Source organism: Lacerta agilis, chromosome 10 (assembly GCF_009819535.1).
Source record: "Lacerta agilis isolate rLacAgi1 chromosome 10, rLacAgi1.pri, whole genome shotgun sequence".
NCBI lineage: Eukaryota > Metazoa > Chordata > Lepidosauria > Squamata > Lacertidae > Lacerta > Lacerta agilis.
In genome coordinates this window covers 27,975,259-28,046,205 of record NC_046321.1, presented here as the reverse complement: position 1 = coordinate 28,046,205, position 70,947 = coordinate 27,975,259, and the positions used below count along the sequence as shown (strand labels likewise).

Genomic DNA, 70,947 nt, shown 5'->3' with positions numbered 1-70,947 from the left:
AAAGTATTTATGGACACATTTGATTGATTAGCTGTTAACTAGGCAGGATGTAAAGGGCATTGTTCCTTTAGTGACAGATATGAATATACAAGCAAGAAGATTTGCTGCTCTGTAAGCTTTTGCTTGCAAAATAGAGTTGGCATTTTAAAATGGCAGTAGCAAAGTCAAGCAGGCTGGAATTTGCACAGTATTTTAATATTGTTACCATTTCAGTTTTACATCTTACGTTAATAACAACAGAGAGTTGCAAAACAGACTATCATCTAAAACTATAGCATCACAATGCATGCATATTATCTAGCCATGTATAACCATGACTAGATAAATGGCTCATTCTTTATTTTGACTCTTTTAAAGATCTCAAATGTGTGATATCCTCATGCTGAGGATACGTCAACTGAACTATTTTCTCCCTCTCTTTTTCTCTTAAGCATCGGAATACCCTGCTTCTGCAAAACTGTTCAGACTGAATTCTAAAAGGTCCTAGCCTTTTCTCAGTCTGCCCTTGATTGGTTCCCTCCAGGCTGTTCTGCCCCTTCCCAGGGTCACAGTGGACAGACAATGGCAGACACTGGGGAGGGGAAAAAAGAGGAGGCGGACTATAAGAGACTTCACAGCTTTCCACTGATCAGGGTAAGAATGGGAATAATGAAGTATAATATGTTCTTGGATCAAGAAAATGTGGGGGCTTGGTGCCATTAGCTTCCATTTTACTTTGCTACTTAATTTAAATAGGAGTACTGAGGTGTGGGGTGAAGCAGACACTTTATTGGTATATCTCATAAAAATACAATTGCACAAGGCACTCCCAGCAATCTTGTTAAAATGGGGGGGGGGGGTTCTATTGCTCAGCAAACACCATTTTCTTTCTTTATTAAATTTCTATCCCACGCTTCTTCCCCAAAGAGTTTATTATCATGTACAGTGGTACCTCGGGTTAAGAACTTAATTCGTTCTGGAGGTCTGTTCTTAACCTGAAACTGTTCTTAACCTGAGGTACTACTTTAGCTAATGGGGCTTCCTGCTGCTGCTGTGCGATTTCTGTTCTCATCCTGAAGCAAAGTTCTTAACCCTAGGTAATATTTCTGGCTTAGCGGAGTCTGTAACCTGAAGCGTCTGTAACCCAGGGTAGCACTGTATTTTATAAAGTACACATGAAGAAGCAGAAGTCGTTGTGGTCATTGACTACAGTGGCTCAACCCTTTCTGAACGATTGCTCAAAAGAAAGTGGTGTGCATGAAGGCATGAAGGAAAACTGAAAGGGGAAACAGAGTACCAGAAGAAGAGCCTTTTGGTTCAGTCCTGTAGCCCATCTATGCCAGGAACCTGTTCTCACAGTAGCCAACCAGATTGCCAGATGACTGGAAAGAGAGGAAAGGCATGTGATGTTATGAGGGAGTTCTTGATAGCAGATAGGACAATAAGTGGGCAGCAAGAAGAAATGGAACATTTGATGCATGTGGAGGAAGGATAACTCCTGTATACACATATTACTTATGTGTTAAATCAACACAAGAGGAAGAGTGAGGACGAGTTTCCTAACTCTGACCCCTGTTGCCATTCCCTCTACTTATGCGGGCTCCATCCATGATTTAGGACTCTGAAAGACTGGGTTTTACATTGCATGGGGAGGCTACACGAGTAGAACAAGTCCCCCTGCTGCATGGGGAAGGGGTGGAATTAGCATGCTCTTCCTCATTTCCTGCCTCCACATTTAGCACAGAAGTAATAAACATGGGCAGGATTATAATCTCTCTAGGAATGGAGTATTGTAATTTCTAGCAGGTGCTGCTGAGACATTTACCTGTGTAATAGGAAAGCAGAATGATTGGAAACCATTTCTTATCTCCCAAAGGCAAAGTGATCTTGGCATTTGAAAGTCTCTGTGTGTATGGCAAATGCAAGAACTGGAAACTGGGATGGGTCTGGGAGTGTGGGTTGCTTTGTGGCTGATGGCCTTCCTTGCATTGTCTTCCAGCACACAGACATGCCAGAGGAGATGCGAGTAGAGACCATGGAGTTGTGTGTCACTGCATGTGAGAAATACTCCACCAATAATGAGGTATTGGTCATTTTTGAGAATTGCGTGCTTGGATTTATTTGATTTATTTTTTATTGATAAGGAAGATTAATAATAATAATAATAATAATAATAATAATAATAATAATAATAATAATTAATTGTTCCCCACCCATCTGGCTGGGTTTCCCCGGCCACTCTAGGCAGCTTCCAACAAAGATTTAAAATACATTAAAATGTCACACATTAAAAGTTCCCTAAAGAGGGCTGCATTCAGATGTTCTAAATGTCAGATAGTTGTTTATCTCTTTGACATCTGATGGGAGGGCGTTCCACACATTACTATTAAGCTCCCATGTCTATGGGGGGAAATTGTTTGATCTCTCTGTCAGCTGACTTGAAATTAAATTTAATTAGCCAATAGAGAGCCAGTGTGGTGTAGTGGTTAAGAGTGGTAGACTCGTAATCTGGTGAACCGGGTTCGCGTCTCCGCTCCTCCACATGCAGCTGCTGGGTGACCTTGGGCTAGTCACACTTCTCTGAAGTCTCTCAGCCCCACTCACCTCACAGAGTGTTTGTTGTGGGGGAGGAAGGGAAAGGAGAATGTTAGCCGCTTTGAGACTCCTTCGGGTAGTGAAAAGCGGGATATCAAATCCAAACTCTTCTTCTTATACAACAATAAATAGAAATAATTCAAGTGATGATACCAGAATCATATTAATACAAAATACCCATGTAAACACATGATTGATTAAATTGGTGGAGCAACTAATTTCAGTTAAAAAGATAACTTCAATTAAAGTTACAAATTCATCTCAAGACCAAAATATAAATGTATCAAAGCTAACAAAAATGACCATATAATTGATACGCATAATGACAACAGTTTGTTTTAAAAAGCAGTTATATAATGAAGCCAAGAACAGCAGATATAACTGTGTGTGTGTGTGTGTGTGTGTGTGTGTGTGTATTTCTCTCTCTCTGTGTATGTATGTATGTATGTATGTATGTATGTATGTATATAAACAGTTGATGAGCTTCAGCGGCATATGAGAAAGAATCCATTTTTCTCTCTAACTTGCTGTTCCTTCCCCTTTGGCTCCTGTTCCTTTCCTTGTTGAATCTCTTGTTTCTTCCCTTCAGAGTGCTGCCAAGATGATCAAAGAGACAATGGACAAGAAGTTTGGCTCCTCCTGGCATGTCGTGATTGGGGAGGGCTTTGGTTTCGAGATCACCCATGAGGTGAAGAATCTGCTGTACATGTTCTTTGGAGGCAGTCTTGCTGTTTGCGTTTGGAAGTGCTCCTGACATACTCCATCTCTCTCTCTCTCTCTGTCTCTCTCTTTTCAAGCTCACCACATTCAGGAGATTTCCCCCCAGACTTTGCATTGGTTTTTGTACAATTTAAAGGGCAGGCTTATTTTTAATAATAAAATATTGAGCTTTTTCTTATTTATATACCAGCTTTATGACAAATACTGAGTGTGTGCGTGAGTGTAAGTAAATATGTTTGAGCTACTTAATCCAGCTCATAGAGTGTTTGACTCTGATTTTACCAATGTGGCTTTTTGCTTAGAGGTGGGGATCAGGGGATGGTGACTGCAAGTCACAGTTTATGAAGCCATACGTTGCAGAGAGAGCATGAAGAGTTTGAATCCAAACTTCCTGTTGCTTCTCCTTGCTATCTCTTCCCACTTTCTGGGAGAAGACCAGAAAAAGGCAGCTGATTTCTCTTTGCCCAGATGACAGCTGCCTGGTTGTCAGAAGTGTGTGTGCCAGCTTGAAAAACCTGACCCAGTGGACGGTTGCTAGGATAATTGCCCTTCCACCTCCTCACTACACCTACAGAGCACTGATATAGCTTGTAAAGCGTTTGGCACACAAATAAGACTATTTTGCATAGCATGTGGGATGGGGTGGGAGTGTCACGATGCCAATATGTTGTATCTTGTTCAGAAACTGATCGTGGGAAGAAGCTCTGCCTGAGCTGCCAGTTTCTCAAAACTTTTAAGTACAATTGTACTTCCATTTTGTAGAGTCTAATGATGCTGTCACAAGGGTGTTGATTAATGGTCCTTGTTGTATTTTCTATATAGTCTATTTGAATTTGGAGTGTGAAGGGGACTTACTTTTTACAATAAACTTTTTTTAAATGCATGGCTTATGTCTGGAGAATTCACTTGGATCCATTGTGTTTGTGTGTGGTGGTGGAAGGGTGGCATGAGCGTTCCGTATATTCACCAAAAGAGCAAATTCTGCCCTGTATGTTATGAAAGGATGGCTTGTGATGTCAATTTTTGTATCTCAGTTGTGGCTTATTCCCCCATTTGATCTTTCTGCGATAGAACTCAGGGTGGCGTAGATAGGGCTTAAAACAACTTAAAACATTTGTATCTTGCCTTTCCTCAACAGAGATCAGGGCAGCTAACAAGAAAGTTTAAAATACAGTAACAATTATAGCACAATTTATTTTTTAAAAAAACTTTTTAAATAAAAACAACAACCCTAAACCATATCCAGGAATCACATTTTTGCCTCTTCCTATGATATATGACCTGAGTACTGTGCTGATATTTGCAATGTTGCTGGTATCTGCTTTTGGTCCACCATGGCCCTGCTTACATAATGTAGTGAGGGATTACTGCATGGATGATCTTGCCTTACAACAAGGGACTTCCCAACTCTTGCATTGATATACGTCTGGCAAAATATCTGTATGATAAACATGCATAGTATTCAATATGACATCACCATGGGAATGTGCACCTGAAAGCTTCCTTAAGGGGTAAATTCACTGATGGCTTGCCATTGAATTATCCCACTAAAATTAATGGGACTCTAGTCTCCCCCCCGCCCCCAGGAAACACATTAATATTTCCTCACTCATCAACTTATTTCTTAGTGCTCAGCATTAATTTTAATAGGCCATCTGATCTTTTTCATAGATTTATATGGGCATATGAGAGAGAATATCATTCTTCGATGATAGGATATGGCATCGCAGAAGGTATATAATTATCTCTCTTGCAAATATGGGGCATGAGATTCTATGCATATTGATATAGTTTCTTTAATAACATTACAGAAATAAGTACAATGTCCATATTTGAACACACACACGCACATTCATATGTTGGTCTTCATGACCCAACCAAGTGTCAGGCTGACCTATAGAAATCAAACTGCTAACATGGGGGCTTATCTCAGCAAACAATCTGTTGGCTGCTTTGCCTGTCTCTTATCAGTATCCAGTGGTCATGTGGCTGTAGCTGTGACCTGTATGAAGCAAGCGAGGCCAGCCTAATTTAGCCAATCCCCAGCTCTTTGGTCCGAGCTCACTCCTACAGAACTCCAGCAGAAGAGGGATTTTCTTTCTCTCTCCATTGGTAACAGGAGTACAGTTCAGTGTACTTTACCTTCATAAAACCTCAGTGCTTTCCCACTGAGGGAGCCATGGGAACATGATGTTCTGTCACTGAGCTATACACCATGTATCCAATGGTAGCAATAGGAGTGACTGTGCAACAGCAACAATGTGACTAATGCATTGTCATCAAGGAATAAGAGGTGAGAATTTTGAGTGTTGCTCTGCAGTGGTGTCATGGCAACAAAGCACATTGACAGATTGCCTGGTTGTGAAGGGCTGGCTTTGAATCTCTGCCATTTCACTGCAAGACTCAAACCCAACGATGAAAAATCTTCCAGTTTATATTGCCAGCAATGAAGTGACGCAAAGCCAGAGGGTTGCAAGATACATCCCTGCTTAGTTTTTCCTTCTGTCGCACAAAACCAGTCTCCTCCAAGATGGATCATTGGGCCATCAGACTAACATTTTTTTTTATAAGATTTTTATTATTTTCCATTAAAACAGAAGAAAAACATAACATAAGCACCAACATTAACACCATAAAAACACACTACATAAACACATCAAACAATAACAATAAAAAGAAAAAGAAACTTATATAAACCTTAAGATAACACTAATCTTCATACTTTCCTTGTTTCTATCTTCTCTATTTGGGGACTTCCCCCATTCCCTCCACTGTCTTCAAAATCATATATATCTTCTAGGTAGCTTTATATCTTATTCCATTAACATTTGCCCAAGTTTTTAATATGCTTAGCTTTACTTAATCAAATACCTGATCAACTATAAATCTTATCTTAGCATCAAATCTTAACGCATTTTAACAAATACATCATTCGCATAAAAAATTTCCTCTTAGCAATTTTATCTAACATAAGTCTACTAAAGCCGATTCTATTTAATTCTGCTCAAATGTTCAATTTAACTGATTTAACTAAATAATCTTTAAATTTTTTCCAATCCTGTGACACCTTCTCCTCCCTCTGGTCCCGGATTCTGGCGGTCAGTTCTGCGAGTTCCATGTATTCCATCATCTTCATCTGCCATTCTTCCACCGTTGGTATCTCTTCACCTTTCCATGTTCTTGCCAATAAGATTCTAGCCGCTGTTGTGGCATACATAAAAAACACTCTATCCTGACTGGGTATCTCTTCGTTGGTTATGCTCAGAAGAAATGCCTCTGGTTTCTTACAAAAGGTAACTTTCATTACCTTCTTAAGCTCATTATAAATCTTATCCCAGAAAGCATTTACCGCTGGGCACAACCACCACATATGAAAAAAGGTACCTTTCGCATGTTTACATTTCCAGCATACATCTGACATTTTGGTATTCATCTTAGCTATCTTAACTGGTGTCAAATACCATCTATAAACCATTTTCATTACGTTTTCTCTTAAACTATGACAAGCAGTAAATTTGATACCTTTCTGCCACAATCTCTCCCAGTCATCCATCATAATATTATGTCCTACATCTTTCGCCCAATCTATCATTGACTATTTAACCAGTTCATCTTTCGTATGCCACTCTAGCAAAAGATTATACATTTTGGAAAGGTTCTTAAAGTTCGATTCTATCAGTTCTGTTTCCAGTTTTGATTTTTCTGCTTGAAAACCAACTTTTTTGTCCATTTTAAATGTTTCGTACACCTGATGATATTGCAGCCAATCGGGGACCTGACTTTTCACTTGATCGTAACTTTTTAACTTAAATGAGTCCCCTTCCTGCTGCAATATGTCCATATATCTTAACCAATTTGCAGACATGTTCGGTCTCTTATAGGCCTTGGCCTCCACTGGGGAGATCCATCTAGGAGTCTTTCTCTCCAACAGGTCTTTATATCTAGTCCAAACCTGATACAAGGATTTTCTAACTATATGAGTCTTAAAAGTTCTGTGAATTTTAACCTTGTCATACCAAAGGTATGCATGCCAACCAAACATATTATCGTGTCCTTCCAAGTCCAGCACATCAACATTCTCTAATTTAAACCAGTCCTTTAACCAGCAAAAGGCCGCTGCTTCAAAGTAGAGTCTTAAGTCCGGCAGGGCAAAGCCTCCTCTCTCTTTAGAGTCTGTTAAAATCTTAAACTTGATTCTAGGCTTTTTGCCCTGCCATATAAACTTCGATAGGTCCTTTTGCCATTTCTTGAAACAATCCAGTTTATCCAAAATTGGTATGGCTTGGAATAAAAACAGCATCCTTGGTAGGACATTCATTTTAACCACTGCTATTCTTCCCATTAACGACAGTTTTAGTCTTGTCCATATTTCCATGTCTTTTTTTACCTCCATCCACAGTTTTTCGTAGTTGTCCTTGTACAGGTTCAAATTCTTGGTTGTGAGATTGATACCTAGATATTTTACAGTTTTAACAAAATTGAGGCCAGTGGCTTCTTGTATTCTTTGAATCTGTTCTGCACTCAAATTTTTACCTAAAACTTTGGTTTTCTGCTTATTTAATTTGAAGCCAGCTACAAGTCCAAATTGTTCAATTAATTCCAAAGCTCTGGGGACACTGCTTTCCGGTTCCTGCAGGGATAACATCAAATCGTCTGCGAAGGCGCGTAATTTATATTCTTTCTCTCCCACTCTAATTCCTTTTGTCTGTTTATCTTTTCGTATCATATTTAGGAGGACTTCCAGGACCGTAATAAAAAGTAAAGGGGAGATAGGGCACCCTTGTCTTGTTCCTTTCTCAACTTCAATCTCCTCCGATATCACACTGTTTACTATTACTTTTGCTCTTTGTTCTGTATAAATGGCCTTAATGCCATTTAAGAATTTTTCTCCAACTCCCATCTTTTCCAAATTCTTTTTCATAAATGTCCAAGATACTTTGTCAAATGCTTTCTCTGCATCAACAAACAATAGTGCCGCATCTGTGTTTATGTCTCTCTCCAGTTTTTCAAAAATGTCCACAATAATTCTCGTATTATTACTTATTTGTCTTCCTGGCAAGAAACCTGCTTGGTCTCTATGTATATAGTCTTTCAACACTCTTTTCAACCTTGTAGCCAAAACATTTGCAAAAATTTTGTAATCCACATTCAAAAGGGATATTGGACGATAATTTTTCATTAGAGTCTTATCTGTATCTGGTTTTGGAATCAGTGTGATAAAGGCTTCTTTCCACGTCTCTGGTGCCCTATCTCCTTCTAGTATTTTGTTGCAAATTTCTCTTAACGGCTGCGATAGCCAATCTTTCAATGTCTTATAATATTTTGCTGTTAGTCCATCCGGTCCTGGGGCCTTCCCCAATTGCATGTTGTTTATTGCATCTTCTATCTCTTGTGTCGATATTGGGTGGTTGAGGGTTGTTAGTTTTTCCTCTGGGACTTTTTGCAATCCATTCTTTTCCAGAAATCGGTCTATCTCTGCTTCATCTATCTTCTCCTCCTTGTACAGTTGCTTGTAAAATCTCTGAAAACACCATCTGATTTCCTCCGGTTTCTCTACATTTTTTCCGTTTACTACCAAATTACTGATGACATTTGCCTTTTGTCTTTTCTTTAATTGCCAAGCTAGTAGTTTTCCACATTTATTAGCAGATTCAAATGTTCTTTGTTTCATCATTTTCACTTTCCATTCGATGTCCTGATTCATAATATTCGCATATTGGGATTGCAAGTATTTGATTTCTTTTTGAATTTTAACGCATCTGGGGTGTCCTCTTAATTCTTTTTCCTTTTCTTTGATTAATTTCAACAGTCTCTCCATTTCTGCATTTTGTTGTTTCTTCTTTTTTGCTTTTTCACTTATGAGGAATCCTCTCATTACCGCTTTACTTGCATCCCAGGCAATCCTTTTCTCCACTTCGGAACTCCAATTGATTTGAAAATATTCTTTCATCTTTTTCACCGCTCTTTCTACTAGCTTGGTATCTCTCATCAATGCGTCATCCATTCTCCATCTAAAAGAATCCTTGGAAATCATTTTTAAATTTAGCTGTACCGGATTGTGGTCTGAAAGCGTTTTGGGACCAATTTCTGCCTTTTGTATTTTTGGAGCCAATTCATTCGAGATCCAGATGTAGTCTATCCTCGACCATGACTGCTGAGGTTCACTGAAATACGTTGCCTCTGTTTCTGTGGGATTTTTTAATCTCCAAGAGTCCACCAAATTCAAATTATCCACCATTTCAAATAAAGTCTTTGGGAGTTTCCCATCATTCGTTAATTTAGTTCTTTGAGATCTATCCATTAATGTGGAAACTGCACCATTAAAATCTCCAAGGCACACTACCTTATAGTCCAAATAATCCAACAGCAAGTCATGTATTTTTTTGTAAAAAATCGACTTTCCATCATTTGGTGCATAAAGTCCCAGAATCAAAATTTTTTCGCCTTGTACGTTGATTTCAATTGCGATGTATCTCCCTTCTTCATCTTTAAATAGCTGTCTTGGGCTATATTTCTCCTTTGCGTATATCACTACTCCTCTCTTCTTGACCTTATCCGATGATATAAACTCTTGGCCTAGTTTTTTGTTCTGTAGTAATCTTCTGTGACGTCGGACTATGTGGGTCTCCTGTAAACATATTATATCCAAATTCTTCTTTTCTATGCTGTAAAACACTCTGCGTCTCTTTGGTCTCTGGTTCAATCCCCGAACATTCCAAGTCATTAACTTGAGCGCCATTTTCCTTTATTTATTCTTCTCCTCCAGTTGCCTCTCCTTTCTTTCCTTCCTCTGGATCCTTCTGACTTGGCCCTGGTAATCCCGGCGGTGGTGGAAATGCTTCTGGAAACTTGTAGAGCTGTGCTGGATCAAGTGGGGTATCTTTGAATTGTTCCAGATGTTTGTCCAAAAACTTTTGCTTTTCCGCCAAGGACTTTATTCTTATCTTTTTTCCTTCAAACGTGAATGCCAAGCCTTCTGGGAATTCCCAACTGAAGGAGATCTTTCTTCTTCTTAGCTCAGTAACCAAGTCGTTGTAAGGAGCTCTTTTGTCCAGGAAAAATTTGGGGATGTCCTTATAAAAAATTACTTTATTCTGCTGTACCACCAGGTTGTTTCTGTAATGTAAGTCCAGAAAGTAGTCTCTGTCGTGTCTATCGTGTAGCACAATCAAACAGTCACTGACTGTTTTGGTGCTTTTCTTTCCTCTGGAACCTCTAGGTCCAAATCTGAAGGCCTTCACTATGCGTGCTGAGACGTTTACCTCTTCTAACTCCCAATATGTTGATAATTGCTCCACAATGTAGGCTTTTAGGTCTTCCCCTTCCAATTCTGGAAGACCCCTTAGACGGATGTTTCCTTCTCTCTGGTGGAGTTGAAGAAAAGCAAGAGATTCTTCTACAGTTCTTTGTCTTGTTCCAATTTGCTCTATCTGCTCCAAATCCAAATTATCCAATTTCTCCTCCACCTTTTTTATTTTTTCTCTGACCACTTTAATTTCCTCAGAGTCTTTTTTCAAGGTCGTCACCTCCTGCCCAATTTTATTAATTTCTTCTCTGTTCCTCTTTACATTTTCCTCAATTTGGCCAATTGATTTCTCCAAAATCTGGGTGGAGTTTTTAATATCAGCTTTTATATCTACTTGGAGCTTTTCTATTGCAGAGTTAACTGTTGTATTCACTGATGCACCAATTGTATTCACTGATTCTTGCGTCTGCTTCAACCCTTCAGTCACACTATTAAGTCCTGCTGCTATTTCTGCCACACTGGCAACCAGTCTCTCCATTTGTTCCTGTAAAGTTAAGGAAACAGAGCTTTTCCTTTGTGTAGAGCTGCTTGTTTTAGATCTAGTGCTATCTTGCATTTCTTGTGAGCTCTGCAATTGTAGTCTCAAGGTCACTCCAGTTGCTATGGTAACTATCTCAGACATTCACAGCAGAAGACCAACAGTCCCAAAAGTAAACACCAGGTGGCCAGCAGCTCACTTCTGAGAACAAAGAGTCTGCTGAGCCAGAAGCCCGCACCAGTCCAAAAATCCAACTTTTAGGCAAAGAGTTTAAATTTTCCAAAGTTGTAAATTTCCTTAAAGCCAAGAAGAGTTTATTTTAAATAGCCCAAGTCAGTAGCTGTCTCTCACTTGCAGTGTTACCACCAAGTCCATAAAGTTACTTGTGTCTGGCTACAAAGAAGTCAAAATGTCTCCACTGGTAAACAGTCACTGAAACAGTAACAAAGAAAAAATGGCAACAATATATTGCAGCCCGCTACCGACCCGGAATCCTAGTCCAGAGGGCGAGCGGTGTCTTCTTTTGCCATATCAACTGTTTTCAAGTCTCTAAACATCCTTAAAACAACTTTTAATCCACTTTTAAAAAGTTTGGCAGAGTTCGCAAAACTTTTCCCGTTAGACGCGGCTTTGATCTTTTAGCGCTACCAAGCTCACGCAAACAGTTCAAAGGGAACAGGCTTCCTTTTAAAGTTTCCTCTGCAAGCAGTGTTCTCCAAACTTGTCAAACAGTCCAAAACTTTTACTTACAGAGTTTCTTTAGAGGTTTCTATGTCGGAAGTGTCGGGTGCTCGAGTCTGGCGGGATCGCTGCTTTGATCCTCCGAAGGCAGTCGCTTCTTCAGTCCCGTGCCGGAGCTTCGCTCGCCTGATTTTCCCCCTTACGAGGGTCGATCAGGAGCGGAGACGGCACGTCTGGGACCCACGAAGCAAACGGTCCACGGGACGCTCTTCCCGTGGCTTTAAGGGACCCGTGGCGCAGGCACGGTAATCCCTAAAGCCTAACGGAGGACGGAGCCGTCAGACTCCCGTCCGCCATTGACCGGCACCAAACCGGAAGCCCAGACTAACATTTGAAGGCAGTCATGAACCTATCAACTACATGGGATCTCATCATTTCCCCCCCCCCCAAATTCTATTATTATTATGTGAAATAAGGAGACAATAGCTGGCAGCTCCCTTCAGGGGTCTGGCTGTATGACATAGGGGGTAGACCGCAGCATTCAACTCACCTGTCATGTGGCATCATTATGACACCAGATCATTGACAGATGCCTTGTGTCACCCACCTGTCAAAGTCCTTTGTGCAATGCTTTCCAAGCACCTGGCAGCCAGCTAGTTTTCCGGCACTTGAGTTTTTGCCAGCGCACCATGCACAGGACTTTCAAAGCTGCTATTTGCAGGGATTGGCTGCTGGAACTTGGTTGCACAGCCGGTGCAGGAGGGTTGAACTCTCTGCTCATCAGCCGATAGGTGGTGACTTCAGCACTGCTCTCTGCAAGATTCAGTGATGCAATCAAGTCCTCCAAAATGGCTTCACAGGCCAAATTGGAACCCATGCTAAAGGTTCCCTACCCTCATGTAGAGAAACAGTGATTATTTTTATTTGTCTATAAAGAATGCTGTTTTTTCCATATAAGAGACCCCAAAGTGATTCAAAATGAGAGCGCAGGACAAATGTAACAAACTCTAAAAATATAGTAAAATTGTAACAGCAAAGAAAAACTACAGGTTGCCTGTCTGTTTCTCAGACATTGTCACGCAAGGCCTGATTCATTTTGTGCACAAAATTGTTTTAAACATTTCTGCACCAGGTGATGCTTTCAATTTCTCTTCTGTATAAATAGCATTTACATGTGACACAAAGTTGGAGAAATGCTCGCAGAGACTTTGTAATGTGAGTGCCCAATGTGAAAATAGTCCAAGATCTGTAGGCTCTTTCACATAAGCCACCAAATATGCTTTATTTAAAGAAACAAAAAGTCAGTGGTAGTTCTTCAAGCAGGTTGCGTCTCTTCTTTCCGAGCTTAAGTGTAACATTTGAAAAATAACTTGCATACTGTAGTTTAAAATGCACAAGCATGACTATGTGCACATTTAAACCCCGCACATCCCCCCCCTTTTTACATCACACCAGAAATGTGAAAACATAGCTAGCAGATGGCAAGAGTCTTTGGTTCATAGCTACTTGAGAAGTTAATGTGTTGCTATGCTTTATTAGCAATGTTACAAACTTATACTGTATTTGTAATACTTTTGATACCCGGTTCATATGTTGTTTGTCCAGAAGCACTGTCCCACAGCATACATATGTTGTTGGTTTCTCAGTTCAGTTATATGCAGATTGTTTCAGATGATAATGTTTGAACACGATTTGCACAAGCAGCCTCTAAATGAGGGCTGGTTGGTTCTTGAGCTTCTTTTGGCCAAAATCACCACCACCACCCAAACTGAATGTCTGGCCCAGGGCTGGCCTTCGCCCAAATCTTGGTTTAATCACTTGTATGGGATATCAGTGGCCTGTATCACCTCCTCAAGCATGTTCCAGTGGCAACATGTTTGGGGATAAATGTCTCGCTTCCTTCAGCATTTAATGTAAGGCAAGGTTTAACTGTCCACCTCAGAACCAGTTTTCAGTACTAGATCTCCATGCCCTCTTCCCTTGAAACCTGGGCTATAATAATGTGTGTACAGTGGTACACCTGGTTACATACACTTCAGGTTACATACTCTGCTAATGCTTCAGGTTAAGAAGTTTGCTTCAGGATAAGAACAGAAATCGTGCTCTGGCAGCGCAGTGGCAGCAGAAGGTCCCATTGGCTAAAGTGGTGCTTCAGGTTAAGAACAGTTTCAGGTTAAGAACAGACCTCCAGAATGAATTAAGTACGTAACCAGAGGTACTACTGTATTTGAGCTCATACAGAGTGGTGTCCCACTGAAAGAACCAAGGGTCATGGATTGGGGACTAGAGACAAGGGTGCAGCTTCCAGTCAGGACTTGGGCCTGGCACTACACACACACACACACACACACACACACACACACACACAGAGTTTTTCTTGACAGTAGGTTACTTTACTGAGCCAGCACGTAATGTGCTAAGATCACCTGAGCCACTTGGGTTTGACAAAGAGCTCTTAAAAGGGGGGTGGGGGGCTTTTGAATCTCCAGATGTCACTGGACCTGTCAGCCACGCTGGTTGGGGCTGATGGAAGCAGACGTTACAACATCTGGAGGGCCACATGTACCCTGGGTAAAGGTAAAGGTACCCCTGACCAATAGGTCCAGTCGTGGATGACTCTGGAGTTGCGGTGCTCATCTCACTCTATAGGCCGAGGGAGCTGGTGTACAGCTTCCGGGTCATTTGGCCAGCATGACTAAGCTGCTTCTGGCGAACCAGAGCAGCGCACAGAAATGCCGTTTACCTTCCCACCAGAGCAGTACCCATTTATCTACTTGCACTTGACATGCTTTTGAACTGCTAGGTGGGCAGGAGCTGGGACCGAGCAATGGGAGCTCACCCTGTCACGGGGATTCGAACCGCCAACCTTCTGATCAGCAAGCCCTAGGCTCTGTGGCTTAGACCACAGCGCCACCTGCATGTACCCTACCCCTGCCTTAAAAATGCCTTCCTTAAAGGCTCTCTGCCACCTTCATCAGTCATCATTTTTAGACAGCTCAGTCCTTCAAGCGGGGTTTTAGGTCAGCCCTTTTGACTGGAAAGCTCGGTTCATCCCAAGCCTCACACACGGGCACAAGCAAGAGCCTATTTTCTCCACCTCGAGGGAGCTATAGAACTTATTTGGCTTGTCCTCACCTCGGTATTACTGCAATGCAAGGGGAAAAGGAAAAAAAAAAAGAAATATGGTGTTGTCAGAATCTGGGGCGACTGAAAGTGTTAGCTGGAGACAGTTACTAGGCAACCACCGCACCATGGGACATAAGTAAGCCGAGAACTCGTCGTTCTCTCTGCAGCTCACAGTATTTGTTCTCTGTGTGTGAGACAAAGTGAATGTGCCATAGCAAATGCGCAGCTGCGTGTCGGGAATGGTATGCTGGTGAGGAAGTGGCTGTGTATTTTCAGAGAGTATGAGCATGGTCACATTTCTCCCCTCAGTGTCATAGTAAAAATTACCAAGACAAAAGGCCCCATCTGCACTACATATCTATTTGAAGGAGTATCGTACCACTTTATTAACAGCGGTGGCTTTCCCCAAAGAATCCTGGGATCTGTGGTTTGTTAATGATGCTGAGTTTTTTTTTAGGAGATTCCTATTTCCCTCACAGAGCTACAATTCCCAGAGCTCCTTGGGAAAGAGCGGTTGATTATTAAGACACTATGAGAATTTTATTCTCTGTGAAGCGAATAGATGTTATCCTAACAATTCATGGCACTCTTAACAAACTGCAGTTCCCAGGATCCTTTGGAGGAAGCCATGACTGTCTAAACCAGTATGATACTGCTTTAAAGTATAGTGCAGATGGGGCCAAAGATTTAAAAGGTGCTGTGCCATCATTCAGCTAGAAATCTCAAAAAGGTTACCTTGGGCAGAGCAATCATCTTGGGAGCCTCTGGGCTATCATTTTGCAGGAGAGATTCAAGCAGTCACCAGAACTTGAGGTTTGTGCAATTGAATTGGATTAAAGTGCTCTGCTGCCCAGTTGCAACAAATCCACTTAAAGGCGAAAAGGACTTCTTGCAGTTTGGAAAGTGACAGAGAAACACATTGAAAAGTGTGGAATGGATGGATGGTTGACAAGAAGATGTGTTAACATCCTGCAGGCAAATTGGGCTAAATGCTCAATAAAGGCCACACATGGACTAACCCCTGTGTAAGCTTTGTGCAAATCAGGATGAATTCTGAATGAATAGATCATCTGGAGAAGCCTTGTATTTTACAGAGCTGTTTTAAAGATAAAATGTGACAACACCACCTAAGCCACTGTGCAGGAAGAGCAAGAGATAATTTTTAGCAAGAGAGAGAGAGAGAGAGAGAGAATGTAGGTGTGTTTGTCCCAAGAACAGCAATGAAAATCCAAAATTCGCATTAGAATAATACCTTTATTAGACCAGCCAAAATGGTGTACTAGCTTGTGAGTTCTCCCTGGTTTGTAAATGGGGAGGGGAAGTTGGCTGATGGTGAAGTCTTGGAGCCTGCATCTGATGCATTTATCAGGTGCTATGCAACCTGAAACCTGGATAGCACTCCATAGAGGCTCATGTGAATGTGTGCTGCCTTCTCTCACATTTCTGGTGACCAGATGCAGACACCACAACTTTCATCAGCCAACTTTTCCCCTCCCCCTTCTGTTTACCATCTAGCCTGTTGAAGAGTTATGGAGAACTCAAAGCATTCCATGTTATTTTCTGGCAGTATGGTTGGCTTAATAAAGGAATAGCTTGAATTTTATTTTTTTGAAGGGTGGGGGGGTGTTAATTCTTCGAACTTATTTGACTTAGCAGGAGTTATAAAATAATGCACTTAATGTATGGAGTGCTTTGAGGAAAGGGGGAACTAAGGGCTCAGATCTAGGTGCCACATATCAATATTTTCATGAGCCCCATAAAACACATGGCCTTTATGCCAATTCCCTCAAAAAAAATCTGATTTCCCTTCACAAACCCCCACACAATGAATATGGAAGGAGCGGGCAGTGCCTCTGTTGCGCCTGAGAATCCTAGAAACTTGTTTTAATTCTTCTTTTCTTTTGTGGACAGTTGTTGAGCCACTGCAGCTTTTCAGTGAAGTTCGAACTTTTAAAAATGGATGAAGGAAGAAGTCATATGAATTATGTAGGTGGGTAGCTGACAGTGTTTGTAGGTGAAAGGAGGGAATCAATATGTGAGCCTGCTGGGACGATGAGGGTCCACAAGAGTTTGTGATGCAATAACATAATTCGAAGAGATTTGTGGCATTGACCAATCTGCTGCTATCAATCTGGAGTTTAACTAGTTCATGTTAACCTTGGCACCACTTGCTCTTCCCTTATCAACATCATTAAATTCATCTGCAACCTGCTTTTCTACCCTTTTCCTGCTGAGGACTTCTACATGAGTGGAATGATTCCCAGCAGAAGCAGCCTTATACAAGACCCAGAATTATTTATGTATTTTGCCTTGTAAGGATTACCATAGCATAAGTGGAGAGGTTTTGTTTTTTTATAAGAAATAGTTTGCTTTTTTAAAATAATAATATTAATAATTATTGAGCTTCTACTTTTTCCTTTGGATTCCCAAAGCTGGGAATATACCTTAGACAACATCCTTTACATCCTTTCGAGTGGGGATCAAATTGCGGGTTATTATTATTATTTTTACTGACACGTGGACCTTCGTCATACATTTTGTGCTGCTGACACCTAGGACTTCACAAGGATGGTACACCACCTGCCTTCTCTGTTCCAAAGGAAATTTAAAGTCATTCTCTGTTCTCTGCTCCTTTTGGCTGTCCTGGTACACATGGTGTTGGATCTGACGCTCTCCGCTGGTCTTGATTCTTGTGGATGTACCCGCAAAGTAGAAGATCAACCTAGTCCTGCGTTATCAGCCCAGAATAAGTTAAACCTGAGGATTCTCCAGGACTTCAGTGGTAGCAACAGCTCCCTGGAGAAAGGGGTTCACTCACCAGAAGGCGTACCGCACGCAGGTAGCAGGGGCAACATCCCCCTCCAAAGTCACAACTTCGAGCCGAAAGAAGCAGAAGAAAAACCAACATGGACAGGCAGGTCCAAACTGGCTGCGCTTTTCGACCATCCGCTCTACAAGATTCCAATCCCAAAAGTTATGAAGAAAGACAAGCTGTTTGCTACCAGACCAAAGGTGAAGATGTTTGTGAGAAGTAGCAATGAATGGTGAGAGGCTCTTGGGTTTTGTTTTGTTTTTTTCCATAGGGATAGCTGGATGGCCCATGCAATTTGGTACGCATCCTCTGCAGGGATGGCATTAATGGAGTCAAACCCACTTCATCAAATCTGACAAAGTGGGCTTGAGTCCACCAAAGCATATGCCATAATAAATATGTTAGTCTCTAAGATTCTCTGTTACTACTTAATATAGGGATACATGTTGCTTTATAATGAGTTAGACTAGCAGGCCATCCTGTCTACCTTTGATGACTGTGGCTCTTCAGGGTCTTAGGCTGAGAAATTGCCCTTAGATATGGGGAAAAAACAAATTTCACCACGGAGCACATGCCCCTACCAGCACTTCGTTGCCATTTTCTGATCTCTCAGGGCAGCTGGGCTCAGAATGTTGGCCTGCCGTTTGATAAGCACAGCTAGATATACATGGGGGCCCAAGCTTCTTTGCAACATTTTCAGACAGGCCATGGCTGCCCGCTTTCCAATTAAAGAATGCAAAGGCCTCCCTTCCATCCCCTCACCTCACAACAGCCAGCCAGTACACCCAGTCCTCATTGGCCTGCTTTTCTCCCTCCCTCCCTCCTCCACCCTGGGCTCTTTTTCCTAAAGGGTTTTTGTGTGTGTACATTTCCAAACCTTTTGATACCCCTGAATAAGCATGCTGTTCATTCTAGTGCTGGGGGGGGGGGACCTGATAATTCTATTCTTGCATTCATTAATGGAGAATTGCAAAAAAAGACACATAAGAAATTTTTGGTCCAGCGCATGATCATTCCCTCTTGCTTCTCAGTAGCCAGATTTCTTTTACCTCCTGGAACTCACTAGCCTATGATAATATATGCAATTGTTTTTGTGTATTGTGGGGGTGTTGGATCTGCAGGGCTAGCAACAATAAGGCACACGTGAAGCTTCCAAAACACGATACCAACCCTGCTTGGCTCCGGTTCTACACTGGCATCAATCGCTATGAACTGTATGCCCGCCATGACCCTGCTCGCCATGCCACGATGGAAGATTTGGCCATGCAGCCAATTGTCAGCTCAGGTATTCTGTGCCACATTCAGGTCCCTCGGCCGCTCATACTTGCTTTCTTCTCACTTCACCCTGCCTGTTTGCCTTGGTTCCCCCCCCCACTCTTTCAGTCTCCACTTTTTTCTCCCTCTCAGTTTGACACCTGGCCTGTTAAACCATCCCGACAAGAGTCTTGTGGGAAAGGGGGATAAGCCGCTTTCTGGAATGTTCTGCCTCAGTGCTAAGCACCAGAGCGGACTCTGTTAATATTTAAAATGCCGGGTTGTTTCCTCCTCATTCTCAAAACTGGGAAAGGTGGCGACTTGAGCCTTGTTCCTTCTTAATGTAATTTCAGTTCAGAAGCCTGGAGGGACACAACTGAAGCTGATCATGACCTTTCCCAACCACGGACAAGCCCTCTTCAAACCCATGAAGTGAGTAAGGAAGGCCAGCAATGCATTTAGAGGCCCTCTATAACAATATCCTGGGTCTCAGTTCTTTTTCATGCGTGGCAATAACCTGTCGATGGACTGCACATGGAAAACAGATTGTGCTTGGAACCTTCCAAACTTTGAGTTAATTAGTTACCAGGCAGCCTCTGTGTAGCAAGAGGGTGAGGGTGACCCCCTTCATGCCAGTTCTCCAAACAGAGCTAAAAGCAAGGCTGTGTTTGGACATAACCCTCTGGAGCAACTGTAGTGAAGGCTCCTCCTTTGATTACCACATCCCTGGAGAACCATCTCTGCCACCTCACAATCTCTCTTTATTTATTAAATTCCTATACCACCCTTCATCCAGAGCTGTCAACCTTCCATTTTTTGCATTGGGAAACAGCCATAGCTGTCAATTTCCCTCTTTTTTTGCAATGGGAAACTGCGCTGGAATAAGGGAATTTCCCGCAAAAAAGGGGGAAAGTTGACAGCTATGCGCTTCGTCTGAGGATCCCAGAGCGGTTTGCAAATACAATAATATGACGTCACTGCGCACTACCAAGCATTGTTGGCTGAAACGGATGCTTTCCCTTCATCATTGCCCAGATTCTTCAGCAATGGCACAAGTTTAGACTCTGGGCTTAATGGCCTTTGTAACGCCACATTTCTAACCAAACTGGGATTTCAATAGCCCTAACCTAGCGATGGAAGCGTTGTAATACTGTCTCCTGAAAATATGGGATCTTGCAGCCTTGGGGGTGGGTTAGGGGTGCAGTTCTTCCCTGGCCATGGGCACTCACCCCACTGTCGCTTCGCTAATAGTTAACAGCAAACAGTTTTCATGGGCCATAAAGCAGATGTCTCTATAGAATTAATTATGGGATTTGTGAACCATCGTTCAACAACATCCTCCTAACAATGATGCAGCATAAGATAAACCTAGGCCGTTACTGTGAAAATGGCAGAGAACCATCGATCACCTTGGATCAGTTTTAGCTCCCGCAGTAAATGGCGAACTCAGCCCTCCATGTTTGTGGTTTGTTTCTGATGGAGAGGTGCGACCTCTGGTGGTGAAAGATGTGAAATGTTGTGCTATGTTGTTCTCAATGGACTCCTCTCCCCTTTCATTTAAGGCCACAACAATATTGTTTCAGCCTTGGCCAGTGGTGCAGTTAGGCTGTTTTAGACTGGAGGACCTCGTAGTCTTACATCCCTTCCCCCTTCTTCAGATGAGTTACGTGTATTGTTTCACTTGCTTCAAAACCAGGGCAACTATTGGGGGTGGGATGGGGGCTTCCTGCTTGTTATACTAGAATGGGCCCTAGACTTCTGTGTCAGAGTTCTGCCTCTATCGCTCCTAGTTTGCATGGCTGGGATTAAAATTTCAGGGCTTCTCCAGACAGGTGTTTGGTTTTTTCCTTGTGGGTGTATCTTGCAATATTGACACAATAACAGTGCATTAATGGTGGGCTTATATTGGGCTGACCACAGAACATTCCACATTAGTTGTTCTGTGATACTTCCCCTACGTTACTGCTCTCTGAAGGGTCCCTCTTGCACTACTATAGTGCAACAAAATCAGGACACACACACACACAAGCTGCTCTGGAACATTTGTAGTATAAAAAGGTTGCAGAATTTCAGCAGGACATTACAGGGTGTCCATACCTGAAATTATTGCAGGTGCAAACAGTATTGAAAACAGAATCATGTATGTAAATTAGAGCACAAATCATTATGAACACCCAACAAAAGGGATGTGTGCAGTGTGCAGAGTGACTATGAGTTGCAAAAGATGTGTGGGCTTCTGTTCAACACTCGACAGTGAACATCTCTGATAACCCACGCCTTCTCTTCGTGCCCCCTCCCCAGGCAAACCCGAGATCAGGAGACTCCAGCAGATTTCTTTTACTTCTCAGATTTTGAACGGCACAATGCAGAAATAGCAGCCTTTCACCTTGACAGGTGAGTCCAGCACAGTGCACTCTCCTGTCCTGTAGGGTGCAGCAGACTGCTGCCAAATATTATCATTATCATTGATTTATCAATTCTAAACAACCATCTCAAGGCAATTTACACTAAAGATAGTGTCCAAGACAAGTATTAGTACGAAGCAGAAAAGACAGGGCTATTTTCCAAACTGATTGTATGTTCTATGATAACGAGCATTTGTGTAGGATTCGTTGTCTTTGTTGAGAGTGTTTATCTGGTCCAGCTGCAAACAGAATTTGTTTCACTTTCCCATTTTGATCATTTCTGGGGAGGATCCTGGATTTTCGAAGAATTCCCCCCGTTTCTGGCCGTTTGGTGAATATAACCAAAGAAATCCGTGATATCACAACGGACAGGAAACTGCTTAAGACTTTCTTCATCTCCCCAGGTGAGCACTCTGCCCCCTGTTTATCCCTCCTTCATAAGATGAGCTCTACTGTGTAGAACAAGTGTGGGGAACCTGTTGCTACCCAAAGGTTGGTGGACTACAGCTCCCATCATCCCTGATCACTGGCCATGCTGGCTGGGACAGATGAAGGGGAGGAGGCCAACAACCTCTAGAGAGCCACGGCTCCCTCAGCCTTGGTGTAGACCGACTGTGCTAACCATGTAAGCTATTCTCCTCTCCTGTTGTGTTGCTTTGCACCCACAAGACATGTGGTAGCATGTTGACGAGCTGTTGGTATTCCCTGACGTTTGCTTTCCTCCATTTTGCGTGGGTTAACCCAGCCGGCAACGTCTGCTTCTTTGGCGAGTGTTCCTACTATTGCTCCACGGAACACGCTTTGTGTGGCAAACCTGACCAGCTCGAAGGCTCGATGGCGGCCCTCCTGCCGGACAAAGAACTGGCTGAACGGCGTTCGTGGAGAAGCCCCTGGAGGCGTTCTTACTCCAAAACCAAGAAAGCTCAGTAAGTATGCTCAGGTGCAGAGGGAGGAGCAGTATTGAAAGAGAGATTGTGAAAAGCAAGCTCTGGATGAAGAGAGCCAAAGGAGAAAATTGATGAGCCAAGACTGAGGAAGCAATGTATATATGTCCCTAAACCAGGGCTGCCCTAGACATTGAAGAGTCCGCATGGGGTGCTGAATTTACATTCCCCCAACCTTCCAATTTAGGTGACACCATCACACTTCCCCATATCTGTTCAGCACTTCTTAGCTTGCCCTTTCTCCATCACTTCTAACTAGTTCTTGTGTGCACAACGTAGCTGTGCTCCATGGTGGTGAAGTAAACCAACCAGCAGACTGGTTCCATGGCTCATTCAGGGCTGGTTGGCTCTGTCAATATACAGGAAGGGTAGCAGGAATTCCTGAAAGGAATGTGCTCGTGGGATAATATGAAATGCTGGTATTTCTATGATTTTCTATTGCTGGAGCCACCCAGAGTGGCTGGAGCAACCCAGTCAGATGGGTACAAATTTCTTATGCGTTTATTTCATAAATACAATACAGTGGTACCTCGGGTTACAAACGCTTCGGGTTACAAACTCCACTAACCCGGAAGTAGTTACCTCGGGTTGCGAACTTTGCCCCAGGATGAGAATGGAAATCGCACGCTGGCGGCACGGCGGCAGAGGAAGGCCCCATTAGCGAAAGCGCGCCTCAGGTTAAGAACGGTTTCGGGTTAAGAACGGACCTCCAGAACGAATTACGTTTGTAACCCGAGGTACCACTGTACTATTTTTTATACTGCTTTATTGTAAATGTTTGAAAAAGTAGCAGTACAAGCAGGAAGAATTAACTCCGCCTTAGCTAGGGGGTGAACACATGCTGATCTGTTTTCTGTTGGAGACCACCTCCTGAGCTGTTTTTGTTTTAAGCTCTGGAGCCACAACCTGGCTCTAAAAGCCAGTGCCACAAAATTGCATTACATATTCAACTCAAGAGGCCCCGACTCTGCTGTTTGTGGTCTCAAAGCACTGCAGCTGTACATGAAAAGCCTCAAACAGAATTTATGTTATCACACTTAACATCTGTGCCCTGTCAGGGTGATGGATACGTTGACAAATGACGAGATGACCTGGGGGAACTAGAGAGGCTAGAGAGTTAAATTAAACGTTTGTCCCCACCATAAGCAATTAATGATAACCTTTCATGACTGTCTCTTCTAAGGTGGGAGTCAGATGATGATTACTGCACAGAGGTGCGACAGACGGCACCATATGACAACGTATCCCGACTCCTCAACCTCATCGACATGACTGTGCTTGACTTCCTTATGGGTGAGCTTGAGTACATTTCCTCCTGCGAGCTGCACTGCATTTGGGGACGGGACCATAGCTTAGGGGTAGAGCATCTGTTTTGCATGCAGAAGGTCCCAAGTTCAACCCTTGGCATCTGCAGTTTAAAAAAAAGGATCACAGAAGGGTGCCTTATATACAGAGTCCGACCATTTGTCATGGCTCTCCAAGATTTCAGACAGGGATCCCTCCCAGTACTACCATGAGACATCAGGATTCGAACCTGGACCTTCTTTATGCCCCTCAGAGAGCAGACAATCCCGGGATAGATGGACAAAAAGTCTGAGCTGCTTCCTATGTCTCCCAGTTTCTGGCTGCTACAACTCTTTCCTTTGTGTCATTCCAGTCCTTTAGCTCAGCCTTTAATAGAGAGACTTTGCCTCATTGCATTTTATTCGTAGGCTCGATGGAAACTCAGCAGCACTGAGAGTTCTCGAGAAACAAATTAACTCAGTCTGCATACATCTGCCTCCCAGCCAGCTTCCCCGGAATAAGCATCTCTGGCTGTGCATTGTGTTAATATACGTGACTAGAACACAACCCGCTAAGCAGATTGACTTGCATTTCCCATTGTTTCGTTCTCACCTGTCTTTTGACGTCGCCTTATTCTCCGGCGTACCTCATTTCATGGGACCGTATCCTTGCACCTTCCCCCCACCCTCCAATCCAATTTCGCACATTGGATGAAGCAGGTTATTTGCCAGTGAAAACATGTCACAGTGAGTCAGTGAAGGGCTTGGATCATGAAGTTAATGAAGGAAAAGCTTTTGGTCTCCTCCTTCTCCCTGAAGCCACCTCCACCCTTCCCAAAAAGCCTCTCTTAGAGGGTAAGGGGTCCTCCTGAACAATGTGGGGATGGGGCAGGGGTGGGGTGGGGCTGCTGGAGTCAGAGGTGGGCTGGGAGAAAGTGACCAACATGATTCCCCCAGACACTGTCCTTGGCGACTGCGGAGGCCTGCTGACCCTCCCATATTTATTAAAAAAAAAGATTGAAGGGGGTTGGTTGCCCGCTTTTCTTCTCTTGTGTTTTATTTATTTATTTTATTTACTTTCAAACCAATTTGTAATTTTTAAAAAAAATGAAAAGTGGTAAATAAATACTTGAACTAATTAATCACCACTACTACTGCCACCACCATCATTTGGTGTATTGTTCATTACCAGATTATTATTATTTTCCCTGTGAAGTGGGTATTTTCTGGTGCACAAAATAGTTTCTTAGATTTCCCAGTGGATTAGAGGTTGGAAACTTCAGAATTAAAGAGCACATGGCCTCTGTTCTTGATCAGCTAGATTCCTTATATTCTAAAGATTTTCCCCCCTATATACAATATGCTGCCCTGGGCTACTTTTGAAGGAAAGGCAGGATACATACTAAATAAATAAATAAATAAATAAATAACAGCACAGGCTCTTTATATTGTTCTCATCCCTACTCTTTCTCTTTCCTCAATTTGACAATACCAGCGTCAGTTCATCTTACGTCTGTGCCAATCACATCATTGGGGGGGGGGGGAGGTTTGCATCTGATTTGCCCACCATTTGGCTATGGTTTAACAGGTTACATAAGCTGGATGGATTCCCCTCCTTTCATCCTTTTGTCATCAGTGCCAATAACTTAGGCTGATTTGTTATTTCTGTCCTTGAGATCGCTTCTGCTCCACTTAATACTTCTTCATAATTACTTCTGCCCTATCTAACAGCTTTCAGGTTGCACACACTGACCAATTAATAGCTGGGCATTTCATTTATTTATTTATTTATTTAATCTCTCTGCTGAGGATAGTTCAAGAGTTCGGGGGGGAGGGGGAGGGAATAGGCTTCCTCTATTATCCTAAACATAGGTAAGGGCCACTGGACTAAACAGTCATGCCTTACACCCAAAGAATCCTGGAAACTGTAGTTTGTTAAGGGTGCTGAGAGCTGTTAGAACACTAGTCCTCTCGCAGAACTACAATTCCCAGAGTTTCCTGGAAGCCACTCTCTTTTTAATTAGCATCAGATGAAGAGTTTTGATGGCCTCAGGCTGTTTGAGCCTTTCTAGTTTGCCTGAATAAAACACAGGACTTTTTTTTCATCTGGAACTTGCCGGAACTCAGTTCTGGCACCTCTCAGGTGGGCGCGGTTGCCATTCTAAGAGAACAAGGGAGGTATGGTGAGTTCCGGCACCTCTTTTTTCTAGAAAAACAGCATGGAATAAGGATATTGCCTGATAATTGCTATATGATATTGTCTGCAGTTTTTTCTTCTTCATTTGGTCTTGGAATTTATATCCTGCCCCAAGATCCTCAGGATGGACTTTTCTAATACCTTCTTCCTCTTCTTCCTCCTCTGATTTTTGCTATCTGCCTCCTCTTCTGTAATTCTTGTCTCCATGTGTAGGAAACATGGATCGCCACCACTATGAGACCTTTGACAAGTTTGGGAATGACACTTTCTTCCTTCATCTGGACAATGGCCGAGGGTGAGAATGCAACGTGCGTCCCTGTGTGGGCGAGGGACCAGGGGAAGCTGCTTTTGAGCTCTGTCGTACAATGATCTGCATTTTGAAGAAAGGGCTAGGGTATTCCTACTTCAGGCGGTTATTTAAGATGAGCTGCTTTTCTGGAAGTGAACTTTGAAAGCAGGAACTTACAAGACAAGGATCTAAAGCAGGCAAGAACCAGAGTATAAGGTGGCCCTGTGGCGGGTTCATCCTGAACTGCTCTTAGCAAACCATCATTTGATTATATCAGGCAGGGCCAGCCCTACTGTAAGGCAGAGTGAGGCAGCCACCTCAGACAGCAGGTGCCGCAGCCCTGGGAAAGTGGCGGGATGTTAGAGGGCTCAACTATGCCACATGGCCTGCACTGTACCTTCCAAGTTAACCTGCTGTCTTCAGAATATCATTATTATGATCTTTGTATCCCGCCTTTCCTCCTCCCCATTTTATCACCCAACCAACCCCAGGAGGTAGGCTTGGCTGAGAGTGAGACAATGACTGCCCCAAGATTACCCACTGGGCTCCATGGCCGAATGAGGATTTGAACCTGGGTCTTCCAGATTCTAGTCCATAACTCTAATCACTACACCACACTGGCTCTCAGATTTGGCAAAAGATGCTGCCCAGTGTCCACTGTTGATGAAAGATTTGATTGCAAGCCCGGTCAGCTTTTGTATAAGGAATTGGGGGGGGGGGGCGCAATGTTATCTTGTTCTTCACCGCAGGTGGTGAAATGTCTTGGACTTGACCTGTTGGAAAGTGCTCGATGGCTGATGGTAATGACAGACCCACATATTCTGATTAAGAAATGCAACTCAGTTTTAACTTGACAACGATGTAATCAAAAGCTCTTTCCAGCCGACCCAAAGATATTTGTCTTTTAGAAGACTTGTTAAAGTTCCCAGGATTGTTTGGGGGAAGCCACAAGCTTTAAATGTGCTTTAAAAGTATGGTGAGGACGTAGAAACTTGACACACTTTGGAGAAGATGGCCTTGTGGTTTGTGATACTTTCAGAATTGGGTTGTTGTTTTTTAGGAACAAAAATCTCTATACCTTAACAGAAAGAAAGGAAAAAATCCTTAAAATTGTATAGATATTTACTGATATCAATTCAATATGTGGGAGACATTAAGTGGTCTGGCTGTCCTCCAACTTCCCCATTCCATACCATTTACTCTTCCCTTCCAATGTCCCTTCCTGATATAATTATAGGATACCCTGAATATAGCAAATGACAGCTAGAGAGTACAAAACTGTTTCTACACAGGGATGGAAAAGTTCTCCATCTATTGTTGGACTCCAGCTCTGATCAGCCCCAGCCAGTGTAGCCAGATGGTCAAGGATGGTGCCTGTTAATAGTCCAGCAACACCTGGCGGGTCACATTCCTGCTCTACACCATGCTAATATCTACCAAAATATATTAATTCTGCGGGGAAAGTAAACTTTGCAACAGGATCATGAATACTACGCTACACAAACACACCTAATCTACATCATTTGCAACATTTGGACTTTTAAATATCAAAAGAAGTATTTATTGAGCAAGATAATGGAGTCTAACATGTTAGCATCTCCCAAAAATAGAGAAACCATCTGTGCCTTTTCTTCTTCTCAGGTTCGGGAGACACTCCCATGATGAAGTGTCCATTCTGGTTCCACTTCAGCAATGTTGCATGTAAGGATTATTTCTCCCATCTTGTTTATACTCTGTCTTTGGAGGGGGTATAATTAAGGAAGTCTTATTATTTTGAGGTGGGTAATCTTTTCGGTTCTATAGGCCAAACTGATCTCAGTTTTTAGGTTAAGGATTTTCCTCTGGTCAAATTGTAGTGGCATGGAAGGGTGTGGGTTTGCCATTTGCCTCCTCTACATAAGCCCATACACCTTGTCCACCACTGTGCTCTGCTGGTGGCATATTGTGTAGGCCAGGGGTAGCCTTCCATATGTTTTGGACTACAGCTGCAATAATCCCTGACCATTGGTCATTAATCAAAAGCATCTGAAGGGCACCACATTGGCTACTCCTGGTTAATCATGAGGGGCTGGCCATTGGACTTGATGACCTTTCTCCCAAGCCTACAGTTCTATGAACTGGCTCTCATCTCAGCTATCTGAAGCATGCATGCCTAAGCTAGTTCCCAGCAGATACACCGGAGCACAGCACAATTTGGCTCATTTCTGCCAAAAGCCAACTGAAATGTCCACACTCTGAGTTAAAGAAAGCCTACTCAGCTACTTCCACCACCTCCCGAAGCTAAAGGGAGATGCAAGTGTTTTTGGTTAAAACAAGGAGCCTTTTATGTACGGCAACAACAGAGCAAATTTCATCAGATATGAAAACGGACTCAGCATTTCCTCCACCCTGAAACACTCATGGCATGGTACTCTTGCTTTCAGGTTCGGGATAAATATGGAGGAAATTATTTGGCAAGAATCCATAATGTTTGTGGTTAGTCTGACCCTATAACTTCTTGCCCACTCTCACCCCTGCCTCTGATGTGGTTCTGATATCCCAAGTCCGTGCATGTACTAATGAAAATGCTCAGTGTGACGTTTCTCATGGTTGGGTTTTTAAAAACGTTGTCCTTCCTTGATTTTTTCCTGTTGCTGTTGATGGATCCAGTATAAAAAAGTCAACGTTCTTGCGCCTCCAACTGCTTGCTATGGAGCCTTATCGCTTGAGTGACGTCATGCGTGAGTCCTTGGCCACTGATCACCTGTCACCAGTCTTAGCGGAGCCTCACTTGAAGGCATTGGACCGGCGGCTCCAGAAGATATTAGACATGGTGGAGGACTGCATGAAGAAGAGTGGAGAAAGCCAGGAAGTCCTGATAAATGACTTAAAAGGACAGCAGTATACATCCTCAGAGCTGCGTGACAAGAGAAGTAGTGCTGCATGAAGGGGATAGATTCCCAGCCCTTTCAAACACACCTCTTTAATGCTACCTCTTACCTTCAAGCCTTGCCGTAGGGAAGTCACTAGTCATTCTGTACTACAGTGTGGACATAAAGGGGTTAGGGAGCAACCAAGGGAGAATGGAACGTGGAATATCTTAAAAGAACAAGAGGGAGGTCCTGGAAGCAAAACTTGGACCAAGTATAAAAGGAAAAACTGTGAGCATTCAAGCTCTTGAATTGTCTTGAGACTTGCAGTGAAGCCTTGGAAGCCTGATGGGCAAGCTGTAGTTTGAATGGAAGGATAGTTAAAGCAGGGGTAGCCCACATGGTGGCTTCCAAGTGTTGGTAGACTACAACTCCCATCATCCCCTGACCACTGGCTGGAAGTGATGGGAGCTGGAGTCCAACAACAGCTGAAGGGCATCATGTTGGCAACCCATTAAAGTTATTAATGCCCAGCGGAGCTTCATTTCTGTTCCTTTGTATAATTCCTTTGTAGCTATAGGAAAGGAATGTGCCTTCTCTTCCTCCTCCCACTTCTCAGAGCAATCTATACAGCCCAGAATCTCTCTCATACCCCCTTCTTGCTATTTATGTTGAGCCATTTGCAGTGCTTTGGGCTTCTGTATGGAAGCGTGAACTCTGCCCAACCTCCCATTGTTAACTATGTTAGCTTGCCTGGGGATGAAAAAGAAGTGAGACTATGTGCGCTCATCTTGATCTTGCCAGGTGTTGCTAACATTCTTTTCAACCCACTTCAGTCCCTGATTGAAGGTGCCAATAAATCATAGGCTGAAGGGACTTCAGGCCCCGTTGTCCTAAGATACCGATGCTGTGAGCAAGTTCATTCCTGCTTTTACGCACAAAGCTCCCTGATCTCTACTTGTGATCAAAGAAGAGATGGCAACAGTACTATGGGCTATGCAAAACTCCAAGAGTGCCTAGAAACAGCAGTAACAAAAGCAGCCTCCTCTCTCATAGACCAAGGTCTATCTAATTATTATCACCATCATCATAAACTGTCACCACCACTGCAGTTTTTTTCCCATGGAAAAGCAGCATATAAATCGCGCAGTCAGCCTTATTGGTTTATTTTTATGCCGACTTTCCCGGGGCAAACCATGCTCAAAGTGGTTGTCAGAATAGAACACGATCATGAGAAAATGCATGAAACGAAACAAAAACAACTCACTGCAGGAAGCTGCCAGATACCAAACTGCTTGTCCACCAAGACCAGGAATGTCTGCTCTGACTAGAAGCAGCTATCCAGGGTCTCAAGTCAAAGAAAGTTATTTTCTGTCATCTCCTGTGACCTGATCTTTTTAACTGGAGATGTCAGAGGACTGAACTTGGGAACATCTGCATGCAAAACCATGGGCTGCAACCTGTCCTGCTTGCATAATGGGACTTCCTCTCCCAGGCTTCTCACTGTGTGCCCCCCCACTGTGCCCCCAATCTGTTCTGCGGTTTCCCCAAACTCTCCAGAGCAGATCTGGGGCTTCTACTGAGCTATGAACCCCCCCCAAGCATTTCAGTCAGCTGTTCAGCATTGTGTCCCCCCCCCCCACACACACACAGTGGCCAGCTAGGTGGAAATAACATGTACTCTGTAGGAAGATCATCATGTATAACACTTGCATGTGTGGCACTTTCCCTGTGAGTTATAGACACACTGAGATCCCACAGGCAGGCACAGCTTCCCAGCCTATGTGCATTCAGGGGAAAACCTATCGAATCATAGAATGGTAGTGCTGGAAGGGACCACGAGGGTCATTTAGTCCAATCCTGTGCAATGCAGGAATCTTTTTGCCCAGCTCAGGGCTCAAACCCACGATCCTGAGATTAAAAGTCTCATGCTCTACTGACTGAGCTATATATCTAAGCCTATGTTGTTAAATGTGATGATCTGACACATGACTGCCCATTAATTAATGGAAGGGCCTTCTGTGTAGGAATTTTGTAATGTATAAAGCAGTTCCAAATGTGAAAAATATAGGGATCTATGCAAATCTGGGCCAGGTCAGTGCCTGTGTAGAGGCCACTTGTGAACCCCTTGCACACTGCTTTTAATCGTAGGAAAGAAAGTCATAATGCACATGTAACAAAGCATTAAATGAATAACAAATTATTTGAGTAAGGTTTGCAGGTCCTTAGAGAAGCAAAGAGCCAAGGCCATATTGTCTGCTGCATATGTCAGAGTGCTGGTGTTATGGTTTTTAAATTCTGATCCCGTCCAATTTATCTGCTGTTTCTCTCATTATTTTCTCCAAATGAAGATTGAAGTGCCCTAATGAGAGAAAGCACCCTTGGCAACAACCTCAGTAACAATGAGCCCGTCTGCTGTTGCTTATTCAAACTGTACTGTTGCTTTCTCTGAAAATATTGCATTGTGCCTACTAATTGGCCCTCAGTGTTCATAAGGGCTTTCCTTTTCAACAGTTTCTTGTAACAAGAGGTTTTTGGTTCCCATGAAGTTGAATAAATGTGACGAAAATATAAGATACACGCAAAATTTGACATGGGTTGCGTTTCACTAGCTAAATTATCTTGGCTCCAAGCCTCCATCTTAAACCCAAAGGTTAATCTCAGCACAAGACCAGGCTGCTGGTTTCAGGGACCCACCACAGTAGAGGGCCTACTGACGACAGTGTCTGGCAAGCCACCTGCTGTTTTAATTTCCCACAATGCCCTTGAGTGTTGGGTGCCCCAGTGCATTGTGGGAAAATTTAAATGGTGGGTGACTTCCCAGACCCACCCACTGTCACTAGCTGGGGGGAAGGGTAGACTGGAGGGGGAAACAGGTGTCAGTGGTGGTGGGACCAAGGCAGGAATCAATGCTAAGGCAGACATCAGGGCTAAGAGTATTTGACTGACACTAAGACTGCTTCAGCAGACCCATTTGGTCTGCCTTGTTTTCAATCAGTTGTGTGTTTGTGTAAGTTCTATATTCGTGATAATTCTTCTGCAGACATGTTCTACTAGATAAATTGATCACTACCCCTTATCTTCCATATGTGACTGAGGTCTTTTCCAATTTGCAGCGCAACCAAAGCCTGAGTGGCTCAGAACCAGACAAGTCTTATTTAGTAGATTGGGAAATCTCTCTTATAAATGAAGAATGATGGAGAAGAGCTGTAGTTTGGAGGTCAGCTTTCTGGAATTAATCCTGCTTATGTGGCAGTAGAGAGGGTTTGCTTTGTTATGAGAGAACTAAATGTCTCTGAAGATTAGTAGGCCATCATGAACTTTCATTTAGCCTTGACAGTTCAAGCTAGTGAGCAGTGTCTTAAATCACAGAGTCTCTGTGTGTGTGTGTGTGTGCGTGTGCATGTGCAGGGTGTGTTATGTCTGAGGTTGCAATCCTGTGCAAACTTTCCTGGAAGTAAGCCTCACTAAGTACTGTGGAACTTACTTCTGATTAGAAACTGCATTGAATGGAGCTGTATTTGTTTTTTGTCCCCCCCCCTCCCCGAATGAACCTTTTCTTTTACTTTGTGTTATAGTAAAGCAGGGAAGGTAAATCTTTCGGCTTCAAGGACTGCATTCTGAGTGCACCCCCCCCCGGGGGGGGGGGCTCCTCCTGGCTGGTGTTTTATTGTGAGTGTATTCCAAAACACATTCTTGACACAATAATAGTGCCTTAATGGTGGATTTATTTTGCTTTAGTTTGTTCTGCAGTGCTATCTCAGTGCTACCACATCGTTGCTGTCCATAGTAGCTACCACACAACAAAAGTGGGACAAAAATAAAGTGAAACATTTGTGGCATAAAAAAAATACAGGATTCCAGCAGGAAGTTACAGGATATGCACTGACTGGAAATGAAGCAGTTTCACAATCCCATAACTTTTGCAGGTGCAAACTGTATGGAAAGTGAGATTTTGTATGACTGCCCCAATAGCATAATGAGCGTAAATCATTATGAATGTGCAATAAAAATTATGTTTGTAGGCCCAATCTCTCTCTCTCTCTCTCTCTCACACACACACACACAGTCTCTTTCTCTCACAGACACAGTCTCCCCTTATGCTCAGCATCACAAACAGCCTTCTCTTCACTCTCGTATATAGACAAACAGCCACACAGCCCTTCTCCCTTCCCTTCCCTTCCCTTCCCTTCCCTTCCCTTCCCTTACCTTACCTTACCTTACCTTACCTTACCTTACACTCTCACACACTTGTAAAGCTCTGGTCCAAGTCCACATGACAATTAGAATTTTACACCACCTCTCCTATCCCTGGGTTAGATGGGAAATTGTTCTGATGCAATGTAAATATGTATTTTCACATTCTGTTGAATTGCAGGATGAATTGCAGAATGGTCCTGACTGAGTGGGAACAATACAGCACAGGGCAGTTCCACAACAATGTGCTCTTAGCTTTCCCTGTGATATCATGCCTAGCTCTGATCATGTCATAGATGGATGTTTGCAGAGAGATGTACAGTCTAACTTGTGGGGAAATGTCAGGAAATGTGTGCATTTCAAAAAATTGTGAGATCTACCTCTTGGTTTTAGGGCACTTGCAGATTGGGATCTCCTATTGTAAAACAGATCATAAGGATTGGATTTCTCTTTGCACATGTTCTGCATGTTAGCTTCTACCCATTCCCATTTTTTAAGTCATGCATATTGATTGCTATGCCACCCAGAAAGTTGTCTGTGGACAGACGCCGGCTGCCAGCTGAAAAGCAAGATGAGTGCCGCACCTCATAGTCACCTTTGACCAGACTTAAACATCCAGGGGTCCTTTACCTTACCTTTACCTGCTATGCCACTACTTGTCTTCCACACCAGTGGACAGATCTTGACACAATGTATGTGGTGGGCTGCTTTCCTGTCCCTCCCCTCAAATATTCCTCCTCTGCCTTCTGTTTTAGGCATGTGCACAGATATTCTGTACCTGTACATGCACACCTTAATATATACCAGTATATTCACAATGGCCCAAATGGAAGCTTATTTTGTGTGCGCGCAGGAAATGTACATTTCCATTTAGTTCTTTTATTTTTGTTGATTTTGCCCCTGTCTTCCCTCCCCCACTCCTGCAACAGAAGACTCCCTTATGTTAATTAGCCTGGGATTATAGGACTTTGCACTAAGGATCATTAAGCTTTTGGCATGGGGAGAATTAAAGGGAAAACATGGGCAGAGAGGACACATTTCCAAAACCATTATGATACCATTTGTAGAAAACAGAGAAGGACAGGCCCATCACATGCCTAGGGTAATTTCCCTCAACCATTTACCATTTCATTCCACCAAATAATACATTTAAAAATTAAATTACATACAGTTTAAATGGAAATCCTATTTATCCACCTCCATCGTATTAGTATGCCTGGATGGCTCAGTTGGTTAGAATGTGGTGCTGATAATGCCAAGGTTGCAGGTTTGATCCCTGTATGGGGAAAGCTGCGCATTCCTGCCTTGCAGAGAGTTGGGACTATCCTCTACAATTCTATGATTCAAGACAAAATACAAAATAAAAAATTCCTTCCAGTAGCACCTCAGAGACCAACCAAGTTTGTTCTTGGTATGAGCTTTCATGTGCACACGAAAGCTCATACCAAGAACAAACTTGGTTGGTCTCTGAGGTGCTACTGGAAGGAATTTTTTATTTTTTATTTTGTTTTGATTATGGCAGACCAACACGGCTACCTACCTGTAACTGGAAATATGATTCAAGACTCAGCACAAAAATTATAATTTCGTTCCACTAGAGGGAGCTAGATTCTAATCTCTAGCATCATTTCATGCCAAGAGTGTAGCTAGAGTGGGGAGAACAAAGTACTGCTTAAAACTGTTGTGGGTTTGGGCTGTTATTCTTAGATTGTGTTAACTTCAGGCCTGTGTTTAGGTGTTCTCTCTCCTTGTAGGAATGGAATAGATTGCCACACTGCCAGATTAAAAGAACTAAATAAATCTGCCTTGCTCGTTGAGGATTAATGGCTATAATTTTGGATTCTAAAGAGGAAGGAAAAGTGACGGAGGCTGCACTTATCCAGGTACACCAGTAGAAGGAATAAACAGGAGAGAGCTCTAGTAATGAGTGCACTAGTGTAGTAATCCAGTTGATTATGTTTGTTCCAGTATTTTACTTGTACTGGGAAGTACCCAGCACACAAATAGGTCCTTCTGGTTGCTCTGCAACCTGTTCGTTCCTCAGCACTGAATGCAGAACGGGTCCTTACAGGAGTTACTTCACACATGAAAGGTATACTAAGCACCCTACATTTCTTGTCTTGGCCCTTTCATTGAGGCTGTTACAACAAATACGTATTTCCACCAGGCTGTAGCTGAGGAAGAGGTGAGGCTGCAAAAACCATCCATTGGTTCGGATCACCTACCGTTTTGTGCCTCTCTTCATGAAACTGCTCTTAGCGGCCATTCTACTTGGTCATTGTGCTACTGGAAAGATTTTTTGGGTGCTCAAGTTTCCTTGTTTTCATTTTCTTTCTCTCCCCTCCCCCTTTCCTTTTGTGCCACGTGTCTTTGGTTGCAAGTCCAAAGGCAGCTCCTGTATCATGTATGTATGCATGTATTAGTCCTATCAGACTATATGCTGGGTGCCTTCAGACTGTCAATATTTTCCAGGAGGGATTCGAACACATACCAGAAATGTACCCGTAATTTGTGTAGTTAAAGTGGATTAAAGTGCTTTGTCATCCCGCAACCAAATCAAGAGGAATGCACAAACAAATTGGAACAAATGCTCAATAAGGACTGGGCATAGTCTTTACTCTGTGTAAGCTCTGTGCAGGCAAATCAGGCCAATTGCTTACTAAAGAGATCCTCTGGAGGAGCCCACTAATGATACACAAGGAATCTGCATATACAGCTGCTTTTCTAAGGGAAGAAGTCATGCAAACAGGAGTCAGAAAAGGGGTGTAATTGGTATATTTATTTATGATACCCCCAGGGTGCCCATCCCTTTCACTAACTGAGACAAAACAGGAATATACTGCCTACTGCCTATCACACTCCTATCATTCCAAATCTCTAGCCACCTGGCCCAGCTCACCACTGGAACGTCCCCCTTTCACTTAAACTCAGTGCTCCCGAAGCAGTGGGATGAGTGGGATACTGCCTCTCGTGCTTCTGCCACCTGAGGCCTCCACATAATGGGTGGACCAGCTCTGATCATACCACAACAGCCTGCAGAACCCAGATAACATTCCTGGTTTCTTTCTCTGTTCTTCCTAGAAGTCATCAACATTTGGTACCTATGTATTTCTATAAGATGGGCTGCCACAGGGAATCCATGCCTAGTCTCTGAGCAAATTATACATCACTGCTTGCAAACTGATTATTGATCATACTTTTTATTTTCTTCCCCTGCTCTTTTGGCCACACAAACGTGTGCTTCATGATAACAGGAATCACTGATGGACCTACAAACATCAGAAATTCAATAAAACAATTCCTTTCATTTCATTTAGTTGTACTTCCATGTGTTCCATGTATTGGTGGCATTTAAGACTTCAAATCTCACAGTGGCCAACCACAGGAGCCTGGAGGAAACCCACAACCAGGACTTGAGCGCAAGACCACTCTCCCCTCTGGTGGCTTCCAGCAACTGCTATCAGAAGCTTACTGCCTCCATTGTGGCTATTAGCCACTGTTAGTCCGCTCCTCCATTAATTTGTCTAATTAGCTATCTAGGTTGGTGGCCATCACTGCCTCATGTGGAAACAAGTTCCATAGTTTAATTATCCACTGCACGAAGAAGTCCTTTCTTTTAATCTGTCCTGAAGCTTGAGGCACCAAAGGTGAACAAAAATCTCCCCTGAGAGTAATAATTTATGTTGCTTTTTTACTGCCTTTTTAAAACAAATGTTGCTCATATTAATTGCTTTTTAAATAAAAGTCATAAGGCCATATGGTTATAATGGTTAGGGGATTTTTATCTGGGGCCTTTGTAATATAGCTTGTGGAATTGTGGTTAAAGAAGCTAACATAAAGAACAGGTGTTATATGCTTTTGCAGAAATTGCGGTTAAGAAGAACACCAAGAAAACAAGATACTGACATGCTTCAGTGAACTAAAGGAACATACCTTTATTGCTAAAAACAGTATGTAAGGGGCTTTGGGGAACGGGAAAGATTAGCCAAATAAGGGGCTTTGCGGAATGGAAAAGGGAATGGGGGTTGGATTTGACATTGCAACCATAGGCGGACGCGAAAGGCGTAAACTTCGCACGCCCCTTTCTAGTGGGCGGCGAAGGAGGGACTTGAGCTTGGGAAAGGGGGTTTATATATTCATGTTTTTGATGAGGGGTATCCCGGGTATGTGCCTGCTTTTTCAGGTCACCCACCTTGCAAGTGTGTATTTTCAATAAAATATTGCTGCTTCATCAACTTTGCCCAGACTTTATTTCAGAACGAGTCCTACCGGTAGGACTTAAGTCCTGGGGGACCAGTATTTGTATCTCACACACCCCTCCACTTTTACCACTATTCATCATGGTAAACGAGGAAGAGTAGCCTATCTCATCTTTTATTGTTTTAATCCCCGTCCAGAGAAGTCTACTACCGCATTAAAATAAAAAATATATACGATTTCATTTTTCCTGGACTTTTTTTTTGCGACGCTCCCCACAACCGCTTCGAGCAATTTTTTTAATATTACTACTGTATTACTGTGTTTTACTGTAATTTCTGCCCGCTAGAAGCGCTTTCTCCGCAGCGGCCTTCCTAATATGTCTCAACCTCCAGGGGGCGGGGCGGAGGAGAGGGGCGGAGCCACCGCCTGTCGCAACTTAACCCGCCGCCGGGGCCGACCTCCTCTTACGCAACCGGGCAGCTGAAGCCAGGAAAGGGAGCTGGCGAGGAGGCGGGCCCGACGCGTGCTTTTTGTTCAAACCCTCCAATGGGCGCAGGGCGTCGGCAGTGATTGACGGCACGGGTCAGGTGCGGGTCTTGCCAATAAGCTACCGCTGCTGGGATTTGACAGACGCACGCACACAAAACCCGGGCCATATTGTCGCCGTGCGGCTTCTCTTTAGCGCTCGGAGCAGGCGGGACCGGCGGCAGCTCCTGAGGATTAACTTAATTAATTGCAAAAAGGATCCACCAAGCTGACCTCACGCGTATCCCCGCGAGGCAAAAAGGCTTTTGAGGGTTTTGGGCTTATTTCCGATCCTTATTGTTGTTGGCATCTCGGGCGCTTTGCGGGATAAGTTTGTGCGCTTCAGGAGGAATCCCGGTTTGGAGAGGCAGAGGACAAGAAGAGACCGGAGAAGAAAAAAGGTGGCGCCCTTTTGTTTCGTCTTGTTTTTCCTCTGCCCCAGAGTCAAGTTCCCCTTGTGTTGCTGCCCCAAGTCCTCCCCACCCCATTCCCCAGAAGTCACCCCAGGCGAGCCCCCCTCGCGCTTAGCCGTCGTGTCTTGATTTATTTCCCTGGCCCGGAACAAAGCGCAACTTCTTCTTCTCCTCTGTCGCCTCTTTTAACGTCCCCCGTTTAAAACAACAGTATGAAAAGACGCTCCGAATTGTTCCGCTGCGCCGTTTATCTCTCGGCTTATCCACTCCCCCCCCCCTCCCGTCCTTGCAAGGAGCAGCGACGACCCGCCTCGCGCATGCTGCTTTTGTTGTTGTCCTCGCAAGGCATTGGCAGCTGCAGCGGATCGGAGGGACTTTTCCTTGGCAGGGTCCAGATGCGTTGAAGAGGGGGGAGGAGGGGAGCGGCCCCTTCCCGGGCATGTTTTGCTTGGGTGTAACGCTCCTCGAGTTCGCTGGGACTTTCTCTTGGAAGGCAGGGGCTGCCGCTGCCGCCGCCGCCGGAGGAGGAGGAGGAGGGTTTTGCAGAGAGCAACGCGAAGCGGGTAGGGAAATAGGGAGCAGGGTGGGACTTCCTGATGACTCCCTCCCTCCGCCCTCCCCCCCCCGGCGTGGCCGCCGACTGCGGGTAACTCAGGACGCTTCATTCGACTGACCCGTTTTTATTTCAAACCCCCCCCCCTTCAGATCTGCTCCGAGGCGCCGCTCGCTTTTACTGTTTGTAATTGGCTTGAGTGGTCCTTTCAGAAACCGTTAGTCCTGCGACCGGTAACTTGTAACGGCAGCCCTTGCCAACCTGGTGCCCGCCCTCCATAAAGTTCAGGACTACAACTCCTGTCGCCCCTGACTATTGGCCGTGCTGGCAGGTGCTGATGGGAGTAATAATAATATTATTTATACCCCACCCATTTGTCTGAGTTTCCCCAGCCACTCTGGGTGGCTCCCAACAGAATATTAATAATAATAATAATAATAATAAAGCGATGAAACGTCAAAAATTTAAAACTCCCCTAAACAGAGCTTCCTTTATATGTCTTCTAAAAGTCGATAGTTGTTTATTTCCTTGACATCTGATGGTAGGGCATCTGAGGGTACTCAGTCGGCAAGCGAGAGAGTTATTGCTAGTGATGAATTTTAAAGGGGGTTGGGGGGAGGTTCATACCCACTTGAAAGCCTGACTTCAGTGGTGGTTCATTATTAGTGAGGTGGGGGGGAACAGTACTTTTTTGAAGAGTGTTTTTATTTATTATATTTGCTACTCCACCCCTTCCCCATACAGAACTTGTGAGGGTAAAATGGCACCCTGAGTTCTGTTGTGGTAGGTTGGACTGGAAGAATGAAGTGACTGGCCCAGGGCCACCCAGGTAACTTCATGACAGGATTTGAACACAATCCCTGCCGTTACCACAAGTCCTTGTCCAACTAGGATGGGGAAGCAGATGACAATGGACATTTTTGGACTTCAGTTCCTATCAAGACAGCCAGTGTGTTGTACAGTGGTACCTCTGGTTAAGAACGTAATTCGTTCTGGAGGTCCGTTCTTAACCTGAAACTGTTCTTAACCTGAGGTACCACTTTAGCTAATGGGGCCTCCCGCTGCTGTTGTTGCGCCACTGTCGCACTCGATTTCTGTTCTCATCCTGAAGTAAAGTTCTTAACCCAAGGTACTACTTCTGGGTTAGCGGAGTCTGTAACCTGAAGTATTTGTAACCCAAAGTGTTTGTAACCCGAGGTAGCACTGTGCTGGTTACAGTGTCAAACTAGGCTGTGAAGTAGATTAGGCTGAGAGGCAGTGACGGGCCCAAAGTCACCCAGTGAGCTTCATGGCTGAGTGGGGATTTGAACCCTGGTCTCCCAGGTCCTTGTCTGACACTCTAACCACTGTACTGTACTGACAGCCTTTGCTGTTATACTTTGTTCAGTGGCTTCTGCACATGTTCCAAGGTTAGAGAGTCAGCCTTTACATTGGGAGCAAGTTTCAGGACTTGTTCTTTGTTCTTGCCCTTGCAAAAACCTGAACCGGGCCCTGAAAGAACTCCCTTTCCCCCAGATTTCTCAGTCATTCCCCTTATTGGGGAGGGTGGGGGTAAGAAAGAAAGGAGCAAGGCAGTTTGGCACATGCATAGGAAGTAATTTGACAGAGGTCCCTTATAATCTGCTGCTTTCCCCCTTCCTGTTCTGAAAGGAGGCCAAAACTGATCCCTGGAGTTAGCATACATGCTTTCTGTTGAATCCCCCCAGGGATAAGTGCTGTTTCCTAATAGCACTGAACAGATGCCTTTGTACTTTTCTTTTGCTCTTGGGGATTTGATGTAAATGCCTCTTTACTTTGCGCCCACATGGAGTGGGGAGAAGTCTCTTGTGGGCTGCTGTAAAATGATGGAAAGGGGTGTGTGGAGCATAGTATAGTTCTAGACAGGTGGAGGGAAGGAATTTTTAATATTTTTACAAGGATCCAGGGAAAGGGATCTTCTGCAGGCAAGCATGTGAACTGTCAGGGTGCCGTTTTGCCAATGTAGCCTTGAAGAGAATTGGCTGCATCTCTCAGAATAGCTGTGGTGCAGGCTGGCATAGCATGATCAAGATTTGACTGGTTTTGTTATTGAAGTTTCATAAGTGGTTGCCTATGAACAGGCTGGTGACTGCTTGCTTGTTGCTGTGATTGTAGAGAGCCAGGGAGGCAGACTTTATAACCGTATAAGGGGTGGATATTTGAGCAGAGTCAGGCTAGGTTTCTGCTGTTCGGACTGTTTTGCATCTTGGCAGGCAAATCTGCAGAGCTGCTGCCTGGTGGTGTATAAATACAGCCGCTGCCAGAGGGTCACCTAAATGAGCCTGACTTAAGTCTGAGATGGCTCTCTCCTTGGCTGGCCTGGGACATGTGTTCTTTTCTTGGCCAAGAGCTCTGCAGCTCTCTGCCAAGTTTTGGCTCCTGGTGCTCTGAAAAGGAGCATGTGATTCATATGTCTGCTGGTTAGAAAGTTGAGCTCACGTGCTCAGGCCAGCCAGACGGAGGCTCTAGTGAAGGGGCCTGTAAGGTAGCAGGAACTTCTAAATCTCAGGTCGCAGTTCCGCCTGCTGGACAAGTAGCAATGCCCCTAATCCTCCTGTTTCAAGTAGAATTAGTAGATTTGCATCAGTTACCCTCTTACTGAGTGTTTTCAGATGAGCTGTTTGTGGAGCATTCATTCTGATCCGCTTGCATGGAGGTCAGATGACAATTTGTCAAAGCAAGTGTTAGCCCAGTGCATTTTTCCATTGCTTTCCTTATCACAAAAGGTCTGATTTGGGGGAAGAAATGGGTTTGTTGTGTGAAACCTCCCACTCATACCAGCCTGAACTTGTTAGTATGTGATTGAATCCCAAATGTTTTTGTCTGGAATGTGGCCGTGAACTCTGATATTGCCGTGAACTCTGATATTGAAAGTGGCCCTTGGCCTGAAAAAGCTTTCCATCCCCTGATCTAGATGACCCCAAGGTCTTTCCAACCCTGTGATCCATCGGGGTGGCTGTTATATTCTTGCTACACCTCTAAAACTTAAGCTGTCACGCCAAGGACAAGACTCCTGCCCTGGGCCCCAGACTAGCTCTGCATGAGCCTGATGCTGGGATCTGTAGATTTTCAAGAGTGCTGGGAATTGTAGCTCTGTAAGGCTTAACTGTATTTCCCAAGTTTATTTGGGGGAAGCTGTGTGCTTTAATTGCACAGTGAGGAATGTCACTGTGGCTGTCCCAGCTGCTGAGTTTGTGGACCTTATGCTCTCTTCTCTTTATTGCTTCCCCAGGTATCTTGACAAAGGTCTGGTGGTTTTCCTTTGACCATGTCCCGACGAAGCCAGCGCCTTGGAACTGTTCGTTATTACCAAAATGAAGATGATGACAACAGCAGTAATAGTGGAGGGAGTTCATTGCTGGGTAGTCAGCACATCCTATTTAAAGATGGCTCCGAAAGGTAAGTCAGAACAAAGCAAAAGGGAACCCACACCTTTCCCTCCCTCCTAAATGTTGATGCACTGCCAAGTTTCTCTGCAGCTCATTATAAAACATTAGCTTGTTATTGCTGCCTTTCACATCCAAGGGTTGCAAGTGATACGTAACTGCCCTGAGCTGGGGATAGGAAGAGGCATTTTGTGTTGTGGGAGAAACTAATAGCAGCTTGCATGGTGAAATCCAAATTCATAGATAGATATAGATAGATAGATAATTGAATTTTGAAAAATCACATTTTGCTTTTAGGCATTTGGTTGAGAATTTTCAGCACTGAAAGTTGTATTCGGACCTCAAACTGGATTTCAGATTTATAGATCTGAAGCATGGATTATTGTTGAATTTCAAATCTGAGCACTGCTATATTTTTTAGGAAATTTATTGTTAACATCAAGCAGGGCCCAAACAGGTTTAACTGCAATATTAATCACAGCTATATTGCCCGGAGCTCTGACTCTGCAACCTTCAAAGTGGTGTTTAGAAGACTCAACTTGATTCTTTTCCTACATAGAATTCCAGTATAATTCTTGCCAGATTCTCCCACATCTAACTTCTGATAACCCTCCCTGTTTCCACAGTTTTCCCCCAAGCAGTAATATAGCCACACCTTGTCTGATGCACAGCACATCACTTGATTAGAGGAGAAAGGAAGGGTTGCAGTACAGGAGAAGTAATTTTTCTAGTTCTTCAGCTTTGCTGGCTGTGACATTTCCAAAGTTACAAATCGTATTTATTACAGGAGTCTTAAGGCCCTTCAATGTATTATTAAAAATTAAGTGTAGCACTAGAGTTCATCCTAGCCTTTTATAGAATGTATGGTGCAGCAGTCAGTTGACACAAATAGGTGGTTATGCTGTGGGAAACTTATGTTGCTTTGAAAGAAAATAAAACTTGACAGGGCCCTTTTTCAAAACCTGCTTTACACGTTTCACTTTTAGAAAGTAGCAGTAGCTTAGCACTATAATGACACAACATTTTTTTGGGGGGGGGAATATTTATTGATTTATTTATACATGCATGCATGCACGCATACATATATACATACCCTGCCTTTTTTCCTTGATGGGACTCAAGGTGGCTTAGTTAAAAGCAAGAGCCACAGAAAACAGCCACAAAATGCACCATTAAAAAAAGAGAAACTTATCCTCCTTAAAATGAAAAAAAGTTATTGCTTGTTAAAGCTAGGGAGTTGTCGCTTGCCAGCCATTACTCATGTCACATGGGCTGGCCACTACAAGTGCCCACTGTGCTTGCATTTATTTATCTGTTTTTGCTTTTACGCCCCACCTTTCCTTCATGAAGGTCAAGGTGGTATACATTGCTCTCCTCCTTTCCATGTTATCCTTACAACAACCCTGTGAGGTAGGTTAGGCTGAGAGACGGTGGCTGACCCAAGGTCACCCAGTGAAGTTTCACGGCTGTGGGAGGATTTGAACCAGAGCCTAGTCCAACACACTCACCACTGCACCACACCTGTCACCATGTGAAGTGGCCTCTATTTGCTGGCTGTAATGTTTTTACTGGTCCTCTTTACTTAGGAGGAGGAAAGGTGGAAGAGCTGACTGACAAGTGCAGTGACACTCAAACCACTATCCTGCGCTTTCTCTCTTTCGAAGTTTGAGTCCAAAAACAGGTCAGGGCCACAGGTTCCCCATGACCAAAGAAGTTCAGTTTACAAAAAAGGCTGAGGGTGAAGGGAAGCTGTGTTCCTTGTTTTTCAGGCAAACGGTTTGTCAGGATTTTTCTCTTCCCCCTCACCCCTGGCTCAGTCAGTTGGCAACCCCATTTTCCATCTAGGAGTAGCTATTCCCTGACTCCTGAGGTGCGGGGGGGGGATGCATTTATACACTGCTTGTGAGCTTCCCAGAGGCATCTAGTTGGCCATTGTGGGAAAAGGATGCTGGGCTAGGTGGGCTCTTCTGTTCCTCCTTCCTTCCTGTTCCACCACGAGCAGCTGCTAGATGCTAAGCCATCCAGGAAAACCGCAGCTGCTGCAGAGGAAGCAGGCAGGAAGTAAGAGGTGGGAGAAAGAGCAAGCAGAGCAGTCTATTTGTGTGCTGAGCACATCTTCTCTCGCTTTGCAGAAGATCCGTAGGCGGCTAAGAAATGTTGACATCTGCCTCTGCTCCCCCCAACTTTTAAAAAATCATTTTTTAAATAGGCCAGGCAGAAATAGCTGCTTGTGCTATTTAAAAATGCACTCAGCAGCAAAGTTGTATATCTCTGTATTACCCTGGGCATTTCTCCTAATTCTGCATGAAAAACCACTTCTGGTTGTGTTCTGGTTTCTTCCTGTAATATCAGGGGTGGCCAACTCCCAAGAGACTGCGATCTATTCACAGAATTAAAAACTGGCAGTGATCTACCCCCTTTTGGGGGGTTCGGGGAAAAGTTGCTGAGCTTTTTTTAGGGAGGAGGACAGCCGCAATTTTTGGGACTTCAAGGCTAAGCTGTTACCCATTTTTAGGGAGAAAAAAATCAACAGATCGCTGGGGAAACAAACAGCCTCACTGAGCAAACTCCATCTTCCGTTCTGCAGATCGTGCAACAATGGGGGACGGGGCGAGGAGGCGGGGCGTGATTTGATTTCAATGCTAAGGAAAGGGACCCAGCGATCGATTGCAATCTACCAAAACCTCCCAGGGATCTACCAGTAGATTGCAATCGCCCTGTTGGACATCCCTGCATGGAAACACCCTGTTGATCCCTCAGTGGCTATTTCCTGATCTGTCACACCTAATGTACAGACAGAGAGGTGAGACAGGAAGTATTTATCATACCACAGCAAATATGAGCCACTGGTTTGCTGAGGTTATTATTGAAATTTTAAAGTGTGGGTGGGCAACCTGTGGCCCCAATATCAATTTTGTGGCTCCTGAAATTTCCTCATTCTTCTATACAGTGGTACCTCAGGTTACAGACACTTCAGGTTACAGACTCCGCTAACCCAGAAATAGTACCTCAGTTAAGAACTTTGCTTCAGGATGAGAACAGAAATCACGCAGCGGTGGCGCAGCAGCAGCGGGAGGCCCCATTAGCTAAAGTGGTACCCCAGGTTGAGAACAGTTTCAGGTTAAGAACGGACCTCTGGAACAAATTAAGTTCTTAACCCAAGGTACCACTGTATTGTCAGGGGTTATTCCTTTCATCTTTATTTCCTTTGGGGGGGGGACCTAGCATCTTAAAGTGTGTCTCCCCTCTTTCTATGTAATTTCAGAACAACTGGAAGGATCTGAGAATGTGTTTATAGCACACTAAAGTCAGAAAGGCATTGCTTTCACTTGCTTTCCAGAACATTAGCTGTATTGATCTGTTGTATTAGGCTCCCTTGTATACTTACTTGAGAGTAACCCCGTCAAACCCAGTGGGGTTTGCTTCTGAGTAGACATGCATGGGATTGAGAGAGCTAACCTTCAGTAGTTTTGATGACCAGTGGTAGGCAGCCCCCCAATAGATTGTCCCTGAGGAAATGTGTCCCTTGGACAGAAAAAGGCTGCCTGGCCCTGTTTAAAGCTTCAGGCCTCGTAACACACTTCTGGGTTGCCCCAGTTCATCTGCAGTCCATCAGTTATATGGTTCAAAACATGTATAGTGTGTACACGTGCCTGGATTGAGACATTGCTCCAATGCTGGCATAAGAAAAGGAACAGAACAAAGCCACCCACAGAGAAACCAGGAGAAGGAGGGTTCTCTTGTTCTAGGATCCTTTCCCCACCTAGAGCGTCAAGCATGCCCCATAATCCCCATAATTTGAGAATATTTTGGGGTGTGCAGCATAGAGCATGGGTTCCCCAAGGGAGCCCACAACCTGATTTCACCCAGTCCTCTTTGGGTTCCATCATCTGTTCAACAGAGAGGGGAAGGGGCTTCAGGCTTGTGCAAACTGTACAATTGCAGCTCCTTCCACTGCAAGATCAAAGCAGAAGAGGGAATGTTTCGGCAGATGTTTTGCAAATATGCAAAAGGTAGTCTGTGCGTTTTGCAGTGGCTGTTGCATGTCTGCCTTTTGAAGTTTTGAGTTTCTAAATAGCTTTAACTTGGGGCTTGCAGTTTGTCGGTGCACAATCTTATTTGCAGTCTTCTGCAGAGATGACTGAATTCTTTTTAATAAAAACAAAAGCAAGCCAAATGTCATACACAAATGGTAGTTGGTGACTTGTTGCTTTCATCTTTATCTCACCCTTTCTCCAGTGTACATGGTTCCACCTTCCCATTTTATCCTCACAAAACTGTCATGTGGCAGCTAAGACTGAGAATGTGTGACTGGCCCAAGGTCGCCTAGTAAGAAGAGTCCCTGTTGTCATGGTGGCTGCCCAAATGCTCCTGGGAAGCCCACAAGCAGGGCTTGAGCATAACAGCACCTGCTGCACATGTTCCCCAGCAACTGGTCTCCAGATGCATACTGTCTCTGATACTGCTGGTAGTGCATAGCCAGCCACCATGATTACTAATAGCCATTGAGCTTCACAGCTAGGCAGGAATTTGAACCAGTCCCTCCCTGGACCAAGTTTACAGCTTACAGCTTACTCCCCTTTCAGAGTATTTCACCCACCTGCAGTGCACAATTATCGCCACATAATGGACATTCAAAAGCTAGTTCTAATCCCTTTCAGATCCATACTAACCTTGAACACGCATCATTTCCCCTTTTCTCTTTCTGTCCTGTTAAGTGCATGGATATGTCTGTTAAGTGGTGAGAGTTTAGTCCAGACACAGGCAAACCGGCCCTCCAGATGTTTTGGGACTGCAACTCCCATCATCCCTAGCTAACAGGACCAGTGGTCAGGGATGATGGGAGTTGTAGTCCCAAAACATTGGAGGGCCGAGTTTACCTATGCCTGGTTTAGTCATTACATACCACCAGCTTCATGTGTGTGAGGTTTGCCTTTCCCACACATTTATTGATTGATTAAATTTGTGTCTTGTCTTTCTTCTGATGAACTTGGAGCAGTGTTTGTGGGTTTATTCCCAGCTCTCAATTTATCCTCACAGCAACCCTGTGAGGTAGGTAGGATTGGGAGAGAAAGTAGATAAAGTTTGCTTTTAAGGGCTCACCTGCTGAATTCACACTTTCTGAAATGCAAGAATCAAAACACAGCCATCCTTCAAATTTTGCAGTTCCCTGGATTCTTCAGTACAGTTCTACAGCCAAGTAATATGTCCAGACATGCAAATATTAGAGGAATATATAGTACATAACTGTGAAAATAGCATACAAAATGCATATATTAGAGAAAATTGCTTTGTGAAAATGTGCATATTGAACAGAACAGGATACAAAAATGTGTATATTAGGCGAAGTTAGCACTACAATGCTGATGAATTTAAAATAAAAACTGTAAACTGACGTGGTAGTATGGAGAACTGAACTTAAGACTGGAAGAATGAGAAATTGTCAGATTCACCCATCCCTGGTGGTAGACTTGCTTGAGAAAGTCTCAATCAACAAGTTTGTTTCATGACATAGTGGGGATTTGAACTGTGGTATTTATATGCACGAAAGCTGCCCCAGGTCGTTTGACCCTTTAAAAGATATAGTTCTCTTTTTCTGTCTTAGAAAAGACTGCACAAGACACTCTGTTTAGGGTTTAAACATAGCACATTATTTTACCTGGTATACTAAAACATATTTACATGCATTTATTTATATATCTGAGACTGATAGACTTATGATACTTTACAGACTTCTTCTGAGGCACATAGCAGCATACAACAAACTCACTAACTAAAGCTCTACAGTTGATAACAGACATAACCGGAAAAAAAAACTGCCTATTGCGGTGACATCATAGAATTCTATGCTACATTAACTATTTCCATAGCATTTTAGATGCACCACTCCCACATGAACCTGGTTCTTCCATTTCTTAGTCCACCATTCTAACCACTATCACACTGACTCACATCGGCATGACAACGTGTTTATTTTTTCACTCCTGCAGCCGGAGCATGAGAAGGAAATCAAGCAGTGTGAAGCGGCCGTCTCCGGCTCCTAGCCTGGGAAGCAACCCTGCTGCCCATACCACCTCCTATTATAGCGAGTCTGTGGTCAGCGAATCTTACCTGGGGGATGGCAGGGGACTTTCTGTCAGAAGCAGCGCCATCTTGGATGATCCACTAGACCACAATTCTTACTGGAGTGAGTATTTATTTTCTGCTTAAGCTGAGGTTGGGGAATCTGTTGCCCTCCAGATGTTGGTGGGCTCCAACTCCCATCATCCCTGGGCGTTGGCCATGCAGACTAAAGGGAGGTGGAGTCAAACAACATGGGGGGGGGATACCAGTCTCCCGCCCAGTATAAGCTGTAGAGAGTTTCTATATGGTTGCTTAGCACCTTCCCCAGCTACTTCTTACTTATTCTGAAATATTTATATCTGCTTGCTCTGCAGATTATATCTATGTTTTTCTGTTAGAATCATATAGTATTATGACTGCTCTATTTATATTGATAAGAATCAGGGTTGTGGGTTCAAGCCCCACATTGGGCAAAAGATTCCTGCATTCCAGGGGATTGAACTGTGTGAGTTTTGTGGTCCCTTCAAACTCCATTTCTATGATTCTAGGTATACTTACCCATTGTTGTGCTCTGAATTTCATGGTATTGTTGTGTGTGATGTTGTTAGCTTGAAGAGCAAAGGCCTTCAAAGTAGGAAAATAATTTAAATACACCAGCCCTCCTCAATCTGGTGCCCTCCAGATGTTTAGGGCACCCCAGCATTCCTGCCCATTGGCTGTGCTGGCTGAGGCTGCTGGGAGTTGGAGTCCAAAACATCTGGACAGGGGCGTCGCTAGGGGGGTGCGGTGGGGGCGGTACGCCCCCGGGGGACAGTGGCCACAAGCGGCGGGTGGGGGCGACAAGCGGCGGGTGGGGGCGACAAGCGGCGCCCCTCCCGCCACTCCCCAGGCAACGCCGGTCACCCCGGGAGCAGCAGCGCTGCACGGACGGGGTGCTCCCTCGGCCGTGCGCTGTTGCTCCCGGGGCGACCGGAGCGAGCGGCGGCGCATGGGGGTGACAAGCGGCAGCCCCTCCCGCCATTCCCAAGCGCTGCCGCTCCCTCCGTCACCCCAGGAGCAACAGCGCACGGCCGAGGGAGCACCCCGTCCGTGCAGCGCTGCTGCTCCCGGGGTGACCGGCAGCGTGGGGAGTGGTAGGAGGGGCCGGCGCTTGTCAGCCCCACGCGCTGCCGCTGGCTCCGTCCCCCCGGGAGCAGCAGCGCACGGTGTGTGCGGTGCTGCTGCTCCTGGGACAACGGAGCGAACGGCGGCACGTGGGGGTGACAAGAGGCAGCCCCTCCCACCATTCCCACGCGCCGCTGCTCCCTCCATCACCCTGGGAGCGGCAGCGCACGGCCCGACGACGGAGTGCGCCTGCACGCGCAGGCGCACTCTGTCATCGGATCGCCGCTTCCACAGCCTCCTTTTGAGCCGGAGAGCTTAAAAGCGAGCTCTTCGGCTTAAAAGAGGGCTGCAGAAGCGGCGCCGGCACCCCCGGAAACGCCCTGGGGGCGGAGCGTCATGACGTCACAATGTGATGTCACGATGCCCCGCCCCCGGGGCGTTTCCTTTGCCGCCCCGGGTACCGCGGAGCCTTACTCCGCCACTGCATCTGGAGAGGAGCTTGCATCCGCTTTGCTCTTCCCCAGGTATTTTAAGTTGGTGCAATATGACAGCCAAGCCATAGTTTGGTTAAGGTTTGTGGTTAAGGTTTCTTCTCTTTAATCACAGCCCATAGTTGTAGGACAAACCTTGGCTACAGGTTATAGTTAAGGGAGGTAATGGCTAATTTGACATCAGGTGGGCGTAGCTTGCCCAAATCTGTCTCATGGGTGAAATCAGGAGGTCTAGCAAGCCAGATTGGGCCCAAGAGCCATTGTTTCCCCACCCCTGGTGTGGACAATACTGAGATTGATGGTCTGATCCAGGATGATAAGGCAGCTTCCTGTTTTCCTAAAGAAGTTCCTCTTTCCTGGCCAGGCGAGGAGCTGTCAACGAGGAGGAGGAGAGGTACTGGAGCCTCAGAGTTCAGTAAAAAAATCAATGGGCTGGTTGAAAGGAAAACCTACGACACCTATGCCTCATCATCTGGCTACTCCTCTGAGGATGACTATGCAGGTACAGAAGTGCTCTTTGTCCCAAGGCAGTAGCAATGATGCTCTGTAATGAGAAACCTCTCAGGAGAGAAAACTTCCGTTAAAAAAATCTTCTTGCACCAAACCCTGTCCTGCAGCATAGACTACTTTTAGGTCTCTTGTGGTGAAAACAGATAACCCTTTCACAATTGCCCTTTGCATGTAGTGTCATCCTAGCTTTGCAGCTTCTCTCACACACCGGCAAACCTTTGGTTCTGGCATCAGTCTCCCACCCACCCTCCATTCCCTCATGCTGCAGGAAGGCTGCTCACCTTCGTAAAAAAAAAAAACTAAAAAAAACCAAAAAAATAAGAACGACATGACACAGAATGCAAAATTTCAGTTGCAATTAAGCAAGCTGCAGCGACAAGAATTTAGATGCCCATACTGGTCTTGTGTTCTAGGGTTCTGTGGGGGTGGGGCAAGACCAGTTGCTATTTCTGCAGCGGATCTGCGTCTCCAGCATCCTAGAGCATGAAAGGGGAACTGTTAAGCAGTTGTATGCTCCAAAGTGAAGGAACACTGAAAGTACATTTTTGCTTCATTTTGAAGAGAATGGTGTGCAAGTTCTGTTACGCTCAATGGAACTTCACAGGAACCACAACGTAAGTCACTCCAAAGGAAGATACTGGAGCACACCAGAGCTATGTGCACAGGAGACAGTAGTTCTAGCTTGAAGGGCAGCACATGGAGGTCTGTGCTGATAGTTGTAAAGCATCCCTAATTTTTATTACTATTGTATAATCTTAGAAGGTTGCACAATATTCAAAGAGGTGAGGCTGTGAAGGGGCATGGGTATGACTATAATGAAGGAACCCTGCTCTTCTGAATTCGCCACTATGCTACTGGATGCCCAAAACACCTCACCCCACATCAGGGCAAAGAGGTGAGTTTTCACCTGCTGAAAAAATGACAAGAGTGTTGTGATTGGATGGGGCTGAGAAGGGAGGTTGTTTCAAAGGTTTGAGGCCAGCACAGGGAAGGCCCACCCATCTGTCAGGAATGCTTTGATGACGTTTTCTGCTTGGCGGGGGGTTGGACTGGATGGCCCTTGTGGTCTCTTCCAACTCTATGATTCTATGGGCCCCCTTCCTCACTAGGCATAGGGACCACCACCAAAGCTTCCTTTGCACTTCTTAAAACTCAGGCAGGTTAGTGAATGCTTTATCAGTCAGTCCCCTGTTTCCTTGGACAGGTTTCTTCTACTTTGGGAACCAAGGAAATAGAATCGTAAAGAAATAATGTCTTTTCCTTCCATTCAAAGTGTGTGAGGGAGGGAGGAAAAAGTGATGTCCTGTTTGCTGACAAACCTATATTCTGTTTCCTGCAGGTCACACCTACTTGGACCAGAACACTTCTGGTTCCGTGCTGAGGAATGCGCTCTCCAAAGCAGGCTCTTTTCTGTGGCTGGTGCTTACGTCACCAGGTAAATGGAAAAACCATTAAGTGTTTTATTTATGGGAGTGATTTTCATTATGCAAGTTAGCAAATGGAAATGAAAAGACAGCCTGAGCCCTTTTATCCCCACTGAGATCACACTGCTAGTTGTCCATCATATTACAGAGGCCTGGCTGGCCTCAACTACAAATCAGGCATTTAGTGTTTCTGGTCCAGTGCTGTGGAACACTCTGCTAGCAGAGATGCAGCAGACATCCTCCCTTTGGGCTTCCATACATTTCTTGAAGATCTTTTTGTGCCAATACAATTACGTGACTATTTGTGACAACAGTAGTTGGTGATAACATTATTGCCTTAGCATTGCTAAGCAAATTGGCTTCCTGTCACATCACAAATTTCTTCATGTCTAGAGAGCTGGAATCAAATCTCTTGATATAATTCAACCCTTTCACAATGGAGTCTCCTCCTGAATTTCCTGTAACAGAAGGGCAGTTTTTCAGGATAGCAGTGGGAGCATCGCAGAAGATTTAGATGTTCTGGTTTCTCTGACTGTTGCCATTTCTGCTGTCAGATCTGCCTACATGGCAAGCGAATAAAGGAAGTTGCATGCCAAGAACTGTTTCCGATGAGCTACATTGGGGAGATGGGAAGTGCGTGGTGGGAAGCTGGTATTATACCACTTTGCCAGAGCAGGAAATGAAGTCTTGAAACAAGCTGAGCTGTCGACATGGCCTGTTGCTGTTTTTCATGCTGTTCTGGTGACTTTGCAGGTCGGGTCTTTGGATTGCTATACTGGTGGATGGGGACCGCGTGGTACCGCCTGACCACTGCAGCCTCTCTGCTGGATGTCTTCGTCTTAACACGGTCAGTGTGGCAGAGAATTTGGAACGCTCAGGAGTGTGGCTGGCAGCAATTTCTGAACTGGCTGAGAGGCGGCAATTGGGTGGGAGCTGAATAGTGCAAATACCGACAGGGTTTCCAAAGCTTGCCCTAGAGGAGGAAGTGGGGGCCTCTTGCTCTCCAGGAGTTGATAGACTCTGACTCCCTGAAAATTGGCCATGCTGAACTATTTTTCTTTCTTTTTCTGTTTTGTATCTGATGCTTTAGCTTTGATGTGGTTGCAGTGGCGTTACTATTTTGATTTTGTTATTCAGCTTGGAATGATATTTTGTAGCCTCTCTGTGCATATATGTTTAATTAATGAATAATAATAAATAGTGTGTATGTTGTGTGGTTGGAATGATGGATTTGTTAGCTGCCTTGAGCTTATTTTGAAAATTAGGTGGGCTAGTCATTTGAAAAATAAACAAAATAAGTATGTGCAGTCTTTCTGATGTCATACAGGCTGCCCCTTATTTGCTGGAATAGCCTCTCCCATGGCTGATGCTGGACTACAATTCCTATCATCCCTGACTGTTGGCCATGCTGGCTGGGGCTGATGGGAGTTTGGAGTCCCAACACCATTGAGAGGAGGATGACAACAGGTTGGAGACCGCTGAAGTAAGGGGTCACCATATGCAACCCAGTATCTGGGGCTGAGATTGGAGCTACAGGTTGCAAGAGACTTGTTGTCAAAGTGTTGTGCGAAGATGTCATGTTGCCTATTTCCCCGTCTCCTTCTGTTGCATTGTGGGGTGGGAAAGCCCACAGCATGATGGCTGACACATTGTGTTGGGGTAGTCCAAAATTTAGTAATCTCAGTCTCGGAGAGGGGCAGTGCAATATTTACTTGCTACATGTTGCATTGTGATAGACCAAGGGTGGGGGACCACAGGCCTGGGGTCTGAATGTGGCCCTCTATGCTTCACTGTGTGGCCCTCAGAGCTCTCCCAGGTCCCACCCCTCACTCTCCCTACTTTGCACCCCTGGTACTTGGAACTTGGATAATGCTTGGGTATGCTTTCCCTGCTTTTGCCTTTTGCCCTGCCCACCACTGCCATGTGGCGCCCCCGGAAGGTTGCCCAGAATGAAATGTGGCCCTCAGGCTGCAAAAAGATTTTCCCACCCTTGTGGTGGACATGATGAGGAAGGAAGGGCAAATTGACCACAGACAGTGGCTGCTCCGCTTCTTTGTCAGGTTTTGCCTTTGTGGAATTCCACTGCATCTTATCCTCTCCCTTTCTCTCTTGCTCCTTGGTGGCCAGGAGCTATCCGATCCTGAAGAAGCTCCTCTTGCTGCTGCTCCTGTTGCTGCTCCTGACTGCCATTGGCTACGGTGAGTTCCATATTGTTGTCAAGGTCCTCCTGCACATCAGTAAGCGCTGCTGCTGATTAGTTATTCACCAACTTCCTTTCAGGAAGGGGAGAACTGTAGTGTAATAAGGACTGCTTTGCAGGATCAGACCACCCACCATTCCTTTTCCTGCAGCAGCCAACCAGATGCCTCTGGAAGCTCGCAGGCAGGGCATGATGGCAATTATTAGTCCCTGTTTTTATCTGCCTGTATCTGAACACTGAGGTTCCAATTTTGCTACCTCTGCTGGTAGCTTTTGTTAGTAATATCCAAGATTCTGTCTGATCTCTTTATTTTTTTAAATTTCCCTTTCTGGGGAGAGGCTGTAGGTCAGTAAGGGTCCACATGTTTTGCATGCAGAAGGTCTCGGGTTCAACCACCGGCATCTCCAGGACAGGTGGGGGAAGGACAGAGTTGGGGCTCTCCAGATGCTGCTGAACTATAACTCCCCCCATCCCTGAGCATTGGCTGGGGCTGGCAGGATGGAGGCAGCGTTGAGCTAGAAGAACCATGACTGCTTCCAAAACTTGTGTCCATTCCCACATCTTATGGTGAATTCCTCAAATTAATTTGTGTGAAGTTCTTCCTTTTATCCGCCCTGAGCTGACTGTGATGCCAATCCATTTCATTGAGTGACCGTATGTTCTGGTGTTATGAGGTTGAGTGGTGTTGTATAAATCGGCCTACCCACGTAAGCCCTCATTTGAATATTGGTGTGTACTCTGAAGTTTATATTTAGCTAGATTTTTGTAAGTCATTCTGGACATCTGCTTTGACAGAAAAGCCAGGTAAAGACCCATCAGATAAACCCAACTGTAACTGAACTCTCCTTACTAATCACATTTAGGCGCCTGGTATTTTTACCCCTTTGGACTCCACCCATCTGTGTTTTCTTGGGGATCTGTGAAGCTGTCTTCTCCTGTTACCAAAAAGGGAGATGAAGCAAGAGATTTTGTTGCATTCTCGGAGGTGAGTACTATGTGGGTCTCAGAGGTTCATGAGCAGGAGACACCCTGCAAGATTTCTGCTCACCCCTCATGTTGGATAATCTCCCCAGGCTGAGCTGAGCTAAGGAGTTCCCTCTTTACTTCACAGGGATATAATTATATTATTGTATACATAGGTGGATTCATGCAGAGCCAAACACTTTGCTGTTGGCTGCTGCTGAGCTGTAACCTGGGGTTAAAATGGTCATAAAATCATAATGGGAACTATGGTGGGTGGTGCTGTGGTCTAAACCACTGAGCCTCTTGGGCTTGCTGACTGGAAGGTCGGCGTTTCGAATTCCCACGACGTGGTGAGCTCCCGTTGCTCTGTCCCAGCTCCTGCCAACCTAGCAGTTCGAAAGCACACCAAGTGCAAGTAGATAAATAGGTATCGCTCCAGCGGGAAGGTAAACGGTGTTTCCATTCCATGCGCTGCTCTGGTTTCACCAGAAGCGGGTTGGTCATGCTGGCCACATGACCTGGAAAAACTGTGGACAAACGTCTGTTCCCTCGGCCAGTAAACCAAGATGAGTGCCGCAACCCCAAGTCGTTCCGACTGGACTTAACTGTCAGGGGTACTTTATCTTTTTATGGTGGGTTAAGAATCCAAGGGATAGCTCAGTCAGTAGAGCTGAGAGCATTAATCTCAGGGTTGTGCGTTCAAGCCAAACATTGGGCAAAAGATTTCCACATTGCACGGGGTTGGAAGAGATGGTGCTCGTGGTCCCTTCACACTGTATGATTCCAAGAACAAAGAAAGAGCCTTGTTGTATCTGAAGCCTAGGATACATTCCCAGCATACATTTAAAGGAAATAATTCTGGGAGCTGCAGTTTGTCAGGAGTGCAGAGAGCATTTTACATGATTCATTTTAGATTCTTTCTAATAAATTATGGTGATAGTAGCCTTATGTAGCTGCATCTCTCTCTCTCTCTCTTGCTCTCTCTCCCTCTCCCCCTCCCTCCCTCCCTGCCCTGGATTTAAAAGGGACAGCAGCAGGTTTTGTCTCGGCTTCAGGCAGTGGAGAGACATCTTGAGAGCCTGGAAGGTGCAGTTTCAGTGCTGGAACTGCAAAAGGGGGGGAAGACAGTGGAAGGGGCAGCTCTGTCTCATGACGATACCCTGTCACTTCTGGATGGGCTGGTGAGACGACGAGAAACCATCTTGAGAGAGGAGTTCCGTGCAGAGTCAGACCTTCACCTCCAGGTAGGGCAGCAGCAGAGAATGAAGGGGACATTTTGGAATCAAGGGGGAGAATTGACTGTAGGGCTGCAAGCATGTTGACTTGTGCACATAATTGCTTAATTTCCGGTTTTGAACACTCCTCAAATTTGGGTATGAGCAGAGCCTGGACCCCCTTTTTGCATTCATGGTGATTTGTGCTCATGGTATCAGGGTGGTTATACACAATCTCGCTTTCTATGTTGCTTGGGCCTGCAAAAGTTTTGGAGTGGACATACTACTTTGTTTCCAATAGGTGCATGTCCTGTAGTTTCCTGATGAAACACTGCAATGCTCTTGCTTCAGGAAACCATTTACTGTAACTTGTCTGGAATCCTTGTTTTTCAGAGGTTTCTGAGAAATGGCTCTAGGGCACTCACTCAGGGGCAACCCTGACATTGACATTAAACATGTCTTCCTTCTGCATGTTGCTCCCTACCCTTGCTTTAAAATAACAGTTGCAGTTTGCTCAGTCTTGATCAGGATCATGGGATGTGGGGAGAAGGGTCAAGCCTTTCCTCTGCATCATTTTTTACCTAAAAATGATCTCCTGAAGCTGCTGTTTGCAGCAAACAGCAACAACAAGTAGGATCTTAAGGGGAGGTTTCTAGCAGAGCAACAACATAGAGGGCAAATGCTTGAAAACACAGGTTGTTACACAATTTATCTGTAAGTAATGGCACAAAAATTACTTGCTGGGGCTTTAATTGCAGTTTTGCAGTATGTCAATATTTTGGTTCATTGATTTGTTTGATTAACCAATTCAAAACCAAACTATTAATCAGTTATCAAACTTGTACTTGTTTTTAAAGCTATATACTACTTCTCTTGCCTCTCTACAGAATGAGTTGGATGCTTTTCGATCCCAGCTACGGAAGGATTTTGACAGTCTCTTGAAGAAAGTATCCCAGGCTTCAGAGGTAAAACTTGACTTCATATTTTAAGGATGCAGTGTTTAGGGAAGGCTATCATACCACCTGCATTCATTTCCAAAGAATATTGGCTTGTTGTATCATATGAACCAAGGATCTTGGCTTAAAACAATTCCTGGTTGGTTAAACAAGCCAGCTTCAAAAACCATGGTTTGAAGCTTCTTGATGGCTTCTTGTGACATTCACCAGAGTTTGGTGTAAGTCAAGAATCCTTGCTCATACAACACAACAAGATGACATTTCTTTGAAATTGAAATTACACTGCAGAATAACATAGGAAGCTGCCCATACCAAGTCAGACAGTTGCCCAGTCTAGCTCAGTGCTGTCAACACTAGCAGTAGCTCTCCAGAGTTTCAGACAAGGGGTCTCTTCCATCCCTATTTGGGGGATGATAGAGATTGAAGCTGGGATCCTCTTCATGCTAAGCAGGTGCTCTATGCCTGAGCTGTGGTCCTTCCCAGAAGTCATCCTCCTGACTGCACAGGAGGAGGAAGTGCCTGAACCTTTGCTTGAACTTGCTGGAGCTTTTTCATGTTACGCTAAACCATGGTTTCTTGTTACATGTAGCTGAAACTACTGTCTTAACAGCTCTTGCAGTCGTAATGTGGTCCCCCCCCCATTTTTAATTTGAATAGAATATTAACATTTTCACTTTTTAGTAAAACATGTATAACCTTTACATTGATTATTTCAATTCTGTTTCACTGCATCTTGAAACATGACTAGGTGTGATGCAGCTGATCTTAAGCACATCTCCCACTAATTTAAGGGGGGGGGTTAAGCATGTGCTTAGCTCTGTTTAATTAAATGAGACATGCAAGCCATGTCAGCTGATGGGCAGAAGGACAAGGTTTAGTCCTGCATTGGCTATACATCCTGTTCTCTCCAGAGGCTGAAACAGAAGTGCAGGGGGTGAGGATGAGGAAGGGCTGTCTTGAAGCATTTTGCAAAAGCAGTCTTTGAAGCAGCCTCTTGCTTCTCCCCTATGTAGCCGGTGGTGAGTTGGAGAGAGGAGGCTCCTTTCTGCTCTCTCCTACTGCCTGCCTGCTCACTCACTTAAATAAGATAAGATAAGATAAGATTTATTTATTGTCATTGTCCGTATATACACAGTATACACAACAACGAAAATCAAACACCCAAAGACCGGATTTACCATACACATTTGCACATATCTCCAACACTCTCATCCTTATTAAAACATAATCTATTAAAACATAACATAATCCAGAGTATAACATAACCTATTAAAAGCATAGCATAACCTAAGAGCCTGTCTCATTCCCTACTACTCACTGCTTACTATTACTTACTACTGACCCTGAGATCATTATTAAGTGCAATCAAAGCTCTTGGATAGAAACTATTCAGAAGGCGTGTGGTTCGAGTTTTCATTATCCTGTATCTTCTGCCCGAAGGCAACAGTTCAAAAAGGTTGTGAGCAGGATGGGTGGGATCTCTCAGGATGTTGTGTGACTTCTTCAAACAGCGAGACGTGAAATGAGAAGCATGGCGCTTCTTCAAAGAGCACTTTTGCAGATGGCTTTAGCCCCTGCTCACCCACTGAGAAGTGGAAAAAGAAGTGGTGAATGGTCTAAATAGAAGACGATGTTATGATCCATCCATCCCTTGCTGCGTCATGTTGTGCTCCTCCAGTTCTAGATATACATACACACGGTGCTGCACAAGCAATGGGTTTTATTCTGCTTTGTTTCTGTTTCCTGACCTGTGTCCTGTTCCTCCCACAGGAGACAGAAACTCGGATGCTCCAAATGACTTCACAGTGGCAAAGGTAATTTGAGCATCCTCAAAAAAGAGTTGTCTCCTATGGCAGTTTCTGTCTTAAGACAGCAGGAGGGCCGGGAATACATGTAACCTGAGAGAATTGTGTTTAAAGTGGCACTGTTCTTAACTTGAAAGTGAAACTTACATATTCTTGGAATAACAGGGTGCATGAATAACCTGAGAATTTCGGTCAGTGCTGTTCATATCATTTATCACCTTTTAAGTAGTGATGCTGACATATAATGGGCTGGCTGCTTGTGTACTTGCTTATATTACAAGTCAAACCTGATTGTTTGACCCAGAAACCTGTAATTAGTGGCTGAAATACGGTTTTAGGAGATGGGGGGGGGGTTTCCCGCACATCATTGTTTTTAATTCATTTGCAGTTTGCACCACTGTGCTTTTAAGAGAGTGCTTTTTCTTAAGTCCTGTTGCAGTCGAAGATCAACTAGAAACTATGTGCTATTTTTTGATGGCAAGTACTTATAAAGAGGCATAGTCAGTTGTTGCCCTATCACCTACATTCAGAACATCTTATCATACAGTATTTATTCATTTGATTTTTTTTATCCCTCTCTGCGGCCACAGTCTCACAAAGAGACATCCATGAGATCAACAGCAAACAAGACATATTGGAAATCAGAGCAGATCCACACCATCCATTTAAATCACATCCACACACATTTAAAGCACAACTTTCTCCAAAAGTTCCTGGGACCTGTAGTTTCCCCACCTTGTAGAGCTACAGTTCCCAGCACCCTTAAGCTACAGTTCCCAGGCTTCTTTGATGAAATATGCATTGAATGTGCTTTAAATGTATGGTGTGGTACATAGCTTGGATTATGCTGTCTGGTATTACTTGGGTTAATTTTCATGGGGTGGCTGTTGACTGATTTTCACAGCCAAACATAGTTTTTGTAGAACATTATTGGTAGAGGTGATTAAAGACACCACCGACTCAGGAGCAGCTGAATTTTCATTTTGCTTTTGAAGCTCTACACAAGAAGGTCTGATGGGTAATTTCCGAAAGGAGATGGAAAGGCTGGAGGCGCAACTGACAGGCCTGAAAAAGGAATTCATGGTCTTGGCCTCGGATCAGAAAATGTTGTCAAAACACGTGGATTCTTTCCCAGGACAGATCAAGGAAATGCGGGAAGATGTAAGTTCCCCACTACATTTCATTCAGTTCATTTTATTTTATATATCATTTATTTAATCTATATCACACCTTTCCTCCAAGCAGCTCAAGCTGATAATTCATGGTTTTTCATCTCTGCATTTTAAGTCTTGCAATAAACCTGTGAGGTAGGTTACCCTAAGAGACAGATTCTAGTCCAAGGTCTCCCAGTGACCTTCATAGCTAAGCCTTTCTTGGAAAGCTTTTATCTCTAGTGTAGTATAGCCAGGGAACTGGAGGTCTGCTCCTTTATATGTAGGAGTAGACATGAACCAGGCATGCAGAGCCTCAGGGCCAAATTAAGTCTGTCAGAGGTCCTAATTTTTCCTGCAAGGCTGTTTTCCCCAAGCCACACTTAACCTCCCCTGACATCTAAGATGTGTCATATGTGTGGCAGGTAACAACATGACTGCAAAGGAACAGTCTGAAGATTAAAGTGCATTACTGATGGGTGCTGACAGCAAGCCCTGCTTGCTGATCAGTGCTGAAAGCACATCTCATTGAAGTTATTTATTTATATTTTATTGCTATTATTATAGTAAATTAAAGTAAATAAACAAATGCAAAAGAATAGAAAAAGGAGAGGATACATCAGAAACATTTTTAAAAGCAGAGGAAAGCTGCAGAAACAAAATAAGCATACAATATAGTTAAGATTACAAAACTATATAAGCTTCTTGTTTCCCTCAAGTATATGTTGATTCATGTGTCACTATGGTTTCGACAAATGCATTCCAGATATTTATTAAATTTGTCACCTGTTGTCACAATGACATCAGGTAAATGACAGGCAGGCAGCCTCACCCATCTGACAAAGTGGCCTGCAGGAGGTGGGAAAGGTCAGTGTCCAGCCCACGGATCAGCAAAATGTCAAAATAAAAAATTGTCAAAAGATGAAAAGCTGCAAACACTTTTGTTAAGTATCTCTGCTCCACCCATCATGCCCCTTAGAAAGAATGAACAAATCTTCCAAGGTGGAAGTGTTGCTGTTGCTGTTATTTAAGGTAACAAATGTATACCCCTCCCCAAGAGAGCCCAGGGCAGCTATTGCTTGTTCTCAGTAATCTCTTTACATTCTCTCCATAGAAGGTCTGCAATTCACAGGAGAAAGTGTTTATGAAACCTGTTCTTCTCTTTGTTGGATTTCAGGTGGAAATCCAGTTTCCAATATGGCTCAGCCGATTCCTATCCCAGGCTAAAAGGGACGGGACAGGCAGTCTGTTTCTCCATCGTGAAGAATTAGAGGAACAGCTCCTCAACCTGGAGCAGAAGATCCTTGCCAAGGTCTCTGAGGACCAGCAGCTCTCTGCGCGAGACATTGGGGTGGTACTCCAAAAGCAGGGTGTCATAGGAGTAACAGAAGAGGTGAGAATTCGCTTACCAGTTGGCTGAAGTGGTTCCTCACAAGGGCATTTCCAAGAATGATACTAAGATGGTGGTGTAGAATGTTACTTGTTTGTGCGTATTTAGAGGTCTGGAATGTGAAAGTAATATTGAGGAGCAACAATGAAAAGGCTACCTCACCCCCACTAAATTTGGCTGAAGAAATGAAGAAAGCTTTGTGGGAAACCAGGAGTGAATTTTTCTCCTAGACTGAACACGTGCTCAGTGGCATCCTGTTCTTAATTCTTCGTCTGTGTCCTTTCTTAGTATACTTAGTATAGTAAGCCTGCAATTTGTGTGTTTTTAATTTGTGCGCATTCACCTTTACACACTTGGCAAATTAAAAAAAAAAAAAAATAAAGGGGCAGGCGTCCAGGGGGAAAGAGACTCTGGCACCCACTCCATTGCACCCAGTGTGTTTAGACGATACGCGATTTTGGCTTTAGGCACGGTCACTGGAATGTAAGTTATGGGCTTACTGTATACCTTAATTCTTAGCATATGTATTTGTATGTGAGTTTGGTTGCTGGACCTCAAGGGTCTAGTAAAAAAAACAAAGTAGGTCTCCAATATGTAAAATGTCTCCAGCTGAGCCATAAACTCTGGCTCTCAACCCACACATCTGCAATATGGGGCAAGGCTTTGTAAGCTGTTTAAAGAATGACTTATGTGCAGGTAGCGCTGTGAACACTGAAAATGCTTTATAAATGCCAATTATCATCATGAAGGAGCCAATGATCAGGCCTTCTATTCAGGGCTGAACCAGTCGGTCATGTTTGGTAAGGCTATTCCCTGCCTCCCTTCTACTCTCATGATTCTTCCAGGCCGTTTCTCAACCCAGATGTCCTATGGCATCAGCATAGCCTTATCCAGCTGGTTGGTCTCTGTCCCTGCTCAGCCCTGGAGTTCTTGAAGCTCCAGTGCCCAAACCTACTAGCCCAATGCTCCAAGCTTTGAAAATTCCCAGGGGTACAAATTTTACCCTGGGTTTGGTTTTCTTTTCACGGCCACACTATACTTTTAAGCAGATTGCTTCCCCTCAAGTATCCTGGGAGCTGTAGTTCACCCCTCTCACAGCTACAATTCCCAGCACCCTTAACAAAGTACAGTCCCCAACAGTGTGATGCAGCAGCAAAAATCTAATGCTATTCTAGGCTACATCAGAAGTACAGTGTCCAGATCAAGGGAAGTTCTAGTACTATTCTGCCTTGTTCAGGCCACACCTGGAATACTGTGTCCAATTCTGAGCACCACAATTTAAGTAGGATGTTGACAAGCTGGAAGCTGTACAGAGGAGGGCAACCAAGATGATCAGGGGTCTGCAAATGAAGCCTTATGAGGAGTGGTTGAAGGAGCTGTGTATGTTTACCTTGGAAAAGAAGAGACTGAGAGGAGATACAATAGCCACCTTCAAATATCTCAAGGGCTGTCACATGGAAGAGGGAACAAGCTTGTTTTCTCCTGCTCTGGAGGGTAGGACTCAAACTGATGGCTTAAAGTTACAAGAAAGGAGATTCCAACTAAACGTACAGAAAAACTTTCTAACAGTGAGAGCTATTCAACAGTGGAATGGTCTCCTTCGGAAGGTGGTGGACTCTCCTTCCTTGGAGGTTTTTAAGCAGAGGTTGGATGGCCAATTGTCATGGAAGCTTTAGCTGAGATTCCTGGACTTGATGACCCTTGGGGCCCCTTCCGGCTCTACAATTGATTCTATACCTTTGACAACAGTGCAAGCAATATTTTGGGTGGCATATCAGCAGCCATCCATTAGGTGGCACCGTCAGCCATACCTTTGCTCCCTGACACTTTAATAACTCTTAACTTTGCTAATATATTTGCCTGCTGCATATTAAGCCTCAACTCTCATCCTAGGCAGTATCAGTTATTGGCAAAATAGTGATCAACTCTGCAAGGTTTGAAAGTTCCTTATTTTTCAGGATGTCACTAACAATGTAGTGTGTAAGGCAGGAAGGAATGGTTAAGTCACAATTTATGGGTAATATGCAACAAAGTTCACTCAAAATAGACCCATTGAAACTAATGAATATGACTAAGTTGTGTCCATTAATTTCAATGGGTCTACTCATTGAAATTAATGACACTAACTTTTAATATCACCTTATGCCTCTTCAACAGAGTAAAAATGTGGCATGATGTTCCCAGGCAAAATTTTGGCACAGCAGTCCCACCAGTCCATAAGGTGCAGGTCTCATGTCTTAGTGGTGTGTTGATGCACCACTGATATGCAACCCGTCTCAGGATTTGCACCAGCAGAGCTATACTATAATTCCTCAGGTAGCCTTGCCATTTGCACAGTTTACCTCTAGCCTGGCAGAATAGAACAAAACTGGAAAATAAGTTTTGGAATCCTGAGTTCTCGCCTTACATTCATTCCCTTTGTCTTGTTTCAGCAAGTTCACCACATTGTCAACCAGGCCCTGAAGCGCTACAGTGACGATCGCATTGGAATGGTTGATTATGCTCTTGAATCTGCAGGTATGCAAACTCTGGGTAGGCTGGTCTTTCTGTCCTGATAGCTGTCAAGAAAGGTGGCCTGTGAGCTAGAATTGTCATGATGTTGATGACAGGTCATACTGCTGCAGGAAGGAATTGTCTGAGAATCTTGTATTTCACATTAAAAACAACAACAACAATCATGCTTCTAGCCTTCATGGTGGCAAAGAATAACCTAAAACTTTGTTGCCAGTTTCTGTTATAAACTGAAAAACCAGAAAGGGTTCTCCCTCTGCATATCCACACCTGTTTGTTTCTCAAATTTCAGCAATTTTTGTCTCTTCTGTCTCTCCCAAGAAAAGTCCCTAAACCCCAAATTGCCCATTCAGAATAATGCATGCAAATATGCATTGAATAGCCCAGTTGCAGTTTGGGAATATCTTATTGTTGGAGTGGGAAATGTTATAGGAGTGTTCAAATTATCAGCTGTCTGCATGAGCTCTCTTACTGCTTTGAGCAGAGGGCAAAACGATGTGTCTCTCCTTCACCCGTATCTTCTTAACTACAGGGGCCAGTGTTATCAGCACCCGGTGCTCAGAAACCTATGAGACCAAGACTGCATTGCTTAGTCTCTTTGGGATCCCCCTGTGGTACCACTCCCAGTCTCCACGAGTCATTCTGCAGGTAGGAAGGTTTTATTAAAGGTACAATGGCCCTGCACTACCTTTTCTTCGTTATCCTATTCTGCCCAAAGTGTCTGGTTCAAATCCACAATACCTCACCCAGCAGATTACCTTTTTATTTAGACGTTCATCCTAGAAGGTTGGTATGTATTGAGAATATCCATGTTATCCTCACAACAACTATATAAAGCAAGCCGGGACAGAGAGAGTGTGTTCCTGCCCCAGTAAACTTCATATGCAAGCAGGTATCAATATAGCGGTCTTGAATGTTGAGCTGGAGAAAATATGCTGTGTGTGATATTACATGTTCAGATGAAGAGGATCAATGCTTTGCATAAACTCCCCACTAGACAGAATCTGGAACCTGGCAATATACCTTCCTGATAAATTCTTGCTTTTTGCCCTGGGTTCTTTTGCCACTATTGTCCCACTGCGTGGTCTGAAGGCACCTTGCTAAAGCTAAGCAGATCTGGCTCTGATCTATACCTGGCTGGCTGCCCAGAAACTACATGTATGGCGTTTTGTGTTCCAAGATGGAAGGAAAACAGGATATTGATGTAAAAAATTAAACAGAACTGTGGCAGTAAAAATAAAACCACCTTGTAGGAAGCAGAGAGGTAGTGAGCGCAGTAAGGAACAGGGGTCCACATGATGGAGCACCCTGCTCCCTGACCTGCATGGAATTCCTAGTCACCTGCCAGGTGATTTGTTAAATACTTATTAACAAATGTTTAAATGTCCCTTTGCCCTGTTTTTATATGGAATATGGTAACAGTACCACAAGGTGCCAAGGGCTGTGTTAAATTTGTGAACAAGTACCAACCCAGGGATCACTGTGTTTTCCCTCCTGGTCTTTGCATATTGCGAGCATCATCTCTGCTTTCAGATAGAATGGTTAAGTCTAACATATGGCACTGGCAGCCTCTTACCTAAAACTCTGTGTGTTTGATTTAATTTCAGCCAGATGTCCACCCTGGGAACTGCTGGGCGTTCCAAGGCTCCCAAGGCTTTGCTGTCATTCGCCTTTCGAGCAACATCCGTCCCACAGCTGTGACGCTAGAACACATCTCCAAAGCCCTCTCTCCCAAAGGGACCATTCCCAGCGCCCCCAAGGACTTTGCGGTCTATGTAAGTCACACTTTGCGTAGGACTTGGGGGGGGGGGGGAGGATGTTGTAGTTTTAAAAAGGCACACTGGAGATAATTTCCCATTCTCAGTCAGAAGAGGGAGGCTCCTCCCACACTTTGCTAGCAGGGGTTCCAATAGCATCCAGGGCTTTTCCACCAGAAGAGTCTTATTGGATTTTTCTCGCTCTCTCAAAAGTACAAGATGCCTTTCATAAATTTGCGCAACTAGGTGGTCGGATGCACAGCTATTTAAGGCCCTATCTGCACTATATACATTTAAGCCAATATTATTCCACTTTAGGCAGTCATTGCTTCCCCCCAGACTCCTGGGAACTGTAGTTTGTGAAGTGTGCTGAGAGGAGGCCCCTATTAACCTTACAGAGCTACAGTTGACAGATTTCCCTGGGAAAGGGACTGATAGTTGCTCAGCATCTTTAGCAAATGGTACTTCCCAGTAAGCTTCATGGCCAGGGGGGATTTGAACCCTGGTTTCCCACATCCTAGTCTGACACTACACCGCACTGGCTCTCAGTTCAATCATATACATCAGCTTTCACCCACTTGGTGTCCTCCAAGTGTTTTGGACCACAACCTCCATCAGTTGTGCTGGCTGAGGCTGATGGGAGTTGTAGTCCAAAGAGCCCCATGTTGGCCAAGGCTGATGTGCAGTGTGAATACAGATGTACCAGGCAACCCAAGAGTCTGGGGTGATTGGAGCCATTTGTTAGAAACCTTGGGATCATTAATGAGGAAGTTTGGGTTGGTACAACCAGGAGCCAAGACTGCAGGCATATGTACGATGCAAACTGACATTAGTCTTTGTCCAACTTACACTGCTGCAACTCCCCCACCTCCCTAAGAATCCTGGGAACTGTAGTATGAATGTCTTGAAATTTCATTTGGAGTCCAAGGCCTGCCCTGCAGAACTGCAATTCCCAGGGTATTCAAGAGGGAAGGAATGAATCAAGACAGTATAAGGCAGTAGGCACTGCATTTACAGCACATGGCTTTTCTCAAAAATCCTGAGGATCGTAGTTACCCCTCACTCTCAGCACCCTTAACAAATGATGGGTCCCAGGTGTGGAGGTGTGAGATTCCAAAATTGCACCTCTCTTTGGTAAAGGAGGAAGAGGCATTGGCGTTCGTAACTACCATCAGCCTTCTTTCCCCACCCCTCTGCTGCTCCCATTTGTCCCTTACCTCCTCATAGCCCTGTGTGTTTCATTTTGGCATGCAGCCGCAAGACTGGCCTTTAACCGCACTTGTGTCCCTCCCCCCTCTCTGATCCTGCGGTTGCTCTGATCTCCCCACGGCCCTCCCCTCCCCATTCTCTCACCCCCTTCCCTCCTTCTCCCCAACCTGTTTTTGTTTCCACAGGGCTTAGCAGAAGAAGGGCAGCAAGAGGGCACCCTCCTTGGCCAGTTCACGTACAGCCAGGATGGGGATCCCATCCAAACATTCCACTTGCAGGTAAGGAAGAAAAAGGTGCAAGGTTTGAAGGGTGGTGGTGGGTCCAAACCCTAGCCAAGGTAGAACTTGAGAGTGTGGTAGCTTTTAGGAAGCTACCTCAGACTGAATCAGGTGACTGGTCCATCTAGCTCAGTATTGTCTACACTGATGGGCAGCTGATCTCCAGGGTTTCAGGTAGGTCAGGGCCCTCTCTCAGCCCTACCTGAAGATGCCAGAGATTGAACCTGGGACCTCATGCATGCATGCAAATGCTATAACTCTTCCCCAAAGGAAGCTTTGGTTGAGTTTTAAGCCAGGGATGGAGAAGCTGCAGCCCTCCAATTGCTGCTGAACTCCTATCAGCTGCTGCATCAGGAAGGCCGGTGGGCAGGGATGGTTGGAGTTCTAGTCCAGCAGGACAACCCCCCCCCAAATGTATTGTATAAAATTATGTATAAAAAGTTACAGGACATTAGCAGGAAGCAATGCAACATGTGCTGATTAGAAATGAAGCATTAGTATAGGGTCAGCATTACACTAGCCATAGTTGTATGTGTAATAATGTAACAAATAGGATCAAGAGGGACTGAAACAATTCATTTTTGTACCTCAAGTAATCATAGGACTCTTGTTTGTTATTTAAATTGAATAAATTAATTGTATTGCAGCACATGCCTAATATTTGGTGATGCTAGGCGTGTAGTAGTCATATAAATATTACCTGTGGTCGCAGCAGGAATAAAGAGGGGTTGTTGAAATACCCATCAACAACTCGGCTCAGGGCTGTACAGTTTAAGAGTGGGAAGGTGATACCTGGGGGTGTGAGCAGTGCCAGAGCATCTCACAAAAGAGGGGGGGTGGCGGCATGGCAGCCCTCTTGTCTCCAAAGAAACAAGCTTGATGCTTCTTTGGCCCTCCTCAATTTTTTTTACCTTTCTCTCTTCCCTTTTCCCTCCCTGCTTCCCCTTTTTTACATCCTCAGGATGAAGGCAGGATTGCAGCTTTCCAGCTTATTGAGCTTAGAGTTCTCAGCAACTGGGGCCACCCGGAGTACACCTGTATTTATCGTTTCCGCGTGCATGGGGAGCCGGTCCCTTAACCCCTCCTGCATGCCGCAGCCTTGCTCACTGGCTACCTCAAGTTCTGCGCCTCAGACTGACAAAAGGCAGACGGAGAAAAGCAGTGTTGGAAAGGAGAGCAACTTGGGATGAGTGACACTTCTTTTTGTTACGAGGGGAAGCATGGAGACTTAAATTCCTGTCCTGGTAAATTGGTTCTCTCCTGAGGGCAGGGGTCGGGGTACCTTTCAGTATGCAGAGGGAGAAAGAGGGCTTCTTGATTTTTGGTATTTTATATTCAGCTTTTTGAAAAAAACAAAAGCCTATGCAGTTCATCTCTTCCCCCTCCACCATCAAGAAAAAAGTTTCTGGGTGTTCCTTTAGAAAGCTGTGTCATGATACTGTCATAGTTCTATCAGTGTTTATGTAATTATATTATATTGGGGGGTGGGGGTGGGATGTAGCTATGAATTCTGTCTTCAATAAGGGTAGTAGGAGACTCCATGCTGTTGTTTTTCCCTTTCCTGGGTTGGAAAGGTATAATTTTTTGTTTATCACACTGTAAAAAGTTGTTTGGCGTTGGCTGCAAAAAAGGAGCCTGCACAGTAGAAAAAGACAGAGGGGAAAATTGGTGTTTATTTAAATGACAGAGGCTGCAATCCTAACCAAGCTTACTAGCAAGTAAGCCCCATTTTGCTTAGTGGGAATTACTTCAGTGTGAACATGCATGGGCTTGCCCAGTCAGGTTAAGTATTTAACAACAAAGACTGCCGTGTTGAAAGATGGGAGAAGAGTCTACTTTACAGTGCTCAGAGTTGGTTTTCTAATGGAACTGCTTAGCCCTGCTAGTATGTATCACTGTTGGAACTCATTCCCATTCTAAAACTTAATTTTCAAGAGGGAATGAATATTGTCGTGCTTGCTTAGCCTAACTCCAAGGTGTGGGGGGGCTGCTTGTTAAGTGGCAAGGGAAAGCATTCTGTACATGTTCAGAGACACCCATTATCTCAGAGAATGTACCCCAATCTTAAAATAGAGCTTACAGGGCCTTGATGAGCCCTGCTTCAAATAAACTTAATTTTCTTCCATTGTAAAGGAAACAAGGGGTGCTTGGCTCTTGTTCTGCAAGTTTTAACTCACATGCTGCTGCAATGCCCAGTGGGTTCATATGGTCAAAAACAGTTGGATGCTTATTTAGCTTGCATAAAATATCATATATTTATCACTATAAAAAGACCTGGGGTAAGAGCCACCAACTGTTCCACTAGCAAAGTAGAGCAGTACCTCATCAGTTAAATCCTCAGGCTCCACAGCTCTGAGTAGTTATGGGAGCCACACAAATATCCTGCAGAACAAGGGGTAACTTGTCCTGGTATGCATGTAACTAACCACTTAGTTAGCCAGTCATGCACATTGGCTTGCCAAAGGGCGAGGAAAATCTTGCCACGTTTCTGCACCTGATCCCCACGTGCAAGGTAGTATAAGCAGCTCAAGTTCTGAGGTGGCACAATGGACAGCCTTTCCCCGTCCATACTGTGAGTAGAAAACTAGCAGAGGAATAAAGGTGGGATTTCCCTCCCTGCTAGGCCAGTTTTTATTTTAATTTGCAAAGGGTATTTTTAAAAATGGCATACATACCCATCTTTACTCTGAAGTGGTATGCTCTATGTTATTGCCTCATTCTTCTGCAATATATAGACTAGCCCACACGGGAAATCTCATGACTACTTGGGTAAAGAGGTCAGAATTTGTTACATTTGCTTAACATTAACATTTGCCAACTAGTTATTTATAATAAATAGGTATCTGTAGTTGTCAGCAGTAACAGTTGTACTCTGGAGGGACAGCCTTCCAGGTATGGATACAGTATTGCATAAAATAGTGCCTTCATCTAAGGCTTTTACCAAACTTAAGGATGAAAACACATGAGCAGAGTGCTGAGTAATGAAAATTTCTGAACTGAATGTAGGAGCAATCAGGGTTTCTTTCCTACCTGCCTTTTATTTTCAGGGCAAGCTGGCTGTGTGGAGTTCTTATAAGCAGGAGACTGTGTCCTTCCCACCTCCCTTCCAGCTATCTGTGGAGGGTGCTGATTGCCACAACAGCTGGCCCATTGTTTTTCATTTGGGCTTGGCCATAGCAATAATGTCCATTTAGGGATGGCACCAAATAAATAAACATTAAGAAATATAAGATGAACAAGCATTTGGGAAACTGGCAAGAGCTAAATTGTGCCCGAAAAGGGGAATGAGAAGCGGCAAAAATTCATACTGGCTGCAGATTTGTATGTCGGTGGAGAAGTTGGTGTGGCAGGAGGAAAAACAGGGTTTGTCCCCTAGCAGAAAAACCCACTCTCTCTCCTGGAGGGAGAAGCATTTGTCTTCATCCTAAATCCCAAGAGGAGTGGGCTAATGCTGTGTTCAGCTTGATCAGTTCCCCAAGCTATATAGAATACAGCTGGTCTCTCAACTATATCAAGGGGCCAAGTAGACTCTGAGTAAATATGATCAAGGGCACAGTTGCACACCTTTTGAGGATGCTATGGCAGGAAAGTGGCGTTAGTTATGTGTAGAAGCCACTTTGGCAGTATATAAATTAATTACATAATGACCACGCATCAAACAGATAAGGAGTTGAACAGAAGACAAGCTTCTGTGCGATCTTAAGAAAACAG

General features: G+C 44.3%; 3 protein-coding genes across 5 annotated transcripts in view; all 3 read left to right on the top strand.

Moving 5' to 3' along the window:
- DNAL4 (dynein axonemal light chain 4) overlaps positions 1-4,177 on the top strand; it is a 9,257-nt gene extending 5,080 nt beyond the window's left edge. For both annotated transcript variants that reach the window (XM_033163482.1, XM_033163483.1), the window contains exons 2-4: positions 432-633; positions 1,979-2,062; positions 3,164-4,177. In XM_033163482.1, the coding sequence (XP_033019373.1) occupies positions 562-633; positions 1,979-2,062; positions 3,164-3,328 (321 nt within the window). In that variant the 5' untranslated portion in view covers positions 432-561 and the 3' untranslated portion in view covers positions 3,329-4,177. The remainder of the gene's footprint in view (positions 1-431; positions 634-1,978; positions 2,063-3,163) is intronic.
- Positions 4,178-17,299: 13,122 nt separating this feature from the next.
- Positions 17,300-29,567, top strand: LOC117054233 (extracellular serine/threonine protein kinase FAM20C-like). The gene is made up of 10 exons (XM_033162856.1): positions 17,300-17,929; positions 18,819-18,982; positions 19,305-19,383; positions 21,253-21,345; positions 21,645-21,760; positions 22,102-22,282; positions 23,484-23,593; positions 25,994-26,075; positions 27,711-27,770; positions 28,719-29,567. The coding sequence occupies exons 1-10, from the start codon at positions 17,454-17,456 to the stop codon at positions 28,993-28,995; spliced, it is 1,638 nt and encodes a 545-aa protein (XP_033018747.1). The 5' UTR covers positions 17,300-17,453; the 3' UTR covers positions 28,996-29,567.
- Positions 29,568-42,060: 12,493 nt separating this feature from the next.
- SUN2 (Sad1 and UNC84 domain containing 2) lies at positions 42,061-68,733 on the top strand. 2 transcript variants are annotated; one of them, XM_033163425.1, is made up of 17 exons: positions 42,061-42,223; positions 48,201-48,397; positions 50,233-50,370; positions 51,718-51,813; positions 52,556-52,649; positions 53,930-54,000; positions 54,866-54,987; positions 55,991-56,209; positions 57,067-57,144; positions 58,906-58,949; positions 59,936-60,101; positions 61,269-61,484; positions 63,914-63,998; positions 64,525-64,640; positions 65,600-65,767; positions 67,144-67,236; positions 68,198-68,733. In XM_033163425.1, exons 1-17 carry the CDS (start codon positions 42,093-42,095, stop codon positions 68,312-68,314), a joined length of 2,151 nt encoding a protein of 716 aa, XP_033019316.1. In that variant the 5' UTR covers positions 42,061-42,092; the 3' UTR covers positions 68,315-68,733. The 2 variants fall into 2 exon arrangements, with proteins under 2 accessions (XP_033019316.1, XP_033019315.1); XM_033163424.1 differs by lacking the exon at positions 42,061-42,223 and having other exon boundaries at positions 48,172-48,397; positions 55,997-56,209.
- Positions 68,734-70,947: the final 2,214 nt, after the last annotated feature.

Bases quoted from the DNA above. Each gene is read 5' to 3' on its own strand.
- SUN2 (XM_033163425.1), top strand. From the start codon at position 42,093: ATGTCCCGACGAAGCCAGCGCCTTGGAACTGTTCGTTATTACCAAAAT. The intron at 54,988-55,990 runs GTGAGTACTATG...TGGATTTAAAAG, and splicing joins ATTTTGTTGCATTCTCGGAG to GGACAGCAGCAGGTTTTGTC. The intron at 65,768-67,143 runs GTAAGTCACACT...TTGTTTCCACAG, and splicing joins CCAAGGACTTTGCGGTCTAT to GGCTTAGCAGAAGAAGGGCA.
- LOC117054233 (XM_033162856.1), top strand. From the start codon at position 17,454: ATGGTACACCACCTGCCTTCTCTGTTCCAAAGGAAATTTAAAGTCATT. The intron at 23,594-25,993 runs GTGAGCTTGAGT...CTCCATGTGTAG, and splicing joins TGTGCTTGACTTCCTTATGG to GAAACATGGATCGCCACCAC. The intron at 27,771-28,718 runs GTAAGGATTATT...TGATGGATCCAG, and splicing joins CCACTTCAGCAATGTTGCAT to TATAAAAAAGTCAACGTTCT.